Source organism: Lytechinus pictus, chromosome 11 (assembly GCF_037042905.1).
Source record: "Lytechinus pictus isolate F3 Inbred chromosome 11, Lp3.0, whole genome shotgun sequence".
NCBI lineage: Eukaryota > Metazoa > Echinodermata > Echinoidea > Temnopleuroida > Toxopneustidae > Lytechinus > Lytechinus pictus.
Window position 1 is genome coordinate 20,464,055 of NC_087255.1, and position 72,089 is coordinate 20,536,143.

At 36.3% G+C, this 72,089-nt stretch overlaps 2 protein-coding genes across 3 annotated transcripts; both read left to right on the plus strand.

Annotated features, from left to right (window-relative positions):
* The first annotated feature begins 1,004 nt into the window (after positions 1-1,004).
* Positions 1,005-42,425, plus strand: LOC129270960 (telomerase protein component 1-like). The gene is made up of 25 exons (XM_054908301.2): positions 1,005-1,252; positions 5,894-6,139; positions 8,723-8,791; positions 12,229-12,335; positions 13,774-13,907; positions 14,433-14,563; positions 15,425-15,520; positions 17,200-17,292; positions 18,266-18,459; positions 18,898-19,009; positions 19,448-19,555; positions 20,300-20,473; positions 24,552-24,739; positions 25,499-25,674; positions 26,198-26,363; positions 27,433-27,538; positions 28,410-28,538; positions 30,005-30,129; positions 30,536-30,668; positions 31,651-31,767; positions 32,543-32,686; positions 33,597-33,677; positions 34,205-34,363; positions 35,885-39,824; positions 40,398-42,425. Exons 2-24 carry the CDS (start codon positions 5,915-5,917, stop codon positions 36,089-36,091), a joined length of 3,174 nt encoding a protein of 1,057 aa, XP_054764276.2. The 5' UTR covers positions 1,005-1,252; positions 5,894-5,914; the 3' UTR covers positions 36,092-39,824; positions 40,398-42,425.
* An 18,707-nt stretch (positions 42,426-61,132) lies between these two features.
* LOC129271556 (alpha-amylase A-like) lies at positions 61,133-71,935 on the plus strand. Of its 2 annotated transcripts, none has more exons than XM_054908881.2 (5): positions 61,133-61,226; positions 61,770-61,912; positions 62,813-63,024; positions 68,104-68,274; positions 70,157-71,935. In XM_054908881.2, exons 2-5 carry the CDS (start codon positions 61,773-61,775, stop codon positions 71,668-71,670), a joined length of 2,037 nt encoding a protein of 678 aa, XP_054764856.2. In that variant the 5' UTR covers positions 61,133-61,226; positions 61,770-61,772; the 3' UTR covers positions 71,671-71,935. The 2 variants fall into 2 exon arrangements, with proteins under 2 accessions (XP_054764856.2, XP_063963040.1); XM_064106970.1 differs by having other exon boundaries at positions 61,178-61,226; positions 68,140-68,274.
* The last annotated feature ends 154 nt before the right edge of the window (positions 71,936-72,089 follow it).

Sequence of the window (72,089 nt, forward strand, 5' to 3'; positions counted from 1 at the left end):
ACCCGCGTGAGGTAAATGGGGATAAGCTTGCAGGAATATTTTGGCTTGAAAAGCAAAATCTATAGTTTATAGCTGCTCTGCAAAAGCCCGGGTAATGCTACATTAATGTATGCTTAGACAGCTAATTAAATTAAATGATTTTAAACAAGCATACACAGTAAACTACACGCTTTTTAAATTGTATGCAAAGCTGTTTACTATATGAAGCTTAACATAGCTGATTGACAATTTGAATAAACATGCCATTTATTGAGTATCAAATATAAAGAAAATAAACTTGTTGTTTAAGAATGTATCACTGTAAGGTTTCTATACTTAGTGAACAGCGTTGCATAAAGAAATCAAACAACGAGTTTGATGTGTCGGCCTATTATTATTTCAAATATAACGAAAACGACACTTTGCTTAGAACTATTAATTAGAAGAGATTATATTTTCAAACAATATCGTAGGCCTGCCGCCTATTGACCTAACATCTCTTCTGAATACAGACAGGGACGGTAAGATGATCCGCCCTGGGCGAAAGAAGAAAAAGGGAGAGAAATTGGAGGATCAAAGAAATTGAGTATCAAAAAGAGTATGACAAGAGTAAAAAAAAGTTATAACTCTTTATTAACTCTGTTGTTCATATTTTTTTTAATCCCCCTCCCCCTATAATACTTTCACGTCGCCCCTGAATATAGGAATCATCATATAGGAAGCGCGTCGGTATCTGTTGAAAATGAAGCCACAAGGGCTAACTCGTTTTAAATGCTTGCGGTTAAAGTAAATATCAGGTCATCAAATTCCACTTTTCTTTGGGATACATGCCTAAGAAGTGGCTAATTAAACATGTTATTTGGAGGAAGCTATTTCAAGGGAGCGAAGGTATTTGCACAAAGATGTCTGCGAAACGAAACTACCAGCACAAAACCCACAAACAAACCCCGTTCTATTCGTCGCTTGGGAAACGGACGACGCTTTTCATTGAGAACCTCCCATCCCTGCATAATTACAATGGAAGCATGCGAATGCTTTGTAAATAGACAGATACACCTACCACAAGTATAGTCCGTCCATTGATAGACCATTAAAATCCCGTGGTCTTCTTCAGATCGATAAAAGACATAAAGACTACGCCATAATTCTGTACGCCATAATTTCCACTATTCACCGAATATCTGAATCATACGCATTTACGCCTCCGTTTCTTAGAGGCTGACATAGTGGTATAATCAACTGGCGCCGTATAGTGAAGCACATCATCTATTTGGTGAGTGGCGAATCATTCTTCAGTATATTCGTACAAGTTTACAGCATATTAGTGTATAGGGTGACCTTTTAAATATGAATGTATTTCTACACGTGTGCGTTCAAGTTGAGAAATATGAATGAGTATAATGGGTGCTCATTTAGTACTTTGTATATAGAGTCGAGAACAGATTCAGCGGAACACAAATCAAGGTAACAAAAATGTATTATAATGTATTTTCATTCATGAATCATGCACGTGCTATCATTACCAAATTATTCGCATCCAATAAATTCTTTTTGTGTGTTTGGCTGATACCCCCCCCCCCCCCCCCCCATTATTCGAACACACACTGGTCGTCTGAACAGGTGAGAAGGGTCGAAGTCATTGTCTGATAGGCATATTTTGAAATATATAATGTACTTTTGTTAGTAATTACTTTGGTTGAAAAATGTTTCTTAACGATGAGTAATGATCAATATTTCGTGTACAGATAAAGTAATTGATTTTTTTTTATGCTTGTGCCGATTTTACCCAATATTGTAATTGTAGTGCGTGCTAAACAATTATGAGAAAATATATCTTTGTTATATTTCTTAATCTAATTTTACAATAATTCATTTATTCTTTGATTTGCTATTCATTAATTCATTTTAATTTATCCATCGCTTGTGTTTCTTTATTGGCCATGTTTACTCTTATCTATTTACATTCTTTTTATTAAGATAAAATATTGATTATGTTAATAGCGATAAGAACAATGAGCATGGCCGTACGCAGCGGGGAACCAGGGGGCAGTAGCACCCACAACTTTTTTGGAAACTTACATTTTTTGACTGAAAATATTCACATAATTCACCAAAAGTATGCACGAAATCTTTCAATTTCACTTTACAAAATGGAAAACCGTCCAAATGACAAGCTCGGTGGCTTCACTCCCTCGCTTTTGAGTTTTTCGAAAAAGTTTGTGTGCCCTGCCCCCACCCAGCCATTTCTGCGTACATGCAGCCTTAACAATGAATGACTGAATGAATGAATGAATGATGGATGATGATGATGATGATGACGATGATGATGATGATTAAAATGATAATGATATCAATAATAATGATGATGTTGATTATAATCATTGATAATAACGATGAAAATGGCAAAAAGTTTTTACACTAGAATTGCTTTAAAGGGGTGGTCCGGGCTGAAAATATTTATATCTAAATAAATAGAGTAAAATTCACAAGGTAAAATGCTGAAAATTTCATCAAAATCGGATAACAAATAACAAAGTTATTGAATTCTAAATTTTATCAATATTTTGTGAAAACAGTTGTAAGCACATCGTCATGAATATTCATTAGGTGGGCTGATGATGTCACATTCCCACTTTCCTTTTTCTTATGTTATTACATGAAATCATAAATGTTTCATTTTTTCATACGATCATGTAAATGATGTGTCTCCATTATGATGAAATAAGTTGCGGCAGTAAATAGCTAATGCACTTATTCAGTTGTCAATCCAATTGTTTTAGTTCTTGGTAGAAATTTTTTGAATAAACCTAATTTTATATAATAAAATGCTAAAGAACATGTGGGAATATGACATCATCAGCCCACCTAGTGAATATTCATAAAGACATGCCTAGAACCGTTTCACCGGAATAATGCCAATATTTAAAACTCAATAACTTTGTTATTTTTTCCGATTTTGAACAAATTTTCAGCATTCTGCTTTGTGAATTTTACTCTTTTTATTGAGATATAAATATCTCCAGCCTGGACCATTCCTTTAACTCGATTGTATCTTGTATTGAAAATATGGGGGGCATTTAAGTGATTCGTCGTTTTTTCTTGTACATGTAATGATCGCACCTAAACTTTTTTAATGATTAATAAACTTTTAATACCTCGGTCACATTAGCTGTACGGCGGCCGTAGGACAAGTCGAAAACAGCCGTTTTATTCTTTTTTTTCAAACCACCTATATTTAGCTGGTGCAAAAAAATGTTAAAACGGCTGTTTCGACTTGCCGTACGACCGCCGTAGAGCAAATGTGACCGAGGTATAAAAGTAAAATATTTTTTTGTATTTTAGGGGTAAATTAAGGTTTCTTGATATACATGATACGCGAATTTGAGCCTTAGAATATACTTGATTTCCACACTATTTTAGGCCTATAGAAAAGTATAACTTGAACACTGACAGACTCTTTGTGTTACTTTGTGATATCGCATCAAAATTCGATGCGATTGTGTTTGTTATGTGTATCCATTACAAACAATTTTGTCTTATTTCAGATCCACAACTTCTTAAATTTTTTGCTGTTACAAAGAACTATTTTGTTGTTGTCATCATATTTTGTAAAACAAAAATAAGATTAAAATCGACGTTAAATGGAATGAAATGATTTTTTACCTGAATTCTGATAAGCATCAATGAGTTTCAATTACCTCAGGCATTGCACTGTCCATGTTATGTACATCATCATGCATTGCTGTAAGTTAGGGTGGTCCCTGAATTATTGATTGATTTTTAGGAGTGTTTTGTTTTATTGACGCAAATTGTTTGACTGAATTCAAATGAATGATCTCGTGTTTATATATTGATAAATGCATAATGATATGATAATCTATATGTATTTAGAAACAGCTATGGCAACATCATCGACAATATTATGTGTTTTGAGTTTTCGCAAGATTCCTTTTGAAATAACTCGATCCTAATATTAAGTTAGTTTAGATAAAAGAGAAATAGAGAAACATAATTATGAACATGATGAATGAAGTTTAAATGAAAAATCCGTTAAAGAATATAGGCCAATCATGCATGGTGATGATGCTAATAATGATGCTATTATTGATATAATGATGCTATTTATTTATAGGCTTAAAGGGGTACTCCGGACTGAAAACAATTAGATGTATCATGGAGTAAAATCCAATTAGCATTATGCAAAAAATTTCATCAAAATCTGATTTAAAAAAAATAACAAAGTAAGTGAATTTTAAAGTTTAGCAATATTTTTTTTAACAGTTTTTATGCACGTCATCATGAATATTCATAAGGGGACTGATGATGTCACATCCCCACTTTCCTGTTTCCTATCTTATTACATGAAATCAAAATTGTTTCATTTTTTCCTACATGTGTGAATGATAATTATGTCTCCCCGTACAATACATTAAGTTGCAGCAATGAATATCCAATGCATTATTCAGTTGTCAATCATTTTTTTAGTTCATGGAGGAAGGAATTTTAATAAACATTATTTCATATAATAAAATTTAAAAAAACAAGACTAGTGGGGATATAACATCATCAGTTTGCTCATTGGATATTCATAAAGACACACTCTTCAAATAGTTGGGCAAAAAATGCCCAACTTTTAACCAAACTTGGGCAACATGCTGTCCACACAGCTATCGGTTAAATCTGCCCAAATTGGGTAATGATAAAACTAATAATTGGGTAATAAATTTCCTCGATTGGATAATAATTGCCCAAATTTATTTTACCAACATACATTACCCAACACAGTGGACAGTACTATGTTGCCCAACATTTTAAGTGAGCATGCCTAGAACTGTTTCACCAAAATAATGCGAATATTTAAAATGCCATAACTTTATTAGTTCTTGTCCGATTTTGATCGATTTTTTGTGTTTTGTTTGTTTGATTTTTTCTTTATCTGGTCGAAATCATACTTTTAGCCTGGAGTACCACTTTAATAGTAAAAATCGGCCCAATTCAATAGCAATAATACATTACCAATGATAATATAAAATAAAAATCAGCAATAATTATAAACATCTTTTATAAAGCACCATATTTCCAAAAATCTGTTCTGATTTACAACAACCTAAAAAAAAGGTAATTAACAAATATTGCATAAAATAGAAAAAACATGTTTTTAAATATTTCGAGCGATTCTTCTGATTAATTGGATCCTCGGTAGCAGAGCATTCCAGGGTGATGGAGCTGAAGCAGTCTCATAGAACATTTAGCTGGATTTGCCAGATTGAGGCCTATATACCAGCATGATCAACTTATAGGCATGATTCTCACCACCCCCCCCCCCCCCCATGATCTCTAAAAAAATTCGACTTCAAATATTTAGCATGATTAAAATCAAATTCGAAAGACAAAGACAAAATTGAATGTTTGACTGATTCATTACTCGTGCACTGAACTTTCATCTTTCGGTGGCAGCGGTGGGATCGTATGAAATTGAAAAAAACAATGCTTAGGCCTATAACAAAAGACCATTGTTGATTGAGGGGGAAGGGGGAAAACATTCCCTCGAATTACTGTATGAACAATATTGAATCAAATTATATTTTGTACTGATTGTGCTGTTGGCACACGGCTAGTAACGATATTTTTTCTAATAGGGTCTAATATTGCTATATAGGCCCCCTAATATTAAAAAAAATATGGAATTGTTATAGGTTTAGAATGTTGTTACAAGGTAGGTGATACCCTTTTAGACATTCGAGAAGATTGTAGGCGGGGTGGTACATGGAGAAAATGTAACCTTTCTATATGGCGTCTAATATAAGCATATTTTGTTGCATTTTGTTCGCATAATTACAGCCAGTAAGCTCGAGCTTGATAAAGGGTCTATTTTTGCCGAGACTAACAACCTGCGTTTCTCTTCCGTACACAGTGCGTGCTCCACTGCACTACTATGGGCTGTGGTTCTTCCAAATCACTGGACGTACCATCGGGCCCCTCGGACTACAAGTACATGGTACAGAAAACTTGGGATCGTGTGAAAGGAACAGTCGACAGCAACATGAACGGTGACATGAGAAAACTGGTGGTCCGACGGTCAGGATGGAAAACGGTCAGAATATTTGTATCATCCACCTTCAAGGATTTTCATGCAGAGCGAGAGGTTTTGGTGAAAGAGGTAAGCAGAGGTAAAAATACGCCAAAATGAATTGGTGCCGAGTGTTGCTGACGCGTGCAATTGCCAATGCAATGCCACTGGATCAATGATTTGCAGAGAGGTGCGAATACAGGCAGGTGTTTTACATTATTTACATTACAAAGTGTGCATAAAGTGAAAGTGATTAACTGCAAAGTACTCCTGCTTTCCATTATTTTTGTATGTGCAGCCACTGCCAGCCACACAACTATATAAAGGGCAAAAATGAAATAGATTCACTCTCGAGTCAAGATAGTAAATTTGTTCACTTTCACTTTTTTCTCTATCATCACCACATCACTTACTCAACCTGTGTTATTACTGTACTAGTGTTAGACTATCCATGCATTGAGTTATTTTTTTTTTCGTGTTCGTGGGGGGATTGAGCTCCGTATGAAAGTATGAAACCCAAACAGATTTGGCTTACATGTAGGACCCCTAGTATTTGAAATGTTACATGTAGGTTCCGGTCTAGACCAAAAGCTTCAGTCTCTGTATTTTGGTTGTTCCGCTGAACTACGTTGGCTCACCCATACATAATGAATGGGGATTATAGTGAAATGTCAGAAATTGTTAAGGAAATCCCCAGAAATGACGGTTATTCCTGTCTAGTTCCGGTCCAGTCATCTTGTTGCCTTTTTAATGATGAACTTCATGATTTATAACCATAGATGATAGATCTTTATTCCAGATGCTGAGAGGTCCAATATATTGTATTTGAGCCGGGCTCCACACTAACCTTTTTTTTTCTACTGGTCCAGCATGTTCATGTCGGACCAGTAGATAGATACCTAGTTTTCCCCATTTTACTGAGTCAAAACATAAAATTTACTTGTTCCAAAAATAAAGAAAACATAAAGACTTGAGTTTATTTTGCTGTCTTTTATTGCCCCCCCCCCCCCCCCAAAAAAAAAAAAAAAAAACATACAAACAAACAGTACATACATGTGATTCTTAGAAGATACAACCATCTCGGGACGACTAGACAATGAATCACTGATTCTCAATTAAAGATTTTGAAGTTATAAAAATTCTCAAGCTGTGGGTTTAAATTATGATCCCTAGTGTGATTGAGTAGGTTAACATATGTATGTATGAAGGTGAAAATTCAGGGTCATAATGTTCATGCAATTCCTTTCAAAAGCTCTACTTTGATAATGTATTTGAAACTAACATTAAATACTCGATTTTAATCAAATCACTGAAATCTTTGCAGTATGTCAGAATATGTATAGAAAATTAAAATGCACAGCAATGCAATCTGCAATAATTTCATCATGAAGATAGAATATTGTTAGAATTAGGATTCAAATATTGAAATGCAATTGTTATGCACTCATATTTCCGGCAATGCACCTCTTTTGGATTGTTTGAGGAATGCATATATGAATACACAAAAATAGACACCTCTAGGCTTTCTGCCCCATTAATTTCAGTTCATTTACAATGGGACTATAAACTAGTTTTAGTAGTTAACTTTGATTAAAAATGGATCTGGTTATAGCTGTGTATCTAATAGAAATAGCCTAGAGGTGTCTATTTTTGTGTATTCATATGCATTCCTCAAACAATCCAAAAGGGGCATTGCCGGAAATATGAGTGCATAACAATTGCATTTCAATATTTGAATCCTAATTCTAACAATATTCTATCTTCATTATGAAATAATTGCAGATTGCATTGCTGTGTATTTTAATTTTCTATACCAGTATTGTACATTGTAGACAATGTTGTCTAAACTGAACAATACTGGTACATGTACATGTATGTATTGTTCATTGTTGGATGCACAAAACCAGTGGTTCTAATCTACTTTTAGCACACTTGATACATGACAGATGTAATGAGCAGCGAGCAGCTTCCTTATGTATTAAAATAAAATCACTGAAATTTAATTTTCTCAAAAAATTGATGTTTCCTACATTACCTTCGGTATGTCATTAGACAATTGTTTAACAATTGTTCCTGAATCAAAAACCTTCTTTAATAGTCATCATAAACCTCTAAAAAAATGAAATTTATGCTTTATTCATATGGGGCAGCTGCTGGTCATATATGATGCCACAAATCAAAACTTAAGAATCTAGTAACTTTTTGATTTTTTGATGGATTCTTAAAAAATTTAAACCTTCAACAATATTTTTATCTGCTATTTTTACAATGAAATTTTTGTAGGGTGATGAATGCTTCAGTTTATTAAATTCATTTTGTTCTTGGATGGAATTGCAATTCATTGGACTCTAATCTAAACATATATATACTTTGTCACAGGAAACTGTGTTGGCAATACTTTTCCTTGCGATTGTACTCTGTTGTACTCATAATTTTACAGTTGAGTTCATCATTATAGTTGTACAGTTAACCTATGAATGTCAAATATGCAAATCACCATATGAAGAATATTTTGAATGCATGCTGAAGAAGATAATGAAATAAAATCAAATTTAAATAGTGATTGGACCTCTAATATACCATTATTTTGGGTCAGGTATATTTTGAATGTTTTTAAGTATTCCTCGATAGGAATAGAACTTCATGCCTTTATTGTATAAATTTTACTTGTAGGTGTTCCCTGATCTGAGGACCTGGTGTGAAAAGAGACGGATTCATTTGGTGGACTGTGATTTAAGATGGGTGAGTACATGTACCTATTTTTTCGTTTACACTTTAAGGAAATTGAAATCCTGAGAACATGTCGGATTATTTATAAACAGACAATTCCCCCCCCCCCCTCCAAAAAAAAAATATATATATATAAATTCAATGAACGTTTGAGTAAAAAAAATTAACAAATAATAAGAAAGTTATGAGCATTTGAATGTTTAATCGCATCATGGACAAATTGTAAGAGTTTTCATTAGAATGAGCGAAGATACAAATGTTTTGATGTATATTTTCACATAGTTTACATAGGGGAGAGTAATAGGCCTACTGTACTTCTCTGACATCACAAATCTTGGTCGCATTGCCAATGAGAGGATCTTCATAGCATTAGTGATCTCAACGTTTGAATGATTGTCTTTGTTTTTTCATTTATGTGTTTCATGTTGTTGGTTTTTTTGGGGGGGGTATATTTTTCTGCAAATCTGTTCCAACTTCCAAGGGTTTAATTTTCCTTGTTAACATGTATTGTGAGGTGAGAACTGTTTCACAGTACTATCTATTTCAATATTATTAATTTCAGATCCACATATAATTGCATGCAGTTCAAAGTCATAATGTATATGTATACCAGGTATGCCATGTAAATGTGCATGGTGGAAGCATAGATTACAGTTTATAACTGTGTGCAATAAAACACAGTTCATATCCATAAATACCTTGTTGGCTTGGGTATCACATTCCATTTTAATTTATGATTCTTGTTCTATGATCGTTAATTGGCCTACTGCTGATGTATATGAACAGAACGTTGTATAGTATCATGAGTTGACTTGCAATGCTCTATAGCATTAAAAAAATATATTCTCCAATTTAATGTGGATCCTCATTCGAAATTGGCAATGCAACTTCCAATAATTGCTGAGCTATTTCCATATAACATGTTATACTGTATTCAAATGTAAGTTAGAAGATTTCAATTATTAAGTTTTCTTTGATTTCCAGCAAACTTGCCAATTTGAAAACTAGTGATTTTCACTCAAGGGTACAGGAAAATAAAAGTAAATATTCTCTGTATAGGGGGCTATTTTCACCTTTTCCTCGGCGTTCCAATTATATCAACCAAGCAATAGCCGAAATTCTCAAGGTGGTTGCGATTGTAGCATCATAGTATTTAGATGTGCAGTGTATTATTGATCTTCATTCAAGCATGGATTAAGCACCCTTTGCCAAACGTAGGCATTTGTAATTGGGAATTTCATTAGTGTACATGTATGCAATGAAATGAGTGTAAATGCAATCTGCATGATGATTTTATGTTTCCTATTTCCTCGTGTAGGAAAAATGGTCTGAATGTACCCATACAATCATTTTTTTTAACATTTGGCACCTTGTGGATATTGCATTGACTGTTCTCATTTCATGTCATAAACAGAACATTTTTACTAAGACCAATTAAAGGTCAGGGACTTTGCCTTCATGTTAACCCATTATGTTTTGTAACACAATTTGATTTGGGTAGGCCCTTTAATACCAATACCATGTACACAAGCAGAATTTCCAAGCTGCCTGAGATAACAGGATGCAATGAATGGGTTAACATGGTAAAAGTTATTAAATGAACACTATGGCCCGTGTTCTGAAGTCCAGTTTAACTAAGGTCAAGTCTAGGCTAAAGTTAAGGGAAGCTACATGTATGAGTGTCAAGAATTTGTTTGTAACACTGTAAGTGTAATGCTCCTTTTGTTTATTTACATGTACATCCTTCCCAGAAGGAAAAACCAGTTCCACTGGATCCTCATGGTTTAATAAGAGAAAAACTATTGTATTTATATTTATAAAAGATATGAATGCCAAACGTGATGATAAATTGATCACCAAATGCTTTATTTTGCTCAGTCTGCTGTATAAAGGTAACATACATGTAGTTCAAAATGAGGACGTATGCACAGAAACATCAATCAACATAGAGCCATGCTTATAATCTGGCATGCATTTCCACATTTCTCTTCTCTTTTTTTCTTGTGATGAATTCCTGAACTGTGAACAAAATCCATACGTGTTAAATTTTATAGAATTTCTCTGCCATATTGAAAACAATAAATGTACACTGTAACAGCATTACACTTGAACACACAGTTCGGAATCGGGGTTGAGTGCATGCATGGACAATGAATGGAGCAATACCAATAAAGTGGTGAGGAATATACAAAATGTGTGTCATGGTAACAGTGTCAACAATAAAGCAATGAGGGTATAAATTAGTCCTTGGGCTTGGATGCCACTAAAGGTCATTATTAGAATGTCTGCCATTATACTTACATGTACTCATGCAAACAGATTCTTGTGTTGAGTCGTGTCAACCCCATTCTATGAAATTATTGTTAAAAGGCAGTAATTATTTTAATTGTGTCCATTAAAAAATGTGTGCACATGTCATGCACAATGACAATGTACCTGTACAATGGCATGGATCTATCCCACCTCTGCCACCAAAAGTACACTTTGGAATTACAGCCACATCGTCACTGACTTTGAGGAATAATTTTTGCATCGTGATATTGCTCATATATCATCATGCGTGTCAGTGCAAGAATGCCCTTAACACCATATTTTTGTGCATAACCTGCATGCGAAAACGCCCTTAGCAGCATGCATGATGGCATTGCGTAAGGGCCGAATGGTGCGCAAAAATGATTTACTGATGGCAAGAAGGCTCCGTGTCCGACACAATGCTGTACATGTATACTGTATATTGTAGCTCTGTTTGTTGGTTAGCTTGGGTTGCGGACTGTCAGTAGCCCTGCTGATGAGTTACATGTACATGTACAGTGTGTTATGTTCATTGTATGTAGCATACATGTACTTGTACCTGCATTTATAACAGGTCAAGAGCACAACAAAACTTCCTTGAGTCAGAAATGCATGTAATAAAACAAAAATATCACTCAATCACATCGCTTGATTTTTCATTTATAAAGATTTATTCAATGAGCATATCTCCTGAAAGGCTGAAACTTTGCAAGCCTCAAAATGTGGGAGTCAGGTAGTTTTATTTTTCTCCCTCTCTCTTATTTTAATGAAATTTGACAAATTTGAATTACATGTACTTTGCTTTAATATGAAGCACCATCATAAATGATTATTATTGAGAAAAAAATAATCTACACATGTATTCCTTCTTTCAACTACAGGGTGTTCCATAAGATACTACATCCACACTGAGGATATGCCTTGGAGAGATAGACACCATCGTAAATGATTATTATTGCGAAAAATTAATCATACATTCGCGTATACATGTATTCCTTCTTTCAACTACAGGGTGTTCCAAAAGATACAAAATCCGAGGAAACACTGAGGACATGCCTTGGAGAGATAGACACCATCATAAATGATTATTATTGCGAAAAATTAATAATGCATTCGCGTAGACATGCTTAAACTTCTATTCCTTATTTTAACTACAGGGTGTTCCAAAAGATACAACATCCGAGGAAACACTGAGGACATGCCTTGGAGAGATAGACAGATGCTACCAAGATAACATCATGCCATTCTTCCTCAATCTCACAAGGTAGACTTTATTGTGATACTATGTACCTTCTGGCTTTCATTTACATGTACTTGTCCTTTGGCCCCAATGCTGGAGATGAGGATCTATGGAAAAAGTGTACACTGAAGTCATAAATAACAATAGATATCCATGTTTACAGCCATTTTTTACGGCTAGGGCAGTAAATTTTTCTACTTAACCAATCACAGCACAGTTCAGAAATCAATTGCAATCCGTCTGTGGTACATAAATATCGGAAATTTTTCATAGACCTGTTCATACAATGTACGTAATGGACTATTTTACATAAAAACTGTGACAAGTCCTTGGGTTATCAAAATTGTGCAATATTGAAAAAATAATGAATATTCCATAATGGGTTTATCATTATGTTTATATATCGCTTCAACATGATATGACTAAAATATTGTCAATTGTGAAAAGTTAATCATTATTCTATTGACTACAAATGCTGCTTTGTATTGCTTTAAACCAGCTCAGAACTTTGTAAGTTGGTATGCAAATGTCCGCTTTTCATGGACAAGCACTAATGAAAGCATTTCTTTCAGTTCTCCCTTCCCTACTCTTAGTCTTACAGAATTGCAGCTCATAATGCATGTATATAATGAGTTTTCAGACTTTGCAATATAATATCGACCAGCACTAATTTCTGATAACCTCTATCAACTTTGGACAAATAATTAACCTTCAATTAAGAGATGCTTGTGAAAGTACAGGTATTTTAATGTACGAACATCAGATTCAACTTAAGCTGGTAGGAATAAGAATCATTGAGAATCTCACAAGTGCATATAGTAGTGCTTAGTTATGAAGAGCTTTATGATTCCCCCACCACCCTATCCACCCCCACTCATGGCACTGGGAAGCGGGGTTGCTGAAGCAACCCCAACATTTTCCCAGGGGATGCTGCATGTATTATTTTCCATAGGCAGCACGCCCTGGAATTCTGGTAGGTGTGTCAAATTGGAGAAATGTATGGAAAATAAACAAGATTTTAGTGTTGAAACCTTTTTTCTTTTCTTTTTTTTGCTTGTTAAATTTACTTCAGCACCCCTAGCAAAAAAAAAATAAAACTTTAATCAACAAGTAGGTCTTGAGACAAGATGGAAAGTCCCAGTCAAGTCCTTTAGGCTGCACATTCATACCTCTTTCCTCAAGCAAAACTCACCAAACTATCCTAGCCTGAAGACACAGACCTTTGGTTTCACTATTCGCATAATGCATAGTCTGAAGTAGTAAGACTAGATATGTACTGTGGCTGCCTCTACCATACAGAGAGATTTGGAGTCTAGTCTTCACTCTCCAGAGACCTGATTATTGGTTTAAAGTGTCGAATAAGAGTCTGTGCTTGCAGACTAAAACTACCCCTAGATTTTGTATCTCTAAAAACCAGATACAAGACCTTTAATGTGATATTTGCTTCTTCTTTATTTTCCAGTGAGCGTTGTGGCTGGATTCCCACAACTCATGATGTACCAGAGGCATTGTCAAGAGAATACCGTTGGGTCCATGGTCTTTCAGTCACGGAGATGGAGATCCTCCATGGAGCGTACAGGATAGACAACCCAAATGGTATTTTCCTCTCTGTACTACATGTAGATATGTTTGGAGGTGGGGTGATAATTGAAGATAGTGTTCAGCAGATAATGATGATGATGATGCTGATGATGATAATGATGATGATGATGATGCTGATGATGATGATGATGATGATGACTTATGGTGGTGGTTATGATGCTGATGATGATGATGATGATGATGATGATGATGATGATGATGATGATGATGATGATGATGACGATGACAATGATGATGATGATGATGATGATGATGATGATGATGATGATGATGATGATGATGATGATGATGATGACTTATGATGGTGGTGGTGATGATGATGATGATGATGAAAATTATCAATGCTGATTATGATGGTGGTGGTGGTGATTATTCTGCAGGTGTCCCTGCTTCTACTGATAATGATTGCAATGGTGGTCTACTGCTGATGAAGATAATGTAGTTGGGGGAGAAGGTTTGTCATGATGACTACAGTCAATCTTCGTAATCACTTTCCATTTCCTTTTCTATGACTTGCAGCTTTCTTCATGATTAGGGACCAAAGTTTCTTGCAGACACTACCGTCTGAATTCAAAGATGAGTTTGTTGACCCTAACCCTATCGCCCCTCACAAGATGGAGGTTCTGAAACAAATGCTTAGGGAAAGGCTGGTAAGTATGCATGTACCTGTCACTAGTAGGAGATGAGCAGACTTTGACATCTACTTATAAAGCAGACATACAGTACTGCTCAAAAGTTAGTGAACCCCACCAGAAAATTAACATATTTAAATTGTTCAAGTTCTGCCCTGTTTTAGATATTTAATTGTCGAGTCAGATGATAAAATATTATATGTAATAAAGATTGCTTCTTTGGGCTCGCTGATCATTGTACTGTTGTTTTCTACATTCAACACTCAGCATGAAAGAGTACATCTTGTGGTAGGGATCACTAACTTTTGAGCACAACTGAGTTTGTTTTTTCTGATTTTCATATTGATGAAAACAATGAGGCAACATCAAATTAAATGTAACTTCCATTTGGGGCTAATAATCATAAAATAAGTTCAAAAGTACCCATGAAAGAGCACCCAAGTGTTGGTATTCATAAATGTTTAAAAAAAAATTTGAGTCAAATATTATTGGTCGAAAATGAGTATTTGCTGAGCAATTAGCCAAGTAAGCTTGGAATTTAATATAAAGTTGATGGGCCTTTTTGCAAACACTAACATTGCATATGGCCATGTCTGTCGTTCAGCTGGCGGTTTTCAGCACACTCTGGTTTCAGTCTAGATTTCGTCATACTATCTTTATGTATTTGCTGACAACTAATCATGATTTTGAAGCCTTTCTCTCTCATTGTCACAGCTGTAGATGTGGCTTTAATATTTTGTTCATATAGGTTGTAATTTCACAATGATGGGTCGACTTTGCATGGGTCATGTTCACTTAGTATGCTTTGTTAAACAATACTTTGAATGCTAAATTGATGACTCGGAGTTGATTTTTTTTTTTTTTTGTCGTTTGTTTTAGGGATCACGTGTGCACTGGTACAATGTGGAGTATTCTGGGGTTGATGACGATGGAAAGGTAGAACTTAATGGTCTCCAAGAGAACTTTTCCAAGCTTGTAAGTAGTAAAAGAACAATCAAATACCACTTTTGTTATTACATAACATAATTATATTATATTGGATGGCTCAGAATGGAATACCAGAAATATCCAAAGAGTTTGGGCAAATATTCCACGAATCGAAGATGAGTGGAATATTGGCCCTAACGAGTGGAATATTTCTGGTATTCCATGAAAGAAAGCCATCCAATATAATCAATATCATCTATCCCACCCCCGGCAATCAAAAAGAGGGAGAAATTTGATTAAACAAGTCAAACACTTATCACATAATGGCATCATCACTTCATAAGATTTTTTTGGTCGTTGACATGCGACTTGCATGTAGTTCATTCTGATGTCATCAAGCGTAGTTGATATGATAATATATAGTATTCATTTAGCTCCATCTGTGTAAGCACTGATTCAACAATGCACTATATATTACCCCAGGTTAAGCACCGCCTTGTGTTTCTAGCACTTGGTAAGGTTCTATGATATTTGCTCTAGCGACAATTGCTCCGATGGAAAATTTGCATGTTTAGCTAAACATAAAATCTAACCTCCAAAACTACATAAACCCTAATCATTATCTTCACATTATTCTGAATCAAAAACTCAATTACAACCCTAACACAATGCCCTCTGAGATATTAAGACAGGAGCAGATGTCGCAAGAGCATATGTTGCGTCAGCCTTGGTAAACCCAACAAATTACTCCTGGTGGGTACCCATTCACCCCGCCTGGATGGAGTGCAGCAAAGTGCATAGAAGACAATCGTCAACCGTAGGCAATGTAGTCACATGTGGCTGTATTTGGTAACATCCCAGTCTATGAACTACTAGATTGTATGTTTGAAACCTGGTGCTTGTTAGGGTCACAGCTATTGTAACTACCATGGTAACAGTGCTCAGCAGCCAATCGCAATCAAGGTTACCATGGTAAATACAATGGCCCGTATTCTGATGTCAGGTTTAACTTAAACTCAGGTTTAAAGTTGTGGTTTAAGTATGGAGAGCCAATTGTTACATACATCACTAACAGTAGAGATATCATACTTCAGCTCATTTGGCTCACAAATCATTCATAATTGTCTAGGAAGTATAAACAGATTATTGTCTTCACCATCGATTGATCAGGAAAGAGCACAGTAAACATAAGAAACATACAACTTAATAAATAATTTTGATACTTTTGGCTTCCCATACTTAAACCACAACTTTAAACCTGAGTTTAAGTTAAACCCGACTTCAGAATACGGGCCAGAGATTGCAAAGTTTCCATAGTTTTAAGCCTTTATGAAACAGTTCCTTGTTCTCCACTTTTAGAAACGGACAGTTTTAATAGATTCACAATTCAACCCTGATGCTCCTATTTGGCAAAAATGTAAATATGCGCTTTCGCAAAACAGCTACTCTGTCTTGCACATGACATAACAGCATTTTGTTTCAAGTCATGTAAATGCATTATTAGACAGAAGTTGCATTTTTAATTTCAATTAGGCTTGTTGAGTATAACTCCACCAGCCGCTGCGACAACTGCAATAAACTGATTTGTTAGCTTTTGACACTAGGTTGATAATTGAAAGTGACATGATTAACTTGCTTCTAACCTTGTAACTAAAAATGTCTTCACTTTTTGTTGAACTTGATGGATTAATTAAAGAATTTCAATAATTTTTCTTTTCATCTTGCAGGTTTATGACTTTTTCCTTAAAAGAATTGAAGAGCAGTACCCACTTCTGGAGACCAATCTAGACCCTTACCAATCAGTCAAAGAGGCTCATGAAGTAAGTGATGAAATGATATATTGGTGTATTACCCATAACTCCTGTTCTTCTAGTCTACCATTTCATATGCTGACATTTTCTTTAAGGATTGCATATCTGCCAATTCCAGATTGGAATGTGACTAGGGCCCCGTAACACAAAGCTTAGCGATTAATCGCTATTTTGAAAGAGCAATTGCGATTGGTTCCTCGTCAATCTACTGAGCAAAATGTGTATGCAACAATGATCGTGATAGGTTGTTTCATTTAGCAATTTAATCACGAACATTTTATATTTGTGTTACGGAACCTAGTTTGGATTCCAAAATGGACAATCCCACACAGTTGTAAGCCCAACTTGCTGTTCTCTCTATTTCTTATGAGAATTTTTAAATAATCACCAATGATCATGAATTTGACAGTTCGTCAAGTGGGATAAGAAAGGAGAACAAATGGGGCTGGATGTACAAAATATTGATAAATCTTATGCTTTAGCTCCAGATAACTGGTTTGCCAAATGTGCATCCCCAGGACCCTATTTTTATCTGCTAAATATATTTAAAAGTGGGGGCAAACTAACAAACACTGTGTGTTGTCTCTCATTGATTGTGTGTTGTAAATTATTATTTGTAAAATATACCCTTTGAGATAATTATTCATAATACCGAGGTTGAATATGCCTTTAATTTTATTTCTGTCGAAAAACTAAAATGGTTTTGACAGGAAAGATTCATGTTTTGCTATTCGGTAATACAGTTATTGCGATATGAACATATTGAGTAATGAATCAGTGTGTCCTCATTCAATCGGGCCTATATTACAAGTCTTCACTGCTCAGAATGATGCATTATGGGTAAAGAACCAGATTTGAGAAGTTGAGGACTTGAGATGGGGCTATTAAGACTGCTGGTTCGTATGCCTTTAAAGGACAATGATCAAATGACGTAACCCTAGAGCTATAACCACAATTCTCAATCTTCCCTGCAACCTTTCAGTCATTCCTGAAGAGTCGCGGAGGCTCGGTGCTGGGTAGGAACGAGATCCTTGAACAGATCCAGACGTATGTGACGAGTAGCGGAGACAACAGGGCTCTGGTGATGAGCGGAGGGGCAGGCTGCGGCAAGTCCTCCATCATGGCGCGGACAGCGGATGTAGCGCAGACAATGGCCTTGAACAAACGCATCCCAGGGTATGTATGCTAAAGTTAATGGTTCCATGACATTTTTTCCTAGTGATCATTGCTCCACTATAAATTCCTTCCACTAATTTAATGACTAACTTCAACCCTGGATTACACATTATACCCTACCATAAACCTAACCCTAAACTTACTGTAAAACCTTATTGCAAACCCTTAAATCTTGGATGAAACAAAGCCCGTAGCAATTTTTACTGGAGCATATGTCAAGTCATTAATTTAATTTGCACTATACAGGTTGTCCCTGATGAAAGTAACAGAATAATAACGAAGTCAATTGGCAAATGTACATGTTGGAATGAATTGCCTACTATCGTGTAAGCATGCATATACTTAGATTTCATTAATGTTATCATTCCTTGTGAGTCATCGGCAGCTCCGTTATGAGTTATAAAGTGCGGCTTGCTCTACTTTCTTTTCTTATCTTAGTGGAGGTGAAACTGGTTGGCATGTCTTCTACCATTTTGTAGGAGCTATCCCAGGATCGACTTCCCTGGAACTGTGCCTCAAACGGCTTCTCAAGGAGCTCAAAGCTTTCAATGTAAGTATCTTTCTTGTCCCTTGTAGAAATAATCTTGACGGCAGTTTGTCATAAAGGTAAATTGGTACATTGGTGTCATATGTCGCAGAGTGACTGTGCATGTTAACAGTAGTGAATGATTATTAATTTTACAAAGAAGAAGTGATGGCAACTAAAAAAAAAAAAAAACTTTTGCCATGAAAAAAATCCTCTGGGAAATAAATATTTAAAAACTGTGGCAAACAAAATTATGCCATTGACACTAAACCATCTTTCTGTTAAATTCTTTTTTACAAACTTTATTTTGCTTGATCTTTTGGCCGTCCTCCTTTCTTGGACTCCTTTTTTCTGCCTTACACCCCTTCCTCCTTTTCCAGTTGATATTAGTGCTTTTTACTCTCTGTAGAAACCACTATATTAATTTGTTTTATTACTATTTGTAATATTTGGGGTTTTCAGGAAGCCACTATGCCCAAGAATCTAGAGGCCTGCTGTCAGCTAGCCTGTGGAGTTCTGTCAAACCCCAAGACGCAACCACTCATCGTTATCATCGACGCTCTTAATCAGGTATATTCACACTACAAAAAATATTTACAATTTGAATAAAGTGCCTGACACTTACTTTATAAGAAGTCTTGATGTCTTTTATGATACGCCAGCCATGGCGTAATTTCCTTCGGCAAGAAATTTATCCACATTGTGCTGCACTCGACCCAGGTGAGGTAAATGGGTACCTGGCAGGAATTTATTCCTTGAAATGCCACAGTGCTGTAAAAGGCTGCGGGACAAAAGCCAGGGTAATGATATCCAATTAAGTGCATAGGGGCGCTTTGGCAGTGATATGCACTATATAAGCATGTTGGTATTACAATGTATTATTATTATACTGTGTGATCATTACAGCTTTAAAGTTCGTTTCCTTAATCTCTTGCCTACTGGAACTAGGTAATCCCTGTACAAATCTATGGGGGTTGAAGAATTCAGTAGTCAAAAGGTTAATGCAGATAAAACATTGATTCATTTAGATGCCATGTCCTCTCATTCCCCCAAGTTTTGTCAAGAAAAAAAAATGTGTATACTTGCAACTACTTTTTAACCATACACATGTATTTAACCATATATATGTATGTGATATTCCATCCGAGTTTTATGATGACAAGACCAGATTCGTCCTGAGTTGGCTAACCAGAAAGCTCCTAGCCATGATTAGAGATACACCGCCCCCTAGGCGCTCTAGGAGTGGGCCAATATATAGTTACAACTATTTCTAACCTTAGACATATGTGTGATATTCCTTTCATTTTTTTATAGTTTGATGATGACAAGACCACATCTGTCCTGAGTTGGCTACCCAGAAAGCTAGCCCCTCAGGTTAGGGTCATCTTAGCCATGATTGACGATACCCCACCCCATAAGGAACTCCACGAGAGGGCCATCAAACCACAGGAGATCATTGTCACACCCCTTGACATGTCAGCAAGACAGGTAAGACCGGACTCCTTGAACTTACCTCTCCTCTCCCCACACACATCTTGTTTGGTTCCATGACATTTGCTCTGGCGACAATTGCTCCAATGGAAAATCTGCATGTTAAAGGGGAATGAAACCTTTGGAACAAGTAGGCTTGTGTCGAAACAGAAAAATCAAAGAATAAGAACAAAAAAAGTTAGAGAAAAATCTGGCAAATAATAAGAAAATTATGAGCATTTGAATATTGCAATCACTAATGCTATGGAGATCCTCCCATTGGCAATGCGACAAGGATGTGTGATGTCACATGTGAACAACTTTCCCTTTGATGGACTATAAAATACCCTCAAAATGTCTCTTTTTGCTTTCTCTTATGGTGATACAAACTCTTTATCCATAATGTATTCTATAAAAATCTGTATTACATGCCCTCCTATAGAAAGAACACATGATCTACTGATAGATGTGATAAAAGAGGCAATTTAAGCAGGGCTCCACACTAAACCTTTTTTTCTACTGGTCCAACCTATTCATGTCGGACCAGTAGATACCCAGTTTTTCAATTTTTTACTGGTCCGAACCTAAAATCTACTGGTCCAAAAAAAGAATGAAAACATTTTAAAAAGGCGCAAGTTTATTTTGCTGTCCTTTCTTGTTACCCCCCCCCCCCCCAAAAAAAAAAAAAATGAAGGAATGAAAGACAAAAAGAAAGCAAGACAGAAAGAAAGAATAAAAGAAAGAAAGGAAGGAAGGAAGAAAAAAGAAACGGTAAAGAAAGGATAGATGTGAAGGAAGGAAAAAAAGAAAGAACTAAAGAAGGAAAGGAAGGAAGGAAAGGAAGAACAAAAATAAGAAAGAACAAAAGAAATAAAGGAAAGAAATGAAACTAGCAATAAAGAAAGAAAGAACAAAAGACAGAAAGTAGTGAAGGAAAGAAAGAAGAAGCATTAAAAAAGAAAGAAAGGGTAAAATGAGAGATGGAAAGAAGGAAAAAAGAAAGAAAGCGATGGAGGAAGGAAGGATTGAAAGAAGGAAGAAAGGAATTAAGGAAGAAATAAAGAAAAGGTAAAATGATAGAAGGAAAAAAGAATGAAGGAAAGAAATAAAGAAGGAAGGGAAGGAAGCAAGCAAGCAATATAAAAAAGAAAGAAAAGCTAACAGAATAGATAAATGGAAGAAAAAAAGACTGAGACACAAAGAAAGGAAGGAATGAAAGAAGAAAGGAGAGAAAGGAAGCAAGCAGTAAAAAAAAGAAAGAAATGGTAAAAGGATAGATTGAACGAAGGGAAAAAGAAATAACAAAAGAAAGAAAGAAGAAAGGAAGGAATGAATGAAAGAAAGAGAAAGGGCTGAAAGAAGGAAGAAATAAAAAACAAGGGTGAAGAAATGATGGATGGAAGGAAGAAAGAAACAAAAAAAGTAACAAATGAAGGAAAGAAAGGGTAAAAAGAAGGAAAGAAAGGGTAAAAAGAAGAATAGAAAGGAAGAAAGAAGAGATAAACAGGATGGATGGACTCAAGAGAGAAATAAAAAAAGACAGAAAGAGAAAAATAAATATTTTTTTCAAGGATAGAAAGAATGAAAGAACAAAAAAGGGAAATTAAAAAAGAAAGACAGTAACAAAAAATGAAAGAAGAGAGGGAAGAAACAAAGAAAGATTTAAAAGAAAGAGGAAAGAAAGATAGAAAGAAAACAGAGGAAGAAAGTTAAAACTATCATCATAAATAAATTGTCAGTTTCTTTTTGGCTCAATTAAAATATAGCTACGAAAGAAAGTCAGAAACCAAGTGTATCAACACACACACAAATGCATATATGGGGCTACCATGTATTAAGACGATAGGCCTATCACTCGAAACCCGATCTGTTTGAACTAAAACAGAAGTGAAAGTTCTCTCCTTTTACTGCTTAAAAATGACCCAAATTTTTAGGAAATATGGACATTATAAGAGCTTTTCATGAGTGTGAACTGTGAATTTTGACAGTTCTGTGTGAGATTTCTGCCAGAGGTTAGCCAAGTTTCGTTCGTGCAGCCAGTAGAAAATTTACCATGTGGGCTGTGTGGCTGGCTTCATGTACACTGCACTGAACATGTATGTTACCCTAGTAAAAATTACATGCTATTCATTCTGTGTGTATTCTGTGTGTGAATGACAGAATTTAATGGGAGGAAAGTGGTTTGCAATTTGAGTCATGGAATATTTTTTATGTTTATGTTGGACCAGTGAATTTGACCATTTCTGGAAAAGTTACTGGCCCAACAATGGTTTTTATTACTGGTCATGTCGAACCCATAAATCTTGCTATTTTTGGAATAATTACTGGCCCGACAATGATATTTTTTACTGGTCATGTCGGACCATTAAATCTTGCTATTTCTGAAAATATACTGGCCCGACAGCGATTTTTACCGGTCTGGGACCGTCGGACCGCCGCTAGTGTCGAGCCCTGATTTAAGTGAAATATATACTAAAGTAATGGGGAGAGTTTTTCACAAGTGACATCACACATCTTTGTCGCATTACCAATTTGAGGATCTCCATAGCATTAGTGATTGCAATGTTCAAATGCTCATAACTTTCTCATTATTTGTCCGATTTTTCTCAAACTTTCGTTCATCTGTTTCTTTGATTTTCTGTTTTCACACAAGCTATCTTGTTCCAAAGGTTTCATTCTCCTTTAAGCCTAACATAAAACCTAACCTCCAAAACTAAATAAAACCTAATCCTTATTTTAACATTATTGTAAACCAAAAACTCTATTACAATCCTCACTCTAACCCTATGCCCTCTGAGATATTAAGACAGGAGCAAATGTCCCAGGAGCAAATGTTGTTTCACCTCTTGTTGTCATCCCTAAAGAAAACCAACCTGGTTTCCATCTATATATGCATTCTTCATTTTATCGTGAATGCAGGGTTCATCATTAGTGGTGGCCCGCAGCAACCAAAAATGAGAGTCTGGCCACCAAATTCTGTAAAAGCCCACACTTGGTGGCCTGGTTTGGCTAGCAAAGTTTTGTTAAATTAGTGATTCTATTGTTTTGGACCACCAGAATTGCCTTGCGGGCCACAAAATATATGAAATTAGGTTGATGATGGTGGAGCCTTCTTAAATGTATTTTCAATTGGCTTTATAAAGAATACTCATTGGCAAAGTGACCTAGATATTGTTGCTTGTTACTTTTGAGAAGTACTAGATCATACATTTTATTTACAAATTTATGAATGAATTGGTCATTGTTATCTGTACAAATAAGAAACAGGTCAGAAGTGCACATATTTCAGAACACTGTTTGTGAGTACACTTGCATGGAAATGTTTTATTAGTATTAAAGCACTAAACTTACATTTGTGAATTACTAGGTTAAACGCAGTGGCCCGTATTCTGAACTCGGGTTTAAATTAAACCCTGGTTTAAAGTTGCGGTTTAACTATGGAGAGCCAATTGTAGCACAAATCCCTAACAGTACACAGTCAAATTACTAACTCATATGACATCCAAATTATTCATAATTGTCTGGGAATGATAACTGAAGTATTTTTCTTCATTATGAAAAAAAAGGAAACAAAATAGTAAACATAGGAAATATACAATATAAACAGAATTTTTGACATTTGGCTCGTCATAATTATAGCACAGAGTTAGACCGTGGTCTAAGTTAAACCTGACTTCAGAATACGGGCCAGTGGATTTTATTCTGATAACCATTGTTTAGTCAAATCTGGGTCAACTCAGACCACATTTTTATGGAGTGCCTTTCGGCAGCTAATTTACCAATTGAAAAAGATTTTTATTCTGCCGTAAATAGTTGTCAAAAAATTAATTGAGTTGTGAAATGGGGAGAATAGGAGAATACAAAAATATTGTGAATTTTAATGAATCAGTCGATACATTATAATTGCCACGAATGTGGAAGAAATATTATGAAGCACCGCATTCCATAGAAGTATGGTTTAAAATTCTAGTTTAGACGAGGGTTGAACCTAGGTTTAATTATCAGAATACCACCCAGTGTCTTTCCAGTCTTATCTTTGTTCTTAAACCCCCTAAAGATGACATCTAATATTTATTTTTCATTCTATTTCTGGTAGCAAATTGTCACAGACATGTTGGGTAAATACAACAAGAAGCTAGGAGAGGATCAGATGGCTAGCCTTCTGTCTAAGGAATCTTCCCAGAATCCCTTGTGGCTGTCAGTAGCCTGTGAAGAGCTCAGGGTGTTTGGTCTGTTTGCCAAGGTGACGGACAAGATCAACAGTTTGGCAGATGGCCTGTTAGAGTAAGTAGAATGGCCGATTAAGTCATGAGAGTGATAAGTTGATCATGAAAAAAAAATTATCTAGAGGAATTTTCTTCAGGGGTATTTCCTTGGGGGGCATCTTCCTTTGGGTAATGATTGAGATAATTGTCACTGTTGATGATTTCCTACTGTGGGACATCGTGGTCTAGTGGTAATGACTCTTGTCTTTCAGTCTGAGGGACGTGGGTTTGATTCCCAGCCATGGCATGTTAACCTTTCAGCAAGAAATTAACCCACATTATGCTGCACTCAACCCAGGTGAAGAAAGAAGGAAGAAATTCCTTGAATGCCAGAGCGCCTGTAGGCAGGACAGCCATAGCCGGGGTAATAATAGCAGCATTCTGTATCCTCAGGCAAAAAGGGCTTCAAAAATCCTGCTATTATTTGTGATTGACAGATTTCCTTGAAGAAGTAATGTAATATTAGGTAGAAATTGTCAATTTGCCCAGGGGGGGGGTTCAGAAGGAAAGTTACCTTCAAGCTTATTGATTCCGGGGGCCCTGTTTCATAAAGAGCTACAACTATTGCGATTATGGAAACTACAGTGGGAGCCTTGATTATGATTGGCAACAAAGCTGTGTTACCATGGTAGTAGTCATAATAGCAAATTTACAATAGTTGTAACTCTCTAGGAAACAAGTTCCAGGGCATAAATTTAGGGACATGTTTTCCCACCATATGAGCTATGAAGATCAATGTCTCTAACGGGTCAATGCCGACTTCCACGCCCCTCTACAGGTTACTAGAGCAGGTGTTTACTCGCTTTGAGGAGGAGAATGGAGGCATGCTCCTGGTCGCTACCCTCTGCCTCCTGGAATGCTCCGCTACGGGTCTCCTGGAGACGGAGCTCCTTCTAATCCTCGGAGATGAAGACAATCTCATGCCTGCAGATAAGGATGAAGACAATAACAAAGGTGAGTCTTCCGAACAGGCCAAAGGGTCTTTCCTGAAGTGATTTGTCTTTTATTTTCTCACACAGCTGTTATAAACTACTGAAATCCTTGGATCTGATTGGCTGAAATTAAGTACCCGTATTTTCGGTTTAAATCATTGGCAGGATGCCTCGTTGGATGTTTCTAGTTTAAGGCCTGGTCCCACTGCACTTACAGATACAAAGAGGATGAAAGAAATGTTGCCATCTGTTGGAAAACGCTATCCATCCATGGTGTACTCATTGCATACGTGTTTCATACGCTCTATCCATTGAGCATCCGTCCACTGTGATTTCATCCTTTCAAAAAGTTTTGAGCTGCACCAGGATGTAAAACGTAAAAAAAAAAAATCGATCCATTGAAAAAAATTTTGAATCCATTGTGTACTCATTGCATACATGTTTCATACGCTCTATCCATTGAGCATCCGTCCACTGTGAATTCATGGTTATGACTCTAACATATTTTAAGCTTATAACCAATATCTATTTGTTTTGGGGGGCAGATCGTGGAGAGAAAGAGAAGGCCAACAAAGATGCTTCTCCGCTCCCTGCAGCCAAGTGGGCCGTGGTATACAGAGCTCTGAAACCGTTCATCAGGCCGTTCGGTGATAGCGGAGAAGGCAGGCTGGACTTCTACCACAGAGCGCTCAGCAAGGCAGTCAGAAAGAAGTATGTGGTGTCCACTTCATATCCGTAAACTAATAACAAAAACTAGTCAATTCAATTCAATTTCATTTCATTCATCATAAAGAATACAGTCAACGAAAATCACATAGATAAAAAAAAATACAAAGAAAATGTAGACGCAACATTTCTGATTGAGACATTTTATGAGAGTTAGGATCTGCGAAGTCTTATAAATGCCGACCCTGAACATATAATATGTTAACATAGAAAACAGAGCATAGAAAATACATACATACATGTCTGCTTAGAGAGTAGTACTCAAAAGACAAAATGTAGTATTCAATCACTTGCTTGCAGTGAAGTTTTGATGTAAAAAATGTGTGAATTATTTTTTCTATTTGTTTATGGTATACCTGATGAATGACTCGATCAATTGTAAATTTCTTGCAGGCTCCTCAACATTTTTATGTTCTTTTTATATTTTTATGTGTGTGAGAATTATTACTTGTGGTTTTATGATGATTTGGAATCAGTTGAATGGGTGAATAATTGAGGGCTATGAATTATGTGAGCAGCCACTGGGGCGAAAAGCATCCAATAGTTCAATATTCAAATGCAGTCTCTGATTAACTTATACTGAGTCTGGATCCCAAAATTTATCCAGTTTCCATGATTCAGTGCATGTTGGCATGAAAGTGTCAATAAAGTAGAATATAACTTAAAAATATCCACCGTGGGGGAGGCGGTACACTCTGGAGCATTGTCAGTGCGATGAAGCCTCTAGTCATTGTTAACCCTTCACATATGAAAGTTACATAAAACACATTCGAATGATTGAATTAAAAAATCCTAGTTATTTCTGGCGGCGGCGTCAACATCAAATCTTAACCTAAGGTTAAGTTTTTGAAATGACATAACTTAGATAGTATATGAACCTAGTTAGTTTTCTCTGTCACTTTTTAAGGAGTACTAGAGAATGTGAAGTCACATCTTTTATAGATTAATTCCCAGTATCAGTGATGCATTAAACAAATAAAAAGCATAAAATGTTAGAACTATTATCGTTGTTAACTTTCTATAATGTTGGTTCTTTTATGTTCGCCTTCTAAAGGTACTTTGACAACACAACCGCTGCACGAGTATACGACAGGACATGGTGGCACAAAAGACTTGCAGACTTCTTCACTGATGTTAAATCGGTTGAAAGGAAGGTCGAGGTAAGCTTTCATGAACACCTTACACGTAAGTTAGAGCGACTTTAAAAACGACTGGTGACCCTTTCTTACCCGCTAAATAATCACCAATTGACATTTAATGGTGAATGTCATTTACCACAAGAAAGGATCACCAGTAGTTCTCAAAGTCACTATTAACTTACGAACAGCTTTATGAAACGGCCCCCTGGGCAGTGATTTTTACTGACTTATTACTCTTAGCCAATCAGTTACGAGGATTTTCAGTAGCTTATAACATTTATAGTCAAAGAAAATCACAGGCTATTTCAAGTAGTGCTCCCTATGTAACTCATTTGTTTAAAAGTTACATATGCTCTGTTCCATTTTCTCTTCATACCTTTTTCACCTTTATAAACTTTACAAACAGACCTAACTGGCAGAGTTCCATGCCGTAAAAGCTGTTCATGTATGTATCCCAAACTTTGGCCGATTGAAATTTAAATGTTATAACCTGTTCAACTTGAGTAGACTCCACAAAATTTCTTAATGTTTGTTGATTGTTGACACTGTAGTCTATGGGGCTGATGCAAGAAAATATTTGCCATCAGTTTCAAATATTCTGTTGCAAGTTTACAAGTAATAGATGAACTTTATCTGTAGCAAAGCAGATTACAATCCTTGCAAGAAGCAGACCAGCAATCAATTACAAATTTACAATTAATTCCAAGACTTTTGAATGATGTGGGGACCGAAAATAGACTTGCAATCGATAGCAAGTTTCTTGCAATGCCCCAATATTTATCTTTTGTTAAAGTAGGAATACTCCTCGTGGGCACTAATCCATGTTGAACTGATTCTTGACCAGTTGTCTAGTCTAGTATTTTCTATGCTCTGATTTTCTGTTGTAATGTAGGAACTTCCCATTCATCTGCTGGCCATCCAGGACAAGAACAGGCTGCAGAAGTTCTTGACCGACTGGGAGGTCTTTGACAATCTCTACAACGAAGACTACAGCACAGTACTCCTCAAGTACTGGAGAGAGGCAAGTTTATCCTAAACCCCTTTTAACCCTAAATCTCTCGGGGTATTTTGATTCTTGTCATTCCCGGGGGGGGGGGGCCATTATGGCCCCCCCCCCCTAAGATCTCGGCAGCTGATCGCGCGAGCGACGCAAAAATTTGCACGCTGGTAGTGGGCGATGTAATCTACAAGGCTGTATGGTAAAATTTTCCAAAATAATGAGATTTTATTTTATATGAATTAATTATGCTAATTTATGCATAAATCATACCTTTTGCTCTAATTCACTAAATAAAGCTCCTAGAATGCTAATTTTTGGTAAAAATATTCTTTGTAGCATTCTTAACAATCGCAATTCAAAAAAACTTCGGTTTAGAAATAAATTTCTTATGTATTTTATTGTTTTATGAATTTCTTATGTATTTCGTTGTTTTTTTACTTTTTGTTTTTTATTGTTTTTTCAATGGAAATCGTTCCAGACTTAATTCTGATCATAAACAAGGCAAAATTAATTCAGTTTAATCAGTAAAAGTAGAAATAATGATACATTTATGAATTTTGGCTAAATACACAATTTGCATTGGATTTGTACATGAAATCACGTTTATGAGCAATTTTGGGTCTGACATGCACTTACATAATGTTGCGTAATGTCGTAACCGCGTACCCGGGCGTCACAAATTTGGTCTCAAAATTTGCGCGAGACTTGAAAGTAAAAAGTCAGTGAGCGGCGAGGTCAAAAAATTTCGCGCAGCAGATATATCGCGAAAATTGTCGAGGGGGGGCCATTATGGACCCCCCCCCCCCGGGAGAATTAGGGTTAACTCTAAAATGATTGCCCCCCCCCCCTCAATGTTTCATGTTTGCTATTATTTTTTTGTCATTATTCATGATTTATTTCGAATTGTATCTCGTAACCAGTGGCTGAATTGTACATAATATACATTTCTAGAAAGATACAGTCACGGTCATGATAACGTGACTGTTTTTAACAGAAATGTGGCACAATATAAATGCTGTGGATCAAGAGACATAACATTAAAATCCATCATAAAATGTCATATGAATAATCAGAGATAAACTTAAGATAATAATTTTTTTTTTTAAAGGTGAGAAACTACCGTATTGATTATAAGGTAAGATTGCGAACAAATTTGGCTTGGAAACTCCAGTCACTCCCTTAAAATCTCAGGTATTAATGCTAGAATGGATTTGGGATTCAATTTTACACATTCCAAGAGTTGTTTCAAAAGGCAGGAAGCTAGTTTTCATTTTTGTGGTCCCAAATTGTGGAACAGTTTGCCAGCTAGTCTAGTACGTCGGTAGAATCTTTTAAAAGACATCTAAAAACATATCTGTTTATAGTTGAAGCGTAAATTTATTGAGCCGTATAAAGTGCATAAAGCAGTTTTAACTGACTGTGCACTATATTAGCTCCAGTTTATTATTATCATGAAATGAATGTATTTTTTGTTGTGTATGTTTTAGGGCTTTGGTGCGGAATGGCAGGGTAAAATGCTTGAGAAGTACAAAGAATCGATGCAGAAGTTTGCTGATGAGCACGATTCAAGGGAAGACATCGCCAGGAGATATGAGCAGGTTTCCAGAGTCATGTAAGTCACTGCTAGTACATGAAACTGTCCTTCCAGGGCCCCGTTTTCATGACATAGAATTTGATGACTTAATTGCTCTAGGCCAATCAAATGGCACCATTTCAAGAGTACATAGTGTGTTGGAATTGATGACAAAGCATATGAAATGAGTAAAGAGTTTTTTTTTTCAAATCCCATTGTACAAGAAATAAAAGTATTGGCATATATATTGGAAATTGGTTGCAATACAAAATGTCTGGGTTAAATGTATTAAAAAGAAAGAGTAAAATGAAAAGGTTTTTATAAAACCAAACAATTTTCCAGAGATAAAAAAAAATATTTTGATATGATCCTGCAATATCTCAAGACAAGGATAAACTCAATGATCAGGTTGGATTAACAATGCTGATTTTGATTGATCCCTTAGCAACCAGTCCGGTAAGCACATGGAAGCCTTAGCACTGCTTGAGAAGGCAATGGAGATAGAACTATCAGAGCTAGGAGCAAGACCTGAGCGCATGGTGGAGCTTTACCATCTAGCATGCACAGTCTATGATGAGGTAAGGTCTGGTTTGAATCTATTACATAAAACCAAACAATTTACCATAGATAAGAAAATACTTTGATATGATCTTGCAAAATGTCTGGAATGAGGATTAGGCCGAAGATAGGGTTGATGCCTGTATTGACCATATGGGGGCGTAGTGGTCTAGTGGTTAAGACCATCGTCTTTAATCTGAGGGACGTGGGTTCAATTCTCAGAACATTATTCAATTTGAAGCTATGGTATATTGCTCTAGCTATTTAATTCCTCTCAAAACTGTACACAGTGAAAATTTCAAATCAAAGCTGCCAATGAGTAGGATTTTATGCCATTTAGTAAGATTTTAAGGGGAAAGTGACACTGAATAGGATTTTCCCCTAGAAATGAAATTTTTGAAACTTCTAAAGATGACTTTTGGTGTGTTTTTCAAAATTTTAGAGAAAAATAGGATTTTAGGCTTGAAGATAGGATAAAAAGAAATAAAGAATAGGATTTTTTTTATATACAATTAAAGGTTAGCAGCTCTGCTGAAGTAGCATAGATGTTATCGCAGTTAAAGCTGTTCTTAGCAACCACCTGTGTAGAAACGACACCTGTCTGTAAAGACCGCAGGTTTGGGTTCCCTTGGATAAGATATCCCATTAAAACATTTCCTCATCATTTTGTTGCGTCGTTTCCAAACACCCTTAGATAAACATTTTGGTGCTCTGCATTGGTGCAGAAACGCCCTTAAGCGATGCACTTATGGGTGATGCTAAGGGCGTTTGTGCGCCCATGTGATGTGCAAAAGTGTGTTGTTAAGAGCGTTCTTGTACAGACACAACGATTTTGGAGGTGGTCTTTGTAAACATGTTTTACATAGGTGTTCCCAAAAAATAGATGCAGACTGATACCTTAATTGAATTAAATATTTTTAATGCATACATTTTTGTTTTGAGGAGGAAGATATATATGGTTGATTGAAAGCTTTTTATATATAATACTTTGTCTATTAACAGAAACTGAAGTTATATGAGTATGTTGATCCTGCCCAGCTAAAGGAACTCAGACCCGCTATTAACTTTGCTCGCAAGTCAATCGCCATCAGAGAGACGTTAGAAGGAGAGGTCCACAAGGTTTGTTGATATTTTACCAAGTATTTGTCTTTGAACCGTTTGACATGCTAAGGAAGTAAACAAGAAAAAGAGAAATAAGTTGAAGAGAATTCAGGAGAAGAGGAGAGAAAAAGGAAAAGGGGAATGGCATGGGAGAGGGCAGAGGAGGAGGAATAAGGAAAAAAGTAGTGGGAGAGGAATGTGAGAGGTAGCTGAACAAGGGAGGAGAGAGGTTGATGGGAGGAGAATGGGAGGGCATGGGAGAGGGGAGATGAGGGGGTGGCAGGGACAAGGAATAAGGAAAAGAGTAGTGGAAGAGGGGAAAAGGGAAGAGGAAGGAGAGGGGAGAGGAGAATAATGAGAAAGGTTAGGAGGAACGTGAGAGGTAGCTGAACAAGGGAGGAGACGATGGACAAGAAGGAGAGGAAGTTGGAGAAGGATGAGGATTCTAATTAATGTCAGTAATATAAGCGTTAGAATCAAGTTCATAGCACCCAAAATTTATTAATTTAATCTATGTCATTACCGGGGAACATGGAAGAATCAAATAGTCTCTTAAAAGGATCAAGACAAGTTGACCTCCTTAATGTGAAGTCGAGTCATGTATCGTACAGATTCCAAGGAATGCTGGCCTACAGTTATATAGCTTGAAATATACAACTGTTCTTGGATGAAATGTGACTTCAGATGAGCTGTATTGCTAGAAGAATTTATTTTTCCAAGATGTTGTGTAGCATGTTTGTTAGAGTGTTTACATGTATTTACTGACTCCCATGTGTATTTTCTTGGTGTGTAGTACAAGCATGGTCGTACCTTGATTCAGCTTGCTTTCAACCTTCAAGCTTGGATGGAGTGTGGTGGGGACAATGCCCTGAGCCCGGTTGAAGCCATTGCAGAGGCAAAGGTCACTGTCGTGAAGGCAGTAGATATCTTCAAAGAGGTGAGGATACCAAGAAGTTTCATTCTAACCCTACCCCTGAAAAATATCCAATAAGAACTCGCAGCTTCTGAGCCTTTAAAGTGTTGTCGACTTGACTACATGGCGAGAGATTTTTTCTTACGTCGACTTAATTGCCTTATTGTGTCGACTTGGCAAGTTATTTTATCTTGCAATGTTGATTAATAGCATAATTATGTCATGACGAGATTCGTTATCTTGCCAAGTCGACACGGTAAGATATGTTATCTGCCCAAGTTGACAAATAAAATCTTGCATGTTGACATGGCGAGATATTTATCTTGCCGAGTCGACTTAAAAAAGTTATACATGTATGTCAACATGGCGAGATACGTTATCAAATCGAATGATACAGTTATCTTGTCATGCTGACACATTGCTTTTTAGCTATACCAGTAGGTATTTAGATTAGCTATTAATAATATACAGTCAATAAGAGACCATGCAATGTATTGGTCAGTTCACTTTCCCTTTACCATTACCATCCAATTGACGTGACCAAGAGCGCTTCTCAAACCATGATTCTCTGCATGATTCACTTATACATGAAACTGAATTACAGGTGCATTACCAATGTTTAGAAGGGGGGTCTTGTATCCACACAATTTTCCCTGCGAAGAAATGACAGAATGTTAAGTCAAAATCTCTCACAGATTAGATTTTCATTTTTATAAGGTCAAAATTGTTGTTCACTCACGACTAATTATTCAAAGTTTTTCCCTATCTGCCATGTTGTGCACCTTCATTTTTATTTATTTTTTCCCTTTTTTTTTTGGGGGGGGGGGGCTCATTAAGCTACTGAGGTGCATACTGCACCCCCCCCCCCCCTTGAGAATAGCCTAATCTATTAAAAACTTACATTTAACTTGACCCTTTCCCCTTTTTTCCACAGCTTGGTTCTGATGGTCATCTTGCGGATGCGACAATGACCAAAGGTGTCCTCGAAGAGAGAGGGTGTCAAGAGCAAGTTGATGTGAGTAGACTCCTCAGATAGGATGTGAAATAATGGCCCCGTTTGCTCTAGAGACATCCATGTTTGACAATCGTTTGTAGATATTTCAAAGACCTCAAGATTCTGTGTGTATTTCAATAACTTTAAATCCTTTTGCTCTTAATTTTATCATCTTCTCTCCTCTCGTTACTGCACCATGAGGAAATTTCATATGTCAATATGACACACTCTCTTTTGTTTACTTATTCTATTGTTATTCAAATGATATTGTCAGTAGAAGTAGAATAATTTTCTCCATAAGATATTACACATTCTACATCAGCAGTGTCAATTTGTGGGGTGAACATTGCAAGCATATTATTCTAGATGAACCCATTTATTCAACAACACAATTTCCTGTTTCCAAGGCTAGCTCAATTTGCTATTTGGGACATTAATTAATTCTCGTTAAATCATCTTTGGGGCAGTCAAGTTTGAAGGAAAAGAAATTGCAATTAGAAGCCACTATTGATGTGAAGAATGATATCACTTTTTCTTGTCCGTTTCAGCTGTACATGGAGGCTTTAGACCTTTGTCTTCAGGCTTATGGTGAATTCTGCGTTCTAACCAGTCGACTCTATCTCAATATTGGCATCATGTATGAAGATAGACGGAGCTATCGGGAGGCCTATCACTGGTTTATCAAGTGGCAAGATGTCTGTGAAGAGGTAGGTCAGATCTGTAAACTCCATGGCCTGTATTCCAAAATTGAGTTTAACTCAGACCATGGACTATCTCAAAGTACAGATTATACTTTATGGCCCGTATTCTGAACTCGGGTTTAACTTAGACCATGGTCTAACTGTGTGCTAAAATTATGGGAAGCCAATAGTATCAAAATTTTTATAAAGTTGTGTTTCTTATGTTTACTGTGCCCTTTTCTGATTCATCGATGGTGAAGACAATAATCTATACTTCCTAGACTATTGAGAATGATTTGAGAGCCAAATGAGCTGAAATATGATATCTCTACTGTTAGTGATTTATGGAAGAATCGGCTATCCATACGTAAACCACAACTTTAAACCTGAGTTTGAGTTGAACCCTACTTCAGAATACGGGTCCTTGTTTCTTATGCCTAGTGTTCTCTCTCCTTCAGTAGTGAAGACTTATTTATTTTAGTAATTGTTTCCAGACAATTATAATATCAATTTTGAATGAGCTGATGAAATGTCTGTGTACTATTTGACAGCTTTGTCACAACTGGGTGTCTATAGTTAAACCACAACTTTAAACCCGAGTACAGAATACGGGCGCGTGGTTGGTATTCTAATAGCCATAGTTTAAGTTGACCCTTGGTTATCTTAACACTTTTCTGGAGTGCCAGTTGTCGACTCCTTCGCCAAGTGAAACCCTGCAACAAATAGCAGCCAATCAGAATTGAGGTTTTCACCGTAATTGCCATAGGGATTAATTTACCAAAGTTCTAACCTACAAAATGAACCCCAATTTATTTCTCAATAGATGTAGCTGTTGTATGTACTGGCTTTCCTGTAGTGGGCCGGTGTGGAAGAGATCGGGGGTGCATTTCATGAAAGTACTTGTCAGGCGTTTTATCTGACAGTTACTATGGTAGCAGTGGCTAAGGAAAATTGCTGACAACTTGTCAGACGAAAATGTTGATGAAACGCTCCCCTGTGGTGCCTTTTATGAAAGGACTTTTCCTGTTTTATCTGACAATTTCCATAGTAACAGTGCTTCTGAGCCAATCACGTTTAAGAAAAGTTGTCAGATCTGACAACTCGTCAGACAAAAATGTTCATGAAATGTTTCCCAGATGCTGTACAGTAATAATGGTAATAATAAGAGGCAGTTATATGGCACCATCTTATTAGAAATGTTCTATTCCGAGGCTCACAAGAAAAAAGAAAGAATAGGAGAGTTTGAATGAGTGTCTTAATGCCAAGAACTGATGCTGTTACAAAGATGAGTCTCCAGTAAAGATTTGAAAGTCTTCATTGATGATATGATTCTTAAATCGAATGATAAATTATTCCTAAGGAAAGGTGCTGCAGCAATGAAAGCTCGCTTTCCATAGGCTACTCGTGTTTTGCGGATCCTTAGGAGAAGCTGGTGTAATGATCTCAGGCTATGAGCTGGTGTATAAGGCATGACAAGGTCTTGTAAATATTTTGGTGTGAAACCGTTGAAGTCTCTTGTTCTTAAGATTTTTTTAACCTTTCCTACAGGTATTTGGATACCACCACCCGCGGACTCAGCGATGTCGGAACTGCCTGAAGGAACCCAGGTATGTCTACGTAGCGAGACAGGTCGAAGCAGAAGAAGCCAAGAACCGAAGAAACGCAGAAAATGGTAACGAAGCCGCTGAAGACCGTGGACTCATTATCGGAGACGATCATTCAGAGTATTCAGATTCAAGTGATGGAGATTACTAATGATATATTCAAGTACTCAAAGAGAATTTCCTTGTGTGTGGCATCCACTCGGTCATCCAGGTTTTAAACGGGATCAGTTCCCGACTACGGGGGCGGCCGGACTCGCGCCCACAGCGAACACCCTCACCCCCTCCCTCAATCTTACTCTGTTTGGTGCATCCTCCTCCCTCAACCCAACCCTCCTCCACCACTTGCTTCTTCCATGTCTTCTTTGGTCGCCCACTTCCCTTTCTACGGGATGTCTTGGGTAATTGCGTAGACTCGACAAATTCGAAATGTCCTGACCACCGAATTCGGCCATTCCCACAGGCACTGTATAAAGAGGACCCATATCAGGAAATACGTCAAAAGGAAGATCCGTGTCTGTTTCGCAGGAATCCTACAAACGGCCTTTCATTACTGATTCTCAAACTTCATCATTGACAGAATGAAGGGGAATGCAGGAAAGAAGCTATGAGATTAAGATGCAAAGTGTCTTTATAGTGAGATTCCTGCCAAAAGGCACGCCACAGACTTTTGAAAAGGCGCCTACCCATGAGGCTAATACTATACCTTATTCTTACCAAGAGTAATACCCCACTTGTTAGTCTCTTTATTTATATCTGAAGGAATAAAGCATTGTGCAATCCCAGCCATGGCGTAATTTCCTTCGGCAAGAAGTTTATCCACATTGTGCTGCACTCGACCCAGGTGAGGTAAAGGGGTACCTGGCAGGAATTTATTCCTTGAAATGCCACCGCACTGTGAAAGGCTGCGGGGCTAAAGCCAGGGTAATAATATCCAATTAAGCGCATAGGGACGCATTTGGCAGTGATATGCGCTATATAAGCATGTTGGTATTATTATTATTATTGTTGCCCTCCGTTCGCCTCGGGAGCTTTTCATGAAACAAATAATCAGTGATTTTTCCTGACTTGTTATGAGCTACCAAAATTTTTAGATCTGGTTGTCTCAGGAAAATATACTGGAAAAGAAATACAAGATACAGCTTCATGAGTACACTGCTTGTGTTAAGTTTTTGTACATTTATGTCTTTCATTAGGGAAGGGGCATTTGATATATATGTTATTAAGAGAGAGAGAGAGAGAGAAGAAGAAATAGAGTGATACACGTGTGTGAGAATGAGTTCCTTTGTTATGAAGGAATGTCAAAGATTTATTCTGGAAGAATTGTTGTAACATAACAACTCAGGAACCAGGATTGAACATGTAAAAATATTGATGGCTATAATACATTGCTTGTCCTAGGGAAGTAGTAAGCGAGCTATTGATATTCTGAATCAATTCATTTACTTTTTATGTTCTTAAGCCTGGCTCACACCTCTGCAATTTGGGCTTGTGTTCAGCTGCGAATTGCCTGAAGGCAAGCAATTGCCTGAATGCAAGCAAATGCAACCCAAGCTAATGTCAATTCAGGAGACTAATTCAGAAGCCTACAAGTAGCAACGAGTAAATGCTAGCAAGGAGGCATGAGTACAAGCATAAACAAGTTGCTTACGCAGGCATTAAGGTGCCGTTAGTGCTCGAATTACCTTGAATTGCCTCAGTTACTGCGTGCAACTTTGTACGAGTTCTGATGAGCTGTTTGGCAAAAGTTTGATTGCAACCAAAGATTCTGCTGGGTAGTATGCTGTGTTAGGCTGCGTATTCGTATTTTGGGCTTATGCAGCTTAAAACGCAAAGGTGTGAGCCAGGTTATAATGGTGGAGGCTCATAAATACGTACATATTGTTGCTTGGATGTTTTAACCTTGTATCTCATAATTTTGAAAAAGATTTGAAAGAAGCAGTTGGAAACCTCATACTGTCTAAAAAAAAAAACATCTCCTAATACCTGGGTCCCATAACACGAAGATTAGTGATTAAAGAGAAATGCCAGTAGTTGCAGTAAACACTGATTTCATGAGAAAGTCTGTAAACCAGGCTTAATTGTCAGTATATCATCGAGGATCTAGATCTGGTACAGTTACATAAACTGAACTTTGTGAAATCTTGAAATCTACGCTGAAAAATGTTCACACTGAAGATCACCAACACAGATAAGCGCACGTGGGACAGTGTATTATTATTGCCTTGAATGTCAGCCCGACGCTTGACCCGAATCCTGTGCTTATTTGCTGATTTCTCAGCAATTACACAATTTCTTCCAGAATTCTTTGGCACATATGTTTTATTTATACAAACGGACACTGGTGGTCATTTCATTGGATTCTTTCCGAACTCATTTTGATATGGTTACCACAACTGGCATTTACCTTTAATCGTACTCTTGATTTCAAGATTGATTGTACATTGTAGTCAATGGAATCAATCATAGAAAATTGTTCTATGATCATTGCTAAGCTATGTGTTACTGGCCCCTGGGACCCGTTGTATAAAACGTTTTGCCATAAAAATATCTGGCAAATAAACAAAAACTTTGGCAAACAAAATTATGCCATTGAAAATCACACATTAAAAAACTCTGACAAAAAAATTGCCAGACTTTTTCATGGCAAAAGTTTTTTGCAACGGGTCCCAGGAGAGGCAAAAGAAGGTTTCTACTAATGTCAGAACTCTATAATTAAGCTTTTTCCGATCTGTCCCAAAAAAAGTTAAATTTTGAGGTACAAGGTTGAACACCCCATCTACAATAACAATATGTTTCTCTCATAATTTAATACTTGTACTATTATCAGGCATTATGTATATATTATTTTTCATATTCAGATGATATAGACGCGTAAACAACAAACTTTGAATGCTGAGTTATGCGCCTGACTTTCTTTTAACAATGTGATGATATAAAGCTTATATGCTTGTATGTTATGTAAAGGTATATATAATAATCATGATTACATTCATGAATGTATATAATGTATGCAGTTTACCAATATTTGTGTGTGTTTTTCGTAAGTGAAATAAATTCATTTTCCAACGAATCAATGAGCATTATTCACATGTGCAAGAACATAAATAAAGCTATAATATGTCGTCAGGGTCATTAATGATTAATTCCATGTTTGTCATACTAGTATTGCCCAGTTTATAATCCAAGAGCATAAATCAGCATTGCGCAAGGAAATACTTCAAGCAGTTGTTTGTTTTCAGGGTCTCCTGGACACAAAATTTAAGGATGAATCTTGTCAAATAATTCTATGTTATACTAGTACTCCCTTTATTCAAACCAAACATAAGTTTCAGTATTTTAATTTTTTTTGCAGATGATGCTACTTGTTTGTAGTCTTTCTTATTGCATTGACAGGTATGCTGAATTACAGGTTGATTATATATTTTTTTATTAAATATTTTTAAAGCCATAATAAATAACATATGGTATAGGATATATCAAGTTTTTCAGCATTTAAGCCTACATACGCATTTGTACAATCATAAGCTGATAACTTGCGTTGCTGTTCTATTATGTAATATATTATTCTGGTTATCCTCGGACTTGAATATAGTTTCTATACAAATGTATATACATGTACATGAAATTATAAAACGAGAACTGTTGCTTTTGAAAACTAGTATGTATGTATATTTTTTATCATGTTTGTAATCCATCTAGTGTATGTACGTCATAAGGTTGTATTTATTTTAGTTTTCCATTCTCTTGATATACTGATTCATTTGAAAGTATTGTTAATTTTGAGAGAGAACTCTAATACCTGATAGTGAGTTCTGAAAATGAACTTGAAATGTGTTAAAGATGACTTTCTTGGTCCGTGCATGGGAAGTTCACTCAAAGGGATGGTCCAGGCTGGAAATATTTTTATCTCAATAAATAGAGTAAAATTCACAGAGCAAAATGCTGAAAATTTGATCAAAATCGGATAACAAATAACAAAGTTATTGAATTTTAAAGATTTGCATTATTCCGGTGAAACAGTTCTAGGCATGTCTTTATGAATATTCATTAGGTGGGCTGATGATGTCATATCCCCACTTGTTCTTTTGTATTTTATTGTATGAAATTAGGTTTATTCAAAATTTTTCTACCAAGAACTCAACTGATTAAGTGCATTAGTTATTTATTGCCGCAACTTATTTCATCATAATGGAGACACATCGTTAACACATGTATGAAAAAATGAAATGTGTATGATTTCATGTAATAACATAAGAAAAAGGAAAGTGGGAATGTGACATCATCAGCCCAACTAATGAATATTCATGACGATGTGCATAGTACTGTTTTCACAAAATATAAACTTTAAAATTCAATAACTTTGTTATCCGATTTTGATCAAATTTTCAGCATTTTGTTCTGAATTTTACTCTATTTATTTAGATATAAATATCTTCAGCCCGGACCATCGCTTTAAGCATGGCTCACCCCTTTCTGTTTTGGGATTGTGTTCGGCTGCAGATAGCCTGAACGCAGACAAATGCAGTCAAACGCAACGCAATGAAATGAGCAGATATGAGGTCAAAACGCTGACTAAAACAGAGGCCTTGCTTAGAAGTTCGAAATTTGGCAAACATCCAGAACTGAACACATCCAAACACAACCAAAATCAGACGAACAAGAACAAGCAATAATGAGCGGCTTACGCTTGCATAAACTTATTTTTAGTACTCGATTTACCTCAAATTACCTCACTTTAATGCATGCAACTCTGTACGAGCTCCGACGACCTATTACGCAAAAGTGTGATTGCAACGAATTATTTTGTTGCATAGTATGCTGGGTTAGGTTGCTTATTGCTTTTTTTGGCTAACGCTGCTATACACAGCTTAAAACACGAAGGTATGAGCCATGCTTTTATAGATAATGAAATATTCATGCGTATGTTCTCAGCATGATATATTGACTGCATGCCTTGTCAAAGCTACACAATTTTTTTTAATTTTCTGGGTCGATGGACTGAATAAGGAAATGGTTTCATTTGATGCATTTAATTCTCATGGACTGAGATGGATAAAGAATGCGTGTCTTGAATGAAGGTCAGTTCTTTCTAGTTATTAAGATGATTTCATTATTGTGCCTCATATTTTAGGACAGAATTCAGTCACAAAATTTGACAGTAAATATATAAAAACTAGGTAAATGGTAATATATAGTTGTGGCCCGCAAGGTACTTATATGATTTACCTACTGTAGCAAACATGTGTTAGTATGTTATATTGAAATATGTTCATTTTAAGATTTTTAACATGATTTACAATCAGTGAGCTTGGAATATTAATTTTGTAACATAACGTTAGATAAATTTTCTTTTCTATTGTAGGCTTTTTGGAATATTTAAATGTTACAATCTGAATATTCTTGTATTCTTGCAAACGTTTTTGTTTGTCCCATTTAAAGCAATGGGTCAATATCGTCATAAAATTATGTTACTTTTTTCCCAACATTTCTGTGGGATTTAGTTTATGTTTGGAAAGAAACTGACTTTTTGTATATTTTGGACACTTACAGTTATCTAGTGATTATTCCCCACTCCCTAGCAGTGAAAATGTATGTACTTCATGTTGGGATCTTGTTTTTAGAAAGGGGAAAAAAAACAAAATATTAAACAATAAAATCTCTTCTATGATTGTATTTTATCTCTAGGTCTTTATGTATGGAAGTCCCATCTCTCTTACAATCTACATGTGTTCATTTTTATTCCTCCTTCGTTCTCCCCCCCCCCCCCTGCCTCTTTCTCCCTCTCCCACTCTGTCTTTATGTCCCTCCCGCTCTCTCTACTTTTTTATCTTTCCTTCTTGATATCTCTTATCAATTATTTTTTTCCCATCTGTTATACTGAACAAAGTACAATGTATAGTGTATCATTGGAGAATGCAGCTTGATAAATATTGTTAAATTATTTTTTAGATCAATTCAGTTAGTGAACCCGATTAGGTTATCAACTCTGGTAAAAGGAAACTAAACCATTAAAGAATATTGGGACAAAAAATAATTGTGTCTTGAATTTCAGGGCTGCTGCTTTTTCTGGGACACTGTATTTTTACGAGTAGAACAGTAAGCATATTGTACATGTAGCAGCTCCTTGTGCTGTAAAATACAGTTTTCTGAATACCGTCCAGTCTTTCAAAAAATAGTCTTATCCATAAAAATCTTGAGCAGTAGACCATTTCGGAAAGAGGTTATAAACTCAAATTGAGTATTCTGTTGGAACTAAGGGGTCAAGACTAATAAGATAATGACATGATTTGCTCTTTGGTTTTGGTAAGTCACACAAAATGTGGCTATCACTATTTCAATTCTTATATTATTATTATTATATGAATGTGTATGCCCTAAAACAGTTTGGTATGGTGTGGACGAAAACGTAATGAAATGTGTTTTAAAGGATAAATTTTGCGATTTAACATGAAAATGTATTTTGATTAAAATTAATTAAAATAGAATATCTGTGTAGTTTTTCTATTCCATATAAAACCTAAGCACGTGGACTGTGCTGAAAGTTTCAGGATATAATCTTTGTTGCTCCTTGATGTCTAATTCCTAACTTTAAAAGGGTTAGTGGCATGAGTGTAAGTCGAAATACAAACAGATTTCTGGGTTGACTAACCTGCTAATTAGCTAAAGTTGAAATATCGAAATATTGACTAGCATTGACCAATTTTTGTTAACAAGCATAATATGTGAATTTATATTTTCATGGCATGATTCAATATCAGTTATTTGAATTTGTCAATGCATTAAAATAACATTTAGGACATAAAGACATACATAACCACATGCATAACTTCTCAAGAGCCTACAGCCTTATGAAGACCCCTTAACTTGGACAGTTCCATGATATTTTCTCTGGCGACAATTGCTCCTATGGAAAATCTGCATGTTAAGCCCAAGACATAACCTTCAAAACTAAATAAACCATAATCCTTTTTTATCCTTTTTTTACATTGTTCTGAGCCAAAAACTCTTATTATAATCTCAACTCTTACCCTATTCCCTCTGAGATATTATGAATGGAGCAAATGTCGCCGGAGCAAATGTCATGTCACTACTGTTTCCAGGATTTCAAGAACAATGCCTTTAGTTTGAGTTTGAAATACAATTTGGCTGTGTTAAACCAGTCTATACGAGGAGCATTAGGTATTGAAATTTGCTGCAATAACCGACCAAATACATTTGATTTTATGAAAAGCAGAGTTGGCATAATGAGATCAGCGCGAGAATAATGGGAAAAAAATTCTGAACACTTATTTCGATTGTGTAATTTAGGGGCATCCTGCTTTGTCGTTTTTTATTCCCTTCACATTTTCCCCTTTGTCTTTTGATAAAGGAAAATGACTCCCGTAGGCCCTAAATCTTTTCCTCTCATAATTCAAGAGGTTTTACCTACCTCCCATGATCATAAAAGGGTGGGATGCAGTGGCGTAACAGGCGGGGGGGCAAGCTGCCCCCCCCCCCTGGCGGAGCTCACCGGGAAAATAAAAATAAAAACGGGGGGGGAAAAAAGGGGGAGGGAAGGGAAAGGGAAAGGAAAGAAAAAAGGGGAAAGGGAAAAAAGAACTAAGAAAAAACATAAAAAAGGGAAAACGGAAAGATAACGGGAAAAGGAAGGAAAAAGAACAAGTGAGAAAGAACAATTCGCCCCAATATACAAATATATTAGCATGATTAGTAAGACAGGGAAATAAATTAAAGATGACAAAAAGGCAAACAAAAGCGGGAAATAAAGGCAGAATGGAATTATCCAAAATCTAAATTGGAAAATAAAGAATAGGGACAAGATAACGTACACTACCGGGCTGCCGAGGATTGAGATAACGAGCGGGAAGAAAAACGGATGGTATATAGCATAATGTCGTATGAAAGTCTATCATAAACTTGCTAAATCTCCAAAGGCTCTGTCCAAGAGTCAAGACCCCGTGCAGTGGGGGCTCTTCATCTGTAACCTTTAATGGGTTCTATAACGGGCCCCTATATGGACCCTTCCTGCATTAAGCTTTTTTGTTGAAGCACTGGCGTACCGGGGGGTGGTTCCACAGCCATGGGGAAATAAAAGAAAATAAAGGAGGCAGTGAAATGAGATGAATGAAAAAAACATATGACATGATATTTCCTATAATGATGTAAAAATCTATCACCTAATTAGAATTTCATTTTAACAGACCATTTTTTTTCTGGCTCGCTTCGCTCGCTGGCGACTTTTTACAAATTTTCCCACATTTGCTATAGTGTGCCCCTCACAATATTTGGATGATTACGATACACAACTGTATTGAATTTATGTGTTGTGTTAAAGCTATATAAATATACACGCAATTTGATTAAAATAAGTGGCCATCTGTAAGGTTTAAAATGGCTTTGATATCAAGAGGTTCCGGGGCTATGCCCTGGACCCCACCCATAAAGCACTGTTATATGGATGAGTTTGGACCATGGCCCCCAAAAGTTCTACAACCAAACAACAAAAATGAGGAAAGAAAGGAAAGTGTATTATATTTTTTCTGAATATCACGTTAAAATCTATCTTCATGTTAGATTCTCATGAAAAGGTGATTTTTTTATCTCGCTCGCTTCGCTCGCTCGGGTCCTATATTAAGCTACTTCTTGCCAGAAGCGCCATACTCGGCCCCCTCGAGCATATAGAGCTTCGCCCTGATGCTCACAATCATAACAAAAATCCTGTTCACCGTGGCGTACAAAAAAGAGAGAAATAAGGAAAGAGAGGAGGGTGAAATATGATATCATCTTTTTAACATTATGTCAAAATCTATCACAAATTTGGATTTTTGCAATAAAAATGTCACAAAATTTTGCTCGCTCGCTCGCTCGCTTATATATATATATATATATATATATTTGCCCGATACGCCATATCGCCCCCTCAAAATTTTTGCCTTATGACGCCATTGCCTGTTCCATGATATGACCGGGAAATTTTTGGCTCTTGCCCCCCCTGGCCATCGACCCCTGTTACGCAGCTGGTGGGATGGTAGACAAAGACAGTTTTTAGCGTACTCGCCTCGTCCATCGATTTTTGCTCGCGACGGGTGAATTGTTTGAAACTCGATTTGAAAGATTTTACCCATTAAATTATTCATAATCTTTACCTTATTTTCCATCTTGTGTTACTTTAATTGATTAAAATATACTTTCTTTTCAGTAACTCATCTGATACTTTATGCTCCCATTTGATACATTATGTTTAATATGCTGCCTGTGTCAGTTATACGACCGTCTTCTGTGCTCCGAAATGTATCTGTATTGTTATTCTTTATAGGCCGAGTGTTCCTTTATTGATTTTTGTTCAATAAGTGATGCAAAACAACATGACCAATTTCAGGGATCCATTATCACAGATATCCTGCTCCCCATGCATCCCCACCCATGGAAGTATAGTAGCCCTTGAGAATGAGGGAGTTGGCGGCTGGGGTTTTGAGAGATGGAAGTGGACTGAATGTTACGAGGAGCTGTGCAGTTTGATTATAAATAAGAGACAAAAGATTCCTGTCTGGTCCCTACGTTCATCCCACTCTGGTTGCCTAGTTGTTTCCAAATCAACAAAATCATGTGGGGTATGGTTTTTCGCTATCGCTGGCCCTTTTCGCTGGAGCGATCTTCCCCTTCCGTTGACACATGTAAATTCTTTAGATTGGGGACCCCCTGCTGAGATTTTCCGGCGGACGATCTGTTCCCGTCGTACTTGCGAAAAGCTTCTAATGTTACCTAAAGACGCGTCTATCCAATGCTTCCTACTCTTAATCAATTACTCCTCTAGTTTTTATCATTCGATGTGTATACTTCCTTTCTCTTTCTCTTCTTTTTTTTATTTGTGCCTTGGGCACTCTGCAGATCGGATAAATCTATTATTATTATTCCTCTAAACAGGATCGCGGAAGTCCGTAATTTTTCTTGAATAACTTTGCTCTAACAAAAAGCAACAAGTTATTTCAAGTGCAACTAAGAACTTTACACTACTAATGTCCGTGAGTCTTTCTCATCAATCTGGTAGTACCCAAGATAGCTGCCTTCTGAATGCCGTACATCCGGAAATGAGGAGAGATCTTGGTTATGCAGGCTTCCATTCCCTTCTTCACCATTCCTGAGTGACCAATGATGACTGGTGCGACCTCTGCCTTCACGTTCCACATCCTCTCGATCTCAATCTTTAGGTCTTGATACTTGAGCTGTTATTATCATTATTATTATTATTATTAGATGAGTACAGACCGAAGATTGAAATAGCCTTTGGCGGTAAAAAAAAAAAAAAGAATTTGAACATTGAATGGAAAAGGCATTTTTTAGACGAAATAGAAGTCGTGAACTATCTTAAAAGGCGACAAATAATTGAGGATCGCCGTCACTCTGTACCAGAGCACCCGGCAGGAAGATCCTGCGGGTTGCCAAGCGCAGGGGGTCTTGCCTGCGTACAGAATTTCAAGGGTGAAAATAATATCTGAAGAAAGATTTAACCAGCAAAACACTGATAATTTCACGAAAATATGTTAAACGGTGATGAAGTATTTAACATTTTGGCATTATATTGTAATGTCAGTTACATTCATGTCGTCATGAATATGCGATAGGTGGGCTAATGATGTCCCCACTTTTCTTTTTCCTTTTTTCATGACAGGAAATCATTTCATATTCTGATAAATGTGTGTAAAAAGATGTTTCCCTTGTGACAAAATAGGTTTCAGCAATGATTATCTCACACAGTAAACCGATAGTTGTTTTTACATTCTTGGGGGACTAAATGTGATTAGCAGTGGCGTAGACAGGTTCGTACACCTGGGGGGATGACTGGGCTGCCAACGCTAGTGAGGGCGCAAAGCGCCCGAGCGAGGGAGCGAAGCGACCGACCGGGGGGAGGGTGTGGGAGGGGGGTGTCCCCCCTCCCACGGTAGGGAGCTTTTGCAATTTTGAACTTGAAATCGTGCAATCTGATGCATACTTAATGAGGTAAAATAACACACACAAGCGCACGCACACACACACATACTCACACACACACACACACCCTCACACACACGGGTGCGCGCACCACACACATACTACGCCTTGAATGGACAGACATACATCGACAAGATCTACACACCGTGGCATACGAATACAGAATGGACTGACACATTGTATTGCATATTGAACCACACTACGTATTTATTTATCTCTGTGAATTTTGCTGTTACACCTCTTCAGAAAAAAAACCAATGTCAACTGTGTACACGCAGGTATAGTCTTTGTTGTCTTGATATGGGTATGTGGTTATGAATGAAAACAGCCTCTGTGGCCATTTGTGAATAGAACACATAAACAACAAACAAATAACAATATGTCTGTTCATTATAAAGCATAATGAATACGTACATACTATGCTTTTTTTTACCTCAAAGAAACAGGCATAGTATCCATAGATGGATATTGGCTGGCGGCTCATTAACATACAGATACAAAAAACATAAACAGTATCACTATGATCCATGGAGTAACAATACTGCTTTGTAAGTTTGTGAAGAAATCGGAACCATAACGGCATTGCATCGTTTCAAATTAGGGCATTATTTACTTCTATTTGATCTCAGTCTTATAATAGTAATAATAATAATAATAATAATAATAATAATAATAATAATAATAATAATACAAATAAAAAATAATACTAATACAAATAATAATGCTAATACTAATAGGTTCCTTTTATCTCGCATTTCAAGACAGGGTAAATTCACACTGCGCTTTACATGAAATAAACTTCTTTAAACATTTCAAACTTATGTCTTCATGCATCAATCAACATACTTTAAATGAATACAAAACAAAGTGCATCTTAAATAAAACAAAAATAAATAAATAGTTAACAATACAGAAAAGATAACCACAAAATACTTGTAAGATTTTCTTTTTCTACCGTCTGAATTGGCTTTCACTATGTGAATGCGGCTAATAACAATAAACACAATTACAATAATGATGAGGATTATTATCATCATCATAATTATTATTATTATTAATATTATAATTGTTATCATTATTATTACTATTATTATCATCATTATGACTTATTAAGTAACCAAATATCATTCCCCAAAACCTGGGGGGATGATTGTACATGCCATCCCCCCCCCCACCTTGTGAAGTGGGGGGATGCATCCCCCTCATCCCCCCCCCCCCCCCCCCCCCGTTGTCTACGCCCCTGGTGATTAGACATAATTTCATACATTAAATACATAAGAATAAGTGGGGAGATGACATCATCAACTCGTCAATTCTATATTCATGAGGACATGCATAGAACTGTTTCTCCAAAATAATTCGAAACTTTGAACTTACATAACTTTTTTTCATACCTTCTCCAATTTTGAAGACATTTGTAGTGTTGAATTTGTCTGATCTGACTCTGAGGTTTAACTCCAAATAATTTCCAGCCTTTAACAGCACCACGTGGTACCATCGCGAATTCGTAGATAAATATATCTTGCCTTGCCATGTAACTGAACTTTAAGCTTATAAAGCTCTTTTCATAAAGCTGTTCGTAAGTTAAATGCGACTTTAAGAACGACTGGTGAACCTTTCTTACATGTTAAACCATCGCCAATGGTGTATACCGTTCACCAATAGAAAGGATCACCAGTCGTTTTTAAAGTCGATCTTAACTTACGAACAGCTTTATGAAACACCCATCATTCAAGACTGCCCGAAAGCATTTTTTTAATTAAAAAAAATTAATTCAATATCCGAATCATTGATTTTTAGTTACGATCCTTGATAAAAGGTTGCAAAAACTGGATTTAAGGGAGGAAAGACGAGGAGTTTTAAATTCAATACTTACTTCCAATGAATTAAACTATACAAAAAAAAAATCTTTCTGACAAAGAATTGAGAGTTAATAAAGAATATGTCAATGTTGCATAATATGAATATAATAAATACTATAAATAAAATTGATGAAATGTAAAGACATTACATGAGGAAGATGAATTGAAATGAGACCCTTGGTAAATCACACACAAAATATTTAATGTGAAATAGTGAAAGTATATTGCATAAAAAATAGAATTGCATAAATCAGAGCTCTTAGATTTTGAGAATGACACTACAATAAATAATGATTGGGAAATAGCTATTCGTCAAGAAATGTCATATATCAACTCTTTCGAGCAATAGTAATAATGTTATGCTTTTATACATCTTTATTGAACTTGAGTCCGAAAAGCCCTGCAAGAAGGGCTTGTGACCTGCCCTTAGACGTGATAATTATTATTCTGCATACATTCAATCAATCATACAATAAGCAACCAACATCTTCAAGGTGTTGTATACTAGTACTTGCACTTGATTTCAAATTTACCTTTCAAATTCACAATTGCAAGCAAATCAATTTGAACTTTTTGTTTGAAAAAGGGTAGACTAGCAATTGACTACACTTAATGGCAAGACATAATTGATTGGGGGCCACTAAACTGACTTGCAATCGATTGCAAGTTGTTTGCAAGAAGACTGAATTGTAAGTTATATCGTTATGATATTATGTCGATTTCAACACATTTTTATCTCTGTAGGCTTATCAACCATCGTGTACTTTTTGACAGATGTTGAGGAGTCACGCCATCATACCCGAGAGTTGGCTTGTCAAACATCGTATAAATTCTATTATCGAGTGAATCCGTGAGATGGATAATAGCTAAATGATATTTTGTTTTTAATCTATTCGAATGTCGATTCCCTTTTAGATATAAGTATAGAAAGAGATACACGTAAATATGTGGCATGCGGGTGGGTGCGGTCTGGGTTGGGGTGTGTGCGTGAGTGGGTGGGTGGGTGAAAAAAAAAGAAGAGTGTGATGTATTCTGGAAGCTGTGTAAAAATTGACAAATGTATCCACGGTGACCTTCATTGTGTAGTGAAACCCTTTTCTTTGTTAACTTTTCATATTTTTGTGGACCAAAATGACCTCGATTTTGTAGATTCACATAGTCGTAATGATCGTTTTTGTATCTGGTCTGGTTCGGGTTTCTTATCTCTTCTCTTCCCATTTTACTCTTCTTCCTTTAAACTTGTATTGTCTTTTTCTCTTGCACTGCATACTTTCATTCCTTCCGTTTCCCTCTTCTTGCACAGCAACAGGAGCAGGAGCATGGCGGCGTGCATGTCTATTCTTAGCGTATCTAGTGTAATTCTTCCCGGCTCCGACGGCTGATATGTCTGACTTTCCATTCAGCTCGTTATGCAACGATGACCTGTTGTCTCTTTCATCACAACACGGCGCTACGTTAGAAAACCCCTATTATGATGCTTATATAAAAAACTACCTGAATAATAATACTGCTGATCTTAACTCAAACTTTGACCCAAATGACCCATGCGGGCAGCTTAATACTTCACAGTATTTTACAGAACAAAACTTTAAATCTTTCATTAATTCTAGCAGTCTTGAAGAAGATATTTTTCTTCTCCATCTTAATATTCGTAGTGCCAAGAAAAATTTCGACAAATTAAAATTATTTCTTGATAATAATCAGTTTCCCAAACACTCAATCATTGGATTAACTGAAACGTGGTTTTCGGAAAATCCTTGTTCTCTTTTTGAACTCTCTGATTTTAATCTAGTTGTTAATAACAGAACTCTTAGACCCGGTGGTGGTGTTGCACTTTATATACCCCAACAATACGAATATAATCTTATAAATAATATGACTTTATCCAGTGAATCTTTAGAATCACTCTTTGTAGAAATCATCAACCCAAAAGGAAAAAATCTGATACTGGGAGTTTTATACCGACCTCCAAATTCAAATACTCAACATTTTCTGGAAACCCTCAATGAGTTTTTAATCAATCCATTTCTTAAAAATAAAGAATGTTTTTTTATGGGGGACTTCAACATCAATTTAATAAATTGTAACACTAACAATACCTCACAAGAGTTCCTCGAAATGTTCTTGACTAATTCTTTCTTACCACTAATTACTAAACCAACGAGAGTAACTAGCACTTCTGCAACTATTATAGATAATATTTTTAGTAATGTAACTTACCCTACCCCCACAGCTGGTATAGTCCTTAGTGATATTTCTGATCACTTTTCAATTTTTGCGAAGTTGTCTAAAAATAAACTTTTTAAGAATGAATCATATAATACTTCCTATCGTAAAATAACCGATGATAGCATTTCCCATTTAATTAATGATTTAGACAATACAGACTGGTCGACCATTTTTGACTCCACAGACGTTGATATAGCTTACGATTCTTTTATAACCAAATTAAAGTCTTCTTTAGATACCCATGTTCCTCTTATTACCAACCGAAAATCAATTTATAAAAAGATCCCAATACATCCCTGGATTACTAAATCTCTCTTACGATCTATTAACCGTAAAAATAACCTTTATTACAAATATATCTCTAAACCAAGCGAAAACTCTCGCTCTAAGTACACTTGTTATAAAAACACCCTTACCACATTATTACGTATTGCCAAAAGGGAATACTACACTTCTAAATTAAACATCTACAAAAATGATATGAAAAATACATGGAAGATTATCAATAATGTACTGAACAAAAAGAAAAAAAGCTCTACAATCACAAAAATAAAATCAAACAATACTATCACAGACGACACTGATATAATCACAAGAGAGTTTTATTCGTATTTTTCAAATGTTGGCAACAACTTGGCTAAAAATATTCCTCGAACTAACAAATCTTTTTCCGATTTCCTCGACGACCCTAACCCCAATTCCATGTTTTTTAATCCTACTGATTCGATGGAAATATTAAATATAGTTAGCAATCTACAGAATAAGAAAAGCCCGGGGTACGATGGTATACCTAACTTTCTACTAAAAAAAATTATTGCAGCCATCGTTGACCCATTAGTACATATCTTTAACACATCTCTTAGCACTGGACGGGTCCCCAATAACATGAAAATCTCCAAAGTCATCCCACTGTTCAAAAAGGGTGATAGCCAACTCGTTTCCAACTATCGTCCAATATCTTTACTAACCTCACTTTCTAAAATTCTAGAAAAACTTGTCCATACCAGAACAAGTGCTTTTTTCAAATTACACAAAATTTTTTCAAACTTCCAATTTGGATTCCGTGAAAACCATAGTACTTCCCATGCAATTTTATCATTTATTAATAAAGTCACCACTTCCATCGATAATAGTTGTCATACTGTCGGTATCTTCCTGGACTTCTCCAAGGCCTTCGACACTATAAACCATGAAATTCTTCTTCATAAACTACGTCATTATGGAGTTAGAGGGAAGGCCTTGGAGTGGTTCAGGAGCTACCTCACTGATAGGACCCAATTTGTATCAGTAAATAATAACATTTCATCTACTCTTCCAATTACTTGCGGTGTCCCCCAGGGTAGCCTACTAGGCCCACTTCTTTTTATTACTTATATCAATGATATAAAAAATACATCAGATTTACTTTCATTTATACTTTTTGCTGACGACTCCAATATTTTCTTTTCCCATGATGATATTAACCAACTCGTTAGAATCATAAATTCTGAACTAACAAATGTTACAGATTGGATCAAGGCCAACAAACTTTCGCTTAATCACCAGAAAACAAACTACATGCTTTTTAGTAATAAAATCAATACTCTACCAGACAGTATTTTCTTTGATAATTTCGTTCTTAATAATATTTCCACTACCAGATTCTTGGGTGTCCTTATCGACAACAAATTATCCTGGAAGCCTCATATCGATAGTACATGTAAAACAATTTCTAGAAATATTGGAATTATTAATAAACTCAAACATTTTCTCCCTTCTCGAACTTTGTTAACACTATACTACACACTTATTCTACCATATATTAATTACGGAATAATTGCCTGGGGATGTGCAATACAAACACAACTAAATAGAATATTACTTCTCCAGAAAAAAGCTCTAAGAATAATTTTTCAAACACACTTTAGATCACATACTGATATCTTATTTTTTGAAAATAACATCCTCAAAGTAAGTGACATATATCTCTTCGAACTAAGTCAATTTATATTCAAATTAAGCAAGGACGATCTCCCCACTATTTTCTCAAATATGTTCCATAAAAATGCATCCGTATACTGTTACCCAACAAGGCAACGACAATATTATCATCTCCCATTAACAAGAACTCTATTTGCAAAGAATTCATTTGTCTTTTCCGGGCCTGCCTACTGGAACTCTCTGCCTCAAGATTTTAAAGAATCCCCTAATATAAATATTTTTAAACGCAAACTGAAAAAAATGTTAATATTGCAATACTCGTTGCAAGCAGATCATGCTGAATAACTGAATATTATTTGTTATTACTGTTTTCTTCTTAAAATTGCAACTAGCCAAAGTACCTGCTCCTGCTGCCCGCTTTCTTTCTATGTTATGTACCCTGCACTTCTCTGTCCCTCCCCTCTTCTCCCCCTCACATTCCCCCTCTCTCCCTAATGCTATTTTTTTGTAATGTAACTAAGTTTATTTAGGGGCTTGCCTTTTGTACAAGCTTTGCTTTTTTCGGCAAGACCCTCCGTTTTACTTTAAAATACAATTGTCATACAAGGTAATTTTATTTATTGAATTGTGTTCCTTAAATCTAAGATTATGTGTTATGTATATTTTATTACGTCTTGCATTATTTTCGACCTTGTTTTGTTATACTTATCATGCTTATGTTGTGAAACGGAAATCAATAAATCAAATCAAATCAAATCAAATCAGCACCCCCAGTCAAAAACATCGTTCACAGGGCCCTGCCATGGCCCTGGGAAGCAACACCCCCTAAAATTTCCTGTATGCGTTGTTATTCTCCATAGGCAGCACCCCAATGTATTCTGAAAGATGTGTAAAAATAGGAAAATGTAACAAAAACGACATTCGTTTTGCTTTTCAAATTTCTCTTTGTCAATTTGATCTCCAATTTGTCGTGAAAACCTTTTATCTGCTTTTCAGATTTACATTAGCACCTCAGTCAAAAAAATCGTTCCCAGGGCCCTGAGTCTAGCCCGTGTGGCATGAGACTATCCCAGAAGTAGGCCTAGGCCTACTGGCTTGTAGACCAAGTGAATGAGTGGCGTAACTACGGGGGGGGGGGCATGCGGGGGCACGTGCCCCCAATCGGCTGGCCAAAAAACAAAGACAGGGGGAATGGAGAACAAGGAGAGGCGTAGTTGAGGAAGAAGAAACTAGTGTATATTCTATTATATTAAGTTATTTATATTATTTTATAATATATTATATTACATAAATATTTTTCCATAACTTAATGAAACATATTTTTCTGAGGGCCTGTGACATTGTGTTCATCATTCCTGGTGCTCGCAATTTCTGTTAATGATATATATAATCCTGTTGTACTAAAAAATCCCGTTTTCAAGTCAATAAACACCATATACATGTATTTCCTCGCACTTCGAGTTATTGTTTTATGTAGTGACATGCTTCTCTTTCATTACTACTTAAAGAGATTGCCCCCTTTTAAATTCTGAATCTAACATATTCCCACTTAGTGCTTACGTTCGCATTAGTGGATTGGTGAGATATGTCTGCTCTTCATGAATTCCTGAAACCGTCCTTAAAATTTTCCCTTTACTGGTCTGAATACTCTATCAGAAATTCATCATTTAGTAAGTGAAATACGTATGGTCTTAGTGAATTTTTACAAACAAGCCTGAGAATGCCCTTCTTCAGGTCTGATTTTCAAAAATTTCAGCTCGCGCTTCGCGCTCGCAGTATTTGATTAGTGAGATGCATATCATTTTCATGATTACAATGAGTACAAAAAGTGCTTCATGTGTTTAGGTGTAATTCTTACAAAAGAAGCAAGGGCTTGACGCACGCATTAGATGACTGGTGAGATATGCTCTTCATTAATACCTAAAAACGAGTCCTTTTGTCCCTGTTTGGGGTTAATGAATACAAAAATTTCAGCTCGCGCTTCGCGCTCGCATTGTTTGTTTAGTGAGACAGGTACATATCATGATTACAAAAAATTGCTTATCTCTCTTTTTTAGGTCTTTATGTCAAAAAATTTCAGCTCGCGCTTCGCGCTCGCATTGTTTAATCAATGAGATATATATTTGTTTAATGACACAGTCCTTAAAATGCTTCTATTAGGTCAGTATACCTGGCAATTGAGCCAGTAAGTGACTCAATTGTTTTGCTGGTGCCCACCCCCCCCCCCCCAATGCCGTGACCCACGGTACGCCACTGAAGTGAATATAAATCGAAACAACACAATGTATTTACAACTGTTTACAACTATTGAATATGCTTCTTAATCACGGTCTACAAAATAATCCAGAGTCTGAGAAAAGGCTATATTATTCGTCATTATCAACTATCATTAGCCATCATCAATATCATTCCAAGGATAATTAATATTTAACTATATTTTCCTCGAGATTATTCCATCTCCACGCTGGTTCCATGCAGAATAGTTTGCTTATCTTTGTTTATTTAATATATTCATTCCAAGATGCGTAAGTGAATGCGAGTCTATTTTCATTTTAATTGGCACTAAATATGTTGGAAATTTTATTGAATGTACTACGTACAACAGCACATCCATAACACAATTTTCTAGCACTTGATATATATATTCATAATTCATATATTCATAATTCATATGAATACCATCCCATAATGACAAACAAATTCATTCCTATTTTATACCTCTATGAAATGTATTCATTGATTATCACTAGTTGATCTAAACGAGGCATAGACTCTCATTGACCAGTCTATATGCATTCCTAGGCTTACATACACATATCACTAACTTTACCTTTACCTTGCTAAGCCATTAAATCCATTTTTTGCACCACTTGATGACTAAACTTATTGATATCAGTTAGAAATTGTTTGCTACTGAGGAGTTTCTTCAGGTATTCCATCCACTATAGGGAATTCGCCTGTATTACGTATAGGTGTCACGCGCGTAAAACATTCCCCATAGACTTGTGTGTTAAAATGGCACTTCATAATTCATAAAAAATAAATGTGAAATTAGAGGGTCGAATGTTTACTACTTTTGGATAGGATATATATCTGACATTCCATATCTGACCAGATAAGGGTATCGTAGGCAGCTCATTTTAAAAATAAATCGCCATTTATGAAGATAACTATGATGGGATCAAATTCATCAACTGAAACAGTAAAATAGCCCCAATTCTTGGCCGCCAGTCAAAAAATAGTTCCAAATCATTGATATATCTTCCCATTTTGGGCAAAGGATGTTCAGTAGTTACCATTTCTAGAATCAGTGTTAGATTTTGAATTATATTCATACACTTTTGTCAATCAGCAATATCAAATTGAAAAAATTCGAATTGGTTGGGTCGAACGAATATCTTTAGCCCTCCTGATGTAATTAGGCTCGTGGCACCTATATTATGTGACCTACGAATTTCATTTTTTTTTTAATAGCTACTTTGCTATTCTTTTATATATGTACACTCACACTAGCACAAAGAAATGTATTGAAAATGCCTATTTTCTATGCAATGACCCCTTTTAATGTGTTTCTCATACATGTTATATTCACTATATGGATGTATACATATCCTACCTGCATATAGCACAACAGTGAATGCAATGACAATATAGGCCCCTATTCTCCTTGTAATATAAAGGTGTATGTAAATTTTGTGTAGATATCAGGATACCAGAACTGCCCCAAACATAATTACCAGATATACATGAGATTGAATGAGGAAACAATAAAAGAATGAGAACATATTACTTTAGTACATTTGCATTTGACCTATATCAAAATCTTCTTAGGGCTATTGCCTATCAGATGTAAGAAGAAAGAGATACATAAATAGATAGAAAGAGAGAAAGAGACAGAAAGATAATTTTATAAATGGCATGGCTTATAAAGAGGGGGGCTAGCCTAAGATTGGAGCACACAGCCACCCCCTCCCTCCTTAGTTGAGCACTATTAAATACATTACATTACTCTGTGCCTTTTTCTAAATACCTTCTTGAAGGTACCACTCTAGTTCTCTCCAGTAAAGTTCACAAAGTTCTATCTCTTCTCTACCCCATTCCAAAGAACAATTTTAACATGAGCAATTTGTAAAGGTCTTTTTAACATTATTAGGTGATCATACATTAGCACAAACCAATGATGAATCAGAACATAAAGAGGCCTAGACTCTCATTGACCAGTCTATATACATTCCTAGGCTTACATACACATACCTACTAACTTTACCTGATATAGCCTTGCTAAGCCATTAAATCCATTTTTTGCACCACTTGATGACTAAACTTATTGATATCGATCAGTTAGAAATTGTTTGCTACTGAGGAGTTTCTTCAGGTATTCCATCCACTATAGGGAATTCGCCTGTATTACGTATAGGTGTCACGCGCGTAAAACATTCCCCATAGACTTGTGTGTTAAAATGGCACTTCATAATTCATAAAAAATAAATGTGAAATTAGAGGGTCGAATGTTTACTACTTTTGGATAGGATATATATCTGACATTCCATATCTGACCAGATAAGGGTATCGTAGGCAGCTCATTTTAAAAATAAATCGCCATTTATGAAGATAACTATGATGGGATCAAATTCATCAACTGAAACAGTAAAATAGCCCCAATTCTTGGCCGCCAGTCAAAAAATAGTTCCAAATCATTGATATATCTTCCCATTTTGGGCAAAGGATGTTCAGTAGTTACCATTTCTAGAATCAGTGTTAGATTTTGAATAATATTCATACACTTTTGTCAATCAGCAATATCAAATTGAAAAAATTCGAATTGGTTGGGTCGAACGAATATCTTTAGCCCTCCTGATGTAATTAGGCTCGTGGCACCTATATTATGTGACCTACGAATTTCATTTTTTTTTTAATAGCTACTTTGCTATTCTTTTATATATGTACACTCACACTAGCACAAAGAAATGTATTGAAAATGCCTATTTTCTATGCAATGACCCCTTTTAATGTGTTTCTCATACATGTTATATTCACTATATGGATGTATACATATCCTACCTGCATATAGCACAACAGTGAATGCAATGACAATATAGGCCCCTATTCTCCTTGTAATATAAAGGTGTATGTAAATTTTGTGTAGATATCAGGATACCAGAACTGCCCCAAACATAATTACCAGATATACATGAGATTGAATGAGGAAACAATAAAAGAATGAGAACATATTACTTTAGTACATTTGCATTTGACCTATATCAAAATCTTCTTAGGGCTATTGCCTATCAGATGTTAGAAGAAAGAGATACATAAATAGATAGAAAGAGAGAGAGAAAGAGACAGAAAGATAATTTTATAAATGGCATGGCTTATAAAGAGGGGGGCTAGCCTAAGATTGGAGCACACAGCCACCCCCTCCCTCCTTAGTTGAGCACTATTAAATACATTACATTACTCTGTGCCTTTTTTTAAATACCTTCTTGAAGGTACCACTCTAGTTCTCTCCAGTAAAGTTCACAAAGTTCTATCTCCTCTCTACCCCATTCCAAAGAACAATTTTAACATGAGCAATTTGTAAAGGTCTTTTTAACATTATTAGGTGATCATACATTAGCACAAACCAATGATGAATCAGAACATAAAGAGGCCTAGACTCTCATTGACCAGTCTATATACATTCCTAGGCTTACATACACATACCTACTAACTTTACCTGATATAGCCTTGCTAAGCCATTAAATCCATTTTTTGCACCACTTGATGACTAAACTTATTGATATCGATCAGTTAGAAATTGTTTGCTACTGAGGAGTTTCTTCAGGTATTCCATCCACTATAGGGAATTCGCCTGTATTACGTATAGGTGTCACGCGCGTAAAACATTCCCCATAGACTTGTGTGTTAAAATGGCACTTCATAATTCATAAAAAATAAATGTGAAATTAGAGGGTCGAATGTTTACTACTTTTGGATAGGATATATATCTGACATTCCATATCTGACCAGATAAGGGTATCGTAGGCAGCTCATTTTAAAAATAAATCGCCATTTATGAAGATAACTATGATGGGATCAAATTCATCAACTGAAACAGTAAAATAGCCCCAATTCTTGGCCGCCAGTCAAAAAATAGTTCCAAATCATTGATATATCTTCCCATTTTGGGCAAAGGAAGTTCAGTAGTTACCATTTTTAGAATTAGTGTTAGATTTTGAATCATATTCATACACTTTTGTCAATCAGCAATATCAAATTGAAAAAAATCGAATGGGTTGGGTCGAACGAATATCTTTAGCCCTCCTGATGTAATTAGGCTTGTGGCACCTATATTATATGACCTATGAATTTTATTTTTTTTAATAGCTACTTTGCTATTCTTTTATATATGTACACTCACACTAGCACAAAGAAATGCATTGAAAATGCCTATTTTCTATGCAGTGACCCATTTCAATGTGTTTCTCATACATGTTATATTCACTATATGGATGTATACATATCCTACCTGCATATAGCCTGATGTAATAAGGCTCGTGGCACCTGTAGGCACATACGATTTACTTACGTCAGTGATAATGAAGAACGTGCTTACTATCTCCCTCTCTGTCTGTCTCTCTCTCTTCTTCTTCTTCTTCTTTTTCTTCATCTTATATAGCTATATTGTCTCCACCCATTGCCAATATCTCTTCCACCTGTCCCGATATCTCACGTATAGATACCGTACATACACACACACACACACCCATACACCCAGTTGTGCTCATAAGGTTTAGTGAACACATGGACTTATGGTGAACCCCTCCACACAATCTTCAGCTTGGTGTTGAATGTAGACAACATCGCTGCAATGTCTATCGGATAGAGCCCAACGAAACAAATTTAGTTGAAAGTGATATTTTATCACCTAATTACTTCACAATTAAATATCTAAAAACCAATCAGAACTTAGAACACTTTGAATATATTCATTTTCTGGTAGGGTTCACAAATTTTTTAGCACCATTGTACACAATCACAACTTTTGTAATGTCACACAAGAACAACTCTCCCCGTCGTAGTCTAAAGAAATACCCCAAACATCTATTTTTCCCTCATTCTAATCATAGTTCATCCTCTTTGTCCATAATATATATATTTAATGGGACCTCTATTACATGTCCTCCCATGGCAAACAAATTTGATGTATGGACAGATTTAGGTAAAATATGTATTTAAAAAAAATAATAATAATAATTGAGGAGTTGTACAAGTGTGACATCATGTGACATCATACGTGATAGTCAGTCAGATGGATGTCCAACTCATTAGTGATCTCAAAATTAAAGTGCTCATATTTGTTCCATTTTTCTCAAATTTTTAGTGATTTTTTTCTTTCTATTTTGTTTTCGTCTTCACAAAAGCTTATATATTGCTAATGTTTCATTCTCCTTTGCGTGTCCTCACATAGAGTTATACTCTGAAGTCCCCTTTTAACGTTTTGGGAGAAAAAGATGATAGTAATGTTGCATTTATTGGAAAATGCAAATTTATTAACAAATATCTAACAACATTTCAGAAAAACTAACGATGTGTAATTGGAAAGTCAGTTTGTTTGTTTTTTGTTGTTTTTTTTTTTATTAGTTGCTCATAATCGTCTTCGTCTCGGTCTAATTTCCCTATCATCAATTGCTGGTTAGCTAATGATCTGGCTGTATACGATTCACTTACATCAGTGATGAACGTGTTTATTTCTCTTTCCCTTATTCGCTCCCCCCCCCCCCTCTCTCTCTCTCTCTCTCTCTCTCTCTCTCTGTCACTACATCTATGGAAATCTGTCTCCGCCTATCTTCCACCTGTCGTGCGCACACCCCCTTAAACAGACACACCGCACACACACCCACCCTCACACCTTCATATTTACACACCCCTCCCTTTCTCTCCAATCCACACACACACACACATCTTCCATGCGCCTTCAACATGTCTCACGGGCACAATACCTATTTAAAAAATATGATTTAAATTTTGCTGATCACAGCAATATTTCTAAATTATGACGCGTCCTCTTCGTGTGCCCAAAACCACACCTCACACAAGCACACACCCTCAAACTTAGAATAATCCTATATCAATAGAATAAGATTTGAAAATTGCTGATGCAACAACTTCACCTAACTTAAGTTATTATTTAAACCAATACGCCCTATCACGTATCTCAATCGAATATATAAGTACAGCTGACTTCGGCACACCATACCAAACGAGGTTGAATTTCTTCCGAAGTCTGCTTCAGATCTGCAATAGGTAGGTTCAGTGGACTCAACATATTTTTCACTGATTTCGATTTTAGCTTTGAGTGGTCTTATTAAGCACCACTTCGAGGGTTTTTTTTTTCTTCTACTTGAAAACAGATGATTTTTCTCCTCATAATAATTAAGAGGCGCAATTTTCTTGTTTGAATTCTCAGAGTACATTTTTATTTTGGTAGAATTTTTTCAATGTTTTTATAATATTATATAAAGATATTTGCAATCCAAATATGAACGTCGACCCGTTTAAACATGCACCCATCGGCACGAAGTTCGTATATCGCTAATTGGAGTCTCAATGATTCAGGTTTTTCAAATGTTTTCAATATATGTTATCGCACTTTTGCTTTAAAATGATTTCCTTTCTTCAAACAGTCAATTTCTCATGACTCACTTCAGTTACAAAAACTCTAGACTGAAAACTCCGCTGTTTCGGAGGATTTTTGTAACATTTACTTATTTTTCTCAATCCTCTTCTCACCTATGAACACCGATTGACACTATAGTTTTTGCTGTGTACATCTGTTGTTCCCTTTAGATCATGAAACTACTTGCTATCCTCTTAGCGCTCTTCGTTGGGGCGTCAGCCTGGAACCACGACCCCGGCTTCAAAGATGGTAGAAACGTAATCGTACATCTCTTCGAATGGCCTTGGAACGACATTGCCGACGAATGCGAAAGGTATTTATTTATCTTATTCCCTAGCTTATTTACCAACATAAAATAAGTAGTTCTATGATGCCGTTTATTTGATATTGAATACATGGAACTGCGACTTTTGACAAGTTTCATATGGGTAAATAACAGTGTTTAGGGGAAGTTCACCCTGAAAAAAGTGCATTGTAAAAATAGTATAAAAAACATTGATTGATTGGTGGTGATTTTTACCTGATTGCTAAGAAAGCATGAATGCTTGTTTGCAAGTAACCAGAGGACCGACGGCTTAAGGTCCTCTCCGAAGGACCTGGTACTGAGGATTAATGCCTTACCAAAGGGCACTAGCGCACCAAGTGGGAATCGAACCCGGGTCACCGGAATACGAATCCCCCGCTCTACCGACTGAGCTATCGCGCCCCGAAGGTTTGAGAAAAATCCATAAAAGAATTTTAAAGTTATTAGAATTTGAATTATCTGATGCTTTTTACAGTACCTTCAGTATATCAATAGACAAAATCATTTCACACCTGTTCCTAAAATAAGGCAAAAATAAATCATCACGAAAAATTCATTTTTAATACATAACATATGGGGCAGCTGCTCGTTTATGACAAATCCAACACTTAAAATTCTAATAAGTTTTTTATCTTTAATGGATTTTACTCAAACCTTCACCGGTATTTTTTATTGTCTTTTTTCTGCTATTTCTACAACAAACTGTTCTTCTGGTATGTTATCTTCCCCTTTAATATCTGGAAACAACTTCAAATGAATTGGAAACTCCTAAAAAATAAAGAATTGGGGGCAACTATAAAGTCATCAAATTTAAAATCGTCTGTGATAGAACAAAGGAGCGTTTGGCGAATAGTAATTTGATTTAGTTATAATTCTTACTGCTTTTTGACTGCTTTTGTTACTTCCTAGATTTTTGGGTCCTTACGGATTCGGAGGGGTGCAGATCTCACCCCCTAATGGGCACATCAATGGTGATCAGTGGTGGACGCGATACCAACCCGTTAATTACTGGTTGAACAGCAGGAGTGGTAGTGAAAGCGAGTTCAAATCGATGGTGTGGCGCTGTAATGCTGTAGGTGTCAATATATATGCCGATGTCGTCATTAACCATATGGCAGCCTGTAAGTCAATACGGATTGGTTGTTGTTGTTGTTGTTGTTGTTGTTGTTGTTGTTGTTGTTCTTGTTGTTGAATATGATGGCGCTCTTCAATCTCTCCAGATTATAGGGCACATGAAAGTAATTCATCCGCGCGCGAAGCATGTCGGACAGGCGTAAGTAAAGATCACATGACTTTATTAATTAAAATATTTCATTAAAAATAGACAAAATTTTGTATATAAGAAATGTCATGTTCGTACTCTTTCACAATTAAGGCCTTTGAAGAGGCTAGACTGCATTTTGGTATTTCATTTTAATTATTATTATTATCCACAATGCAGTTCGGGTTTTTCTGGCAATGAACTGACCGAAATTATGCGTAATGGTTAGTTTCGGCCATATTCGCTCATTTGGTTTACGTAGCAGACGATGCTAGCCTGCTAGTATATAGTATACTTACGCAGACCCTATTGCAAATCAAAATCAATTCCGGACTCGATATTTGCTTCCTCAAACTGTAACTATTTTATAAATATCGGTAGGCAGAGTTTTTTAGTACAAGAACATTGTTACTTTCAACATTAAATGCGTTAATTAAGTTTGCTTGGACTGTATTAATTGTTTCAAATGAAAAGGGTCTAGGAACGGAACTATCATACATTAGTCACGTGACGTTGTACACAGAAATATGCCATGTTCTGCCTGCTCGTTCTCAAAGTTTGGGAGAAAAATGAGATGTAACCATTTGTTAGAGTGATATCTCCTTGATTATACCAGCCATAAAGTATTATACATCAAACTGTAGGTAATCTATTTAGCATTGAGATGACAATCAATCTCGACCTTTTTTACCCTAAGGGATATTCCAGTGGAAAAAAAGGGTGCCAGCGTCTCGAAAATATGGGTGGTTTTAGACCGTTTGCCATAGCAAGAGTTGTAAACATGGACACTTCAAATGAACAGCGAGACGTAAATACATGAAGTGAATTAATTGTAATAATATTTACATCAAATTAATGGAATTGGACAAAATTTTCACACTATTATCAATCTGGTATATTAATAGTTATAAAGATATACCCGGATTTCTGCAATATTACGTTCATGAAAACCACTGTTCCCTGTGTTGAAGCTGTGTGTGGGGACTATCGGACAATCAAATGCACGGGTTATTCCAGTGGAAAAAAAGGGTGCCAGCGTCTCGAAAATATGGGTGGTTTTAGACCGTTTGCCATAGCAAGAGTTGTAAACATGGACACTTTCAAATGAACAGCGAGACGTAAATACATGAAGTGAATTAATTGTAATAATATTTACATCAAATTAATGGAATTGGACAAAATTTTCACACTATTATCAATCTGGTATATTAATAGTTATAAAGATATACCCGGATTTCTGCAATATTACGTTCATGAAAACCACTGTTCCCTGTGTTGAAGCTGTGTGCGGGGACTATCGGACCAAGGAGATATGATATCTCCTTGATCGGACACTCAAATGCACGCGACTAACCATTATGGTTAGTATTATTTCAGGCCAATTTAACTTTTGATTGAGCTGGGCAAGTACCCGATTATCTAGTTTTAATGTACTGTTTATTGTGACTAATGTCAGTGAATTAAAGCAAAATCTATCGTGGGATTGATTTGTGACTGATGATTTTTTATGAGCTATGATTTAACTCGTCAGTGAATGGGGGTCTGTAATTACTCATGTGAGCCTATTTTCGCGCCAAACTTGATATCAACGAACGTAGAGGGCGTCAATACTTTGCACAGTTGTGAGAGCCCCTGCGTTCGGGTAAAACATTTTCCATAGACTCCTGTGTTAACGTGACACTTAAAAAAAAATCATAAAAACTAAGGATGAAATTCGAGGGTTGAATGTTTACTACCAGTGGATAGGATATATGTCTGACATATATCTGACCAGAAAAGGGTCCCTCGACCGGCTCATTTCAAAAATAAATCGGCATTTAATTTGTAAACAATTTGTTTACAAATTATTTCCTCCTAAAATCGGCATTTATGAAGACTACAACTGACAGGGTCAAATTCATCACCTGAGACAGTAAAATTGCGCCCTACTTCTTCCGCCAGTAAATAAATAGTTCCAAAGTGGCGATATATCTTCCCAATTTGGAAAAAGGAAGTTCAGTAGGTACCCTCCCCGTACCTCCCTAGAATCAGTGTTAGATTGTCAGTCATATTCATTCATTTTTGTCAATCAGCAATATCAAATTTAAAAATTGAGAATGGGTTGGCTCAAATGAATATCTTTTGCCTGCCAGTTGTAATTATAAGCCCGTGTAACCTTCGTTGCTTGATATGTTAACTCTTGTCATTTACTGACTCAAGTGAATACCTTTAAGTATCTAGGTGTATTTGTGGATGAAAACATGAAGTGGGACTATCACGTAAATTATTTATGTAAAAAACTGGGGAGAATGATTGGTTATATTGCACGGCTAAAGCATTTTGATTTTGGTGACATTATCTATCAATCTGCAAACAAATCTCTACTTGACCAACTTCAAAAAATTCAAAATACAGCTGGAAGAATAATCCTGAAAATTGACCCCTATTGACACACTTCAACCTCTCAAATTCATTCTATTCTTGGTTGGGACACTATTCAAAAGAGACAGTATACTCACTTGATATTATTCATGTATAAGATTTGTAACAACATGTCCACTGAATATATGAAAATTTTGTTTCATACAAAAGCTACTCCTTACCCTCTTACAAATGAAAATAATATATGTTTACCCAGACCTAGAACCAATAGTTGTAAAAGATCTTTCTCTTACCGAGCTGCATCTGAATTCAACAGAATCCCTTTGTGCGTGCGTAATGTCACCACTTTCAATTCTTTTAAAAATACATTTTTTGAAATATATCTGTGCTAAATGAAATTAAATCCCTGGTTTGTACCGGGGGGGGGGGGGTTGGTGTAGGTTATATGATTTTTCTTTGTTTTTAATGATTTCACTTCTATGTCTGATGGTCAACTTCCTTTACTTTATGGTAATCATAGCCTTTTTGTAAGTAAACTGGCTCCATGGAAGACCAGCAGCAATGCATTATTGCAGCTGAATATGGACTACCAGCCGTATAATTTACTTTATTTCCTACCTTTTATTGTTGTATCTTAACATTGACCTTATCATCTCATGTTATATGTATTTGTATGTACTTTGTATCTGTTATTTTATATACGGAAATAAAACAAACAAACTAACAAAAACTCTTACTACTTTTGATCTAACTCTATTTACACTAACATCAATCGGGGATATCTAACTCTATTTACACTAACATCCATCGGGGATTACGGGCCGGGAGGCCATGCACGCGATGAACCACTTTGTATTGTAATAGATGGAACGGATAAAGTGAACACTTTCAAGAGTACACACTGTCAAAGCTTCGATAGTTTTGTCATGCAATGAAAGAGTAGAACATCTATTATCATAAATCATATTCGGCATGATAGACATGATAGATAAAATCTATCAGATAAAATCAAGCTTACCTAGGAAATTTTATTTTGATTGATTTGATTCAATTTTTTTTATAACTTAAACACGGTAAAATAGTCCTCGATCAGGGATCGACCTATACTAGCATAAAAAGATAAAACGGTTTTATCTATTATGAGTCTAACATCTGTAACCTCGCTTATGCAAGCTCGCATATTGATTGGGGATTTGCTCACAGACTTCTTGATGGCGTTGATTGCTAAGTCACAAAAGCTACTCCTTACCCTCTTATAGAAATGAGAATAATATAATTATGTTTGCCCAGACCATGGAGCTAGCTCTATGCCCAGACCTAGAACCAGCAGATGTAAAAGATCTTTCTCTTATAGAGCTGCCTCTGAATTTAACAGAATCCCTTTTTATGTGCGTAATGTCACCACTTTCAATTAAATTAAAAGTACCTTTTTTTAAATATATCTGTGCCAATTGATATTAAGCCACTGATTTGTACCGGGGGTAGGTATGGGTTATATGATTTTTTTTCTAATAATCTTTATTACTTTTATGGTCAACTTCCTATACATTATGGCAATCATAGTCATTATTCAAGTAAACTGGCTCCATGGAAAACCAGCAGCAATAATATTGCAGCTGCATGTGGACTATAAGCCGTATTTTTATATTTTTTTATCCTTACCATTTTTTTTACTGTATTGCAGCCGTGACTTTTATCATTTCATGTATATATCGGAAGTCTCGACAGGCTTGCCTTCTTCTTCCGTACACTGATGATGATGATGATGATGATGTTATATGTATTTTGTTTTATTATATGTACTCTGTATTCAATTCAATTCAAAATTTATTTCAATCAATCAATCATAAAAATACAGGTATATACAAGTTAGGTAAAAAAAGCATGGGATTGGGAGCCCCTAGAAGTTTTCATTAAAAAAAACTTGTGAGTGGGGCACCACCATGTTATTTTATATACGGAAATAAAACAAACAAGCAAAACGACCCCTCCCCCTTCCCAACATCGATCAATGTAACACCCTGTTTATGAATGAAGATTTGCCATCTCTAATGATATCACATCCTAAGATTTGTTCTTTAAACAGTTTAAAAACTGTTGTCTTCATTAAAGCCAAGCGCACATTATGCGATCCGTTGCGATCCGAATTTCAGAGAAATTGTATAACATTTGATATGAGCGTTCTAACCAATAAAATCTTAGCGATCAGAGTTCAGAATAGAAATAAGACTAACTGAAATCGAAATTCAGTCAAGCTCGAGCATCCCTGTAGGAATAAAAGCAAATTCAATTCAAAATCGTAATGACTACATAATCGGCAGGGACTTGAAGCCGATTTGGACATTACTCCGACCACAGGGCTTGCCGTAAAGTAAAATTACGATTCAAATAAAATAATTTTACTTCTTGGACATTTCATAATTTATTTAATGCAAATGCGATTTATTAACAAAATCGCGTCGTATCGGATCACATATGCGCTGGGCTTAAGATCCTCATAACATGTTTCATGTTTGCTTGAAACAGTTTTAAAAATGTGTTTCGGACGATTATCTGATAACGGCGTGTTTCATTTCAGGGAATTATGAATTCGGGGATGTCCCATACTATCCAGACCATTTCAATGTTCCCAAAGGATACTGCCATAGTTCGAATGGCGAGATCAATGATTATGGAAACGTTGAAGAGGTGAGAAACTGTGACTTGGTAGGACTCAACGATCTAAGTACCGGACAAGACTACGTTAGAGGTGAGTCTCCCCCCCCCCCCTCTCTCTCTCTCTATATATATATATATATATTAGATAGTGGTATTAAAATGAATGGTTTAGTAAATGCCGTAGAAATAAATCGTGGATTTTTAAAAGGAGCGTAGCTCTCAAAAATGAAAGGTAAAGTCACACTCTTCGTCAGTGCCCATGATGTCACAACAATAGAGAATTCAAAATCCGTTTCTGAAACAATCGTGAAAAAACACGTCTGGTCATGGGCACACGGATTGTGAAACTAACATTTCAAAGATGGATGAAGCGCATTGTAAAAGACGCATCTGAAGACACGTTGCCATGACTGCAAGATGACAATGGCGAATCTCCGGCTCCAAAACAGGAAAATCTGAAAAGGGCCTCACCAACAACAGTCGAGGTTTAGCAGTAAAAGTACCTGAGTAAAAGAAATAGTCTGCTTCGGCATATGGAATAAAATAATCACAAATAGTTTAGTAAATGCCGTAGAAATAAAATCATAGATTTTAAAAGGAGCGTATCTCTCAAAAATGAAAGGTAACGTCACACTCTTCGTCAGTGCCCATGATGTGACTAAACAAATATAATTCAAAATCCGTTTCTGAAACAGAGGGAATTAATTAACAATTTTCATTAAATAAATCTTGAATAAACCAAATACCAATTTCGAACGATTTCCTCACAAAACCACTCACACCAGCTATTTTTATTTGCCTATTATTCCCAAATAATGTTATACATCATGGTGTCTCAGATCTCTTAACTAAAAAATAGGCATATAAAACCTAAAGAGGGTACAAATCTTAGTTTAAAACAATCTTTTATATCAAAATTACCATAGAGTAAAAATTGCCCGCCATATTTTCTTGCAAAATAATTTCAAGATATTTTCCATGAATGTCCTTCATCAAAAAATCTTACTATCCATTGTATTTTTAGTGCTTTAAACATTGAACGAATATCAATCATATTCAGTCCCCCTTTATAAAATAGGGCAAGCAATGTTGGCTTCTTTAGATACATGTAGTTCTTTTTCCCATTCCATAAAAAGGTATTTTTAATTTTCTCAAGTTCTTCCACTACAAGATTCAGGAACAGACAAAACTGATGCACAAAATATGAATTTTGACAACGCAAAAGTTTTTGAAATTTGTATCTCTCCAATCAAAGTAAGATTACGTTTTTGCCAGATATCTAACAGTATCTTCACATCCTTGATACATCTGACAAAGTTAAGCTTTAAAGCTAAATCAATATCGTAAGAGAAAAAAATTCTAAGACCCTTAATATTGTCGCACAAAGGCAAAATATGTCATAATTCCATCTGCTTTTTTTTTGTCAAATAACAAAATCTAGAAAATTCGTCTATCCGCTCTCGTTGATGCTGTGTTCACCCCATTGCACTCAGCCTAACGGCTTCGTGCAATTGATTGAACAGAGCCTCAACTCATGTGATCCGATTTGGACCAATCAGATTACAAAACATTCTTGGTGTTGTATAAAGAAAGATATTCGTTAAAAAATCCGACTCAAAATGGTAGAAAAATAATGAATTTCGGGCTTGACGGCTTCAAAATATAGCCTTTCTCATCAAAATCCCCGAATCGTGTGTAAAGTGAATGGGTGCGCAAACATTTTTTATTGTTCAATCTGAAAATGACTTGCCGAGGTTTTTTCAAAGAAAATCTTATATTTCTTTCAAATTCTTATGAGAGGTTTGGCACACTTACTCATAAGAATACAAGGATCATTATCAACTGAATTTTTTTTATGAAACAAAACGAAAGTCATGTTGAATCTTAAATAAATAATTAGGTGCTTCAATTTGTTTGATCATTTATTTTCATTGCTACGGATTTTTTTTTCTTCCTTCTTGTTCATTTGGCAGACAAAATTGCTGGGTTCCTAAACTCAATGATTGACATTGGAGTTGCTGGATTTCGGGTTGATGCCGCTAAACATATGTGGCCTGGAGATCTTGAAAATATATACAGTCGTCTCCACGGAAGTCCATACATCTACCAAGAGGTGATTGATCAAGGAGGCGAACCCATTACGGCTGGTGAATATACCGGTTTGGGTGCTGTCACTGAGTTCAAACACTGCTTCAAAATTTCTGATCTTGGCTCCTGCAATAATGCTTTATGTCACTACATAAACTTTGGGCAGGACTGGGGTATGCTGTCTTCGGACAGAGCTCTGGTTTTCGTCGATAACCACGATAACCAACGTGGCCACGGAGGTGGCGGAGGGGTGGTAACCTTCCACCAGCCTGCAAATTACAAGAGAGCTGTGGCTTTTATGCTGGCATGGAACTACGGAACCAAGAGGATTATGAGCAGCTATAGCTTCGACAATACTGACCAAGGCCCACCAGGAAACGGTCCTATCATCAATGGATGGGGAACTTGTGATGGTGGATGGGTGTGTGAACACCGCTGGCGTCAGATCCGCAACATGGTAGGCTTCAGCAGGCAGGCTGGATGGGAACCTGTCTCAAACTGGTGGGACAATGGCAACAACCAGATTTCTTTTTCCAGAGGCAACAAGGCCTTCTTCGCAATGACATGCGAAGGCCAGATATCGAGGGACTTTACTACAGGGCTTCCTGATGGGAATTATTGCGACGTGATAAGCGGCGATCCTACCGATACCGGATGCACGGGAACGACCGTTTCGGTGAGTGGTGGTAATGCCTACATCACAGTACCTTCGGGAGAAGATTCTATGGTAGCCATTCATGTGGGTGCCATGTCAGGTGGTGGCAACGGAGGTGGTGGCGGTAACCCAACCTCAAATCCGCCCGGGCCCGACCCTACGTCACCATCAGGCACTTCCCGCACCGTTATCTTCATCTACAAGCAAACCACGACTGGCCAAGATATGTTTGTTCTGGGTGGAATTGATCATAACAGGCGTTCAGGCTGCACTGGAGATGCTGATACCAGCAACTGTGCCATTCCAATCATCCACAGAACCGGAGGAACAAACACTAATTTGAATAACCAAAGAATAGGTGATGACTACCTTGACTGGTACGGTTGTGAGAGCGACCAAGGTTACGGCGCCGTGGGTTCCCCGATGGTCTGGACCACCAACAATCCTAGTAACGGAAATACAGTCACAGACCAAGGCGTCGGATACTTCGATCTTAACCAGTGGGGTGATCACTATTGGATGCTTGATGTCGACATGGACTGCAGTCAGACGGAGGGTGGATGGTTTGAGGTGAAAGGTTTTGTCAATGGTGGCGAAGGGTTTGAGGGTGACCTGGCTTGCGATTCGTGCTCTGGGAATGGAGGAGGAACACCACCTTACAGCTCTGGCAATCACTTCGCTCGCTGTGGCTACATTAACAAGTTTGCCTTCAACAGCAACGAATGCGAAATCAACTCCTTCTAAACAACCGCATCTGGCCAAAATATGACTGTATCGAATTTACATCAATATAATCCCGTCTTAACATAACGTGACCTTCGTCCTTACAAACATACATCCGAACTCTAATATACGCTTACGATTATTGATGGAATTATGTGCGCGCAATGATGGTAACATCACGGTAGCAGAAATACATCCACGAAAACATAAATTGCATGACGCGACGTATATATTGGCCTATGTCCGCAAATATACAGATTAAAAAATAAACTTGGTCGGAAATGAAGACTATTAACCAATGGTGTTTGTGTTGTGATTTTTTGTTATCTTTGTCATATTTATTCTTATTTCTTCCAACAGTAGACTTGCTGCTATTTGTTCAGTTTTGAGTCAATATTTTCAAGAACAATTTATGGTGAGTTTGATAATGATTCTGAGAA

Bases quoted from the DNA above. Each gene is read 5' to 3' on its own strand.
- LOC129270960 (XM_054908301.2), top strand. From the start codon at position 5,915: ATGGGCTGTGGTTCTTCCAAATCACTGGACGTACCATCGGGCCCCTCG. The intron at 13,908-14,432 runs GTATTTTCCTCT...TATGACTTGCAG, and splicing joins CAGGATAGACAACCCAAATG to CTTTCTTCATGATTAGGGAC. The intron at 20,474-24,551 runs GTAAGACCGGAC...TATTTCTGGTAG, and splicing joins TTGACATGTCAGCAAGACAG to CAAATTGTCACAGACATGTT.
- LOC129271556 (XM_054908881.2), top strand. From the start codon at position 61,773: ATGAAACTACTTGCTATCCTCTTAGCGCTCTTCGTTGGGGCGTCAGCC. The intron at 61,913-62,812 runs GTATTTATTTAT...GTTACTTCCTAG, and splicing joins ATTGCCGACGAATGCGAAAG to ATTTTTGGGTCCTTACGGAT. The intron at 68,275-70,156 runs GTGAGTCTCCCC...TTCATTTGGCAG, and splicing joins CGGACAAGACTACGTTAGAG to ACAAAATTGCTGGGTTCCTA.